Here is a 72,089-nt window from a genome sequence, read left to right as displayed (position 1 = left end):
GAAAATCTCCTTTACTTCTGAATGTTGTCTTATTTTGGAGTACATTTAACTTGGAGAATGAACATTGATTAGACCCTTTGTAATGTAAACCTTTAGGGATGTTCCCAATGCCATTTTATTTTTCCTGATGTCACATACATAACAGAGTGAGAAGCACCCATACACAATCTGAAAGCAGCTACATAGCTTTACTCCCTGAGTCTCTGCTAGCAAAATGGGGGTGCCCCATTTGAGCTGCTGAATAGTTTAAATCCAAAATTAAATCTGCTTTTCATCAACTCGAGAAAGAAAATAAATCTGCAGTAATTCCTGATCAGCTTCAGAAAAATATTAGTTTTGAGCTCCTCAAAAAGCATCGCTGCAGGGAAAGCAAACTTGACTGTGACTGCACTACCACAGCTAAGAGAAACACGAATCATTGGTGTCCTGATCTCTCCTCACCCTCCTTCTGACAGGAACACACTGAGACTATCTTAATTTGCTGTGTCCACTATATTTTTTATGATCCCAGACCTAATTAGGTTATATCTCTGCACATAGCCTGACAACTATGAGGATAATCACTTAATATTTAGTATTTTTTTATAATGAAGCAAGCCCCCTGTGAAAGGTGTTATTTAGCAGCCCTCCTAAATGGCTCAGGCTAATCTGGATGTCTTGATTTTATACCCAGTACAACTGCTGGATGCTGATATGGAAACTCCTGGGCTTACTTCCTGGGGTGCTGCTGAGCCCCCCAGCCAATGATGTGGTGAGGAGCCAGAGCAACATCTTCTGCACGGCTGTCCTCCACCTGCAGACTTTAGGTAGGATGTGTGTCCACAGAAAAACAAAACAAAACAAAACCAACACTTCTGAGGCTTTTATTTTATATCAATTGTGTTTGTCCAAATAATCCCATTTACCTTTGCTTGAGAAGTAGCTTTTTGGCTGTTTTATGCTTTTTGAGTGACTCTTTATTAACGTGTTGTTGGCACATTTAATGTTCCATAAATAGGTAGGTTGCTAATCTTGGGCAAAGGCTGACAAAGATACCCCATTCAGTGTCAGGTCTGTGTGGCAGAGATGTTTGACCATCCAGTTGGTCATTCACACCAGTGCTAGCCCAGCTCTCATTTATCAGTAAGTGTGTGTTCTACCAGTTGCTAAATAGTTATCTTTAACATGATGAATCACCAAGTCAATGCTTTTATGTGTGTATACAGCAATATCTTTTATTTACTCCTTAAATTATGCACATGATGGGGAGCCTTCAAATAACGTTCTGTTCAGGGACAAGGTGAACAGGGGCTGCAAGTGCTGGGAAAAACAGCAAGAATGGGGTTTTCTTTTTTAGCGAGGCACATAGGCACAGAGTCAAATGCACATGGGTTTGCAAAGGGGCTTGTTATTACCCTTCCTTTCTTTTAAAGGTATCTGGTAGATATGTTCTTCCAGGTATATGCCAGGGGGACTTGCTGGGGGCCTGTCTTTTATGTCCTTGCTGGATAGCATACACAGGTTATCTGTAGCACCGGGGAAAACTGGGGTAATGGGTCAAGCGGAGCTGCACTTCTGCCCTTTGTGCTGCAAAAATATAATCAGCAAAACAGTCTGGAAAAAGTCAGTTTCCCCTATATGTCTGTGGTTTCTGTTGCTTCCTAGGAACTTCTACAGGGCCTAAGGAAAGGTGTTTAAAATATTGGTCTCATACCAGTTGCAGATGCTGCCCATAGGGACTTACAAAGGCTCGGTCAACATCGCAGAGCTGGTGATGTCAGTATGGTAAAAGGGGTGACCCTGCTGCCTGCTGCCCAGTGTAGGTGGAGGGGTTACCCCAGGGAGGCACAAACTGGGTGCAGGCAGCCCTCAGGGACAGGCAGCCTTTGGGAGCAAGCAGCCGTCCCAGGGCTGCTGGAGGCCTTCCCGAGGGAAAGGCAGTGGTGTGGGCACTGGCCTTCTCCTGGGACAGCCCTGCTCTGCTGTAGCCTTCACACTTCAGTGTGTGTGTGCGATTTATGAAATTCTAGTGAGTGACAAATCCCCGGTGACAGGCAGGTCTCCATAAGGACGGGTCTCACAGTGGTGATTCTGGTGACCCACAACAGGATGCTGGCAGTGCTCAGAGAGCTGCTGGGAACAGCAGTCACCACTCTTCTCTCCAGCTCAGCTGTGTTTCAGGCAGGGGTGAGCAGCTTCAGGTCCCAGAGAAGTCAGTGGTCAGCATCTGCTTACTGTCCCATGGCAATGTGAAAGGGAATTCATTCATCATCTGGAGCAGCTTTTCTGAGTCTTCTGTCTCAGTCTGTTAGTGACCAGAGGGGGATCTGCACAGCAGCTGCCAAAAAAAAAGAAAATAAAAAAAATCTTTAAAAATAGGAACATGTGCCCACAAGTACAGGTGAGTGAATAGAGAAAGGAAACTAGCATAAATAAAGAGTCATCTCTACTTGTAAATTTAAAAAAAATCATTTTGGCTGCACATTGCAGGATGTTCCCTAGCTTTGTTTAAAATGATTCTCTGGCCCTCGGATTCAGAAAGGTGGGAAATGCCGATCCCAGTGTAGCACACACACAGTGTATCTGGCATTACACAGCAGTGAGGGAAAAAAAGACCTTGCGTTCGGCAATGTGTAAACTGAGGTGCTCCCAGTTCGCTCTGCCTGCCCCTGTCAGCAAGCACAATGGCTCTGAGCCCCTTTGATGGAAGCAGGGGCTCCACCATGGGTGTCCTCACAGCCACCTGAGGCAATGAGATGTGCTCTGCCTCTGCAGCCACTGACCTGGGCTTGATTTTCTCCGTGGAGTCCAACCGTCACCAAACACACCCTTTCAGGGTGCTCCTGGGCTGGTGGTGCCTGTAAAACGGTGGGAGCGCCAAGGTCCCAGAGAGATGCCGGAAATGAACCACAACCATAAAGCTCTTTAACTTTTCCAGGTGTTTGGTGGTGGTGGTGGCTTGCTGGCTTATTTCAAGCCTGTCTGTCTTTTTGAGGCTTCGTTCTTTTCTCCACCACACCCAAGAAGACAAACCCCTTAAGGCTTGATTGCCCAAGGCCAAAGGATAAGGTGGCCAGCTTGGCTGTGCTTGCCCTAGGAAGGAGGAGTGCGGGGTGCCCAGACATTGTGGCCACCAGACGGGGCTGCGTGTGGCTCCCCCTTCCTGGAGTGGGTGACCCGGCTCTGCCAGGCTTGGCACCTGTGTGGGGACAGCAAGAGAGGCTTCATCCCTGGTGGGGTGAGGAGTTGAGGAGAAGGAGAAGCTGCTACCTTTGGGAGGGAATGAAGGCTTGAAGCTATCCCATGCCTTGGGGATACCTGTGGGGTTTCACCTGTTTTTTTGCCCTCCTCCTGCCTGGTTTCCAGGTCCCCTATGGCTCCTGAACCTGTTGAACATTTTAAATGAATTTGAGAGAGAAACCAGAAGATAAACTATTGAAACAGCCATACCAACTTCTTACAAGTTTTGTGCAAATTTGCAGCTGGGAGGAAGAAAGAGCTCTGAATTACTGTCCCCATTGAAGGAAGAACAGGGAGGTTTCAGGCTTTGGTTTGGCATCAGCAGATCAGCAGCTGTATTGACCGGCTGGCTGCTGCTTGTCCTGCCTCCTGCCCAGCCACATCCCATGGGCAGGGGACACCAGCGGCAACCAGGGGAGGGAATGTGTGTATTTAGGGATACAGAGGAGCGGAGAAAGCAAGGGGCTTGTGAGGCAAGAAAGAGGTCTTGAGAGGCAGAGAGGATCTAGGGATATTGCAGAGGAGATGCTATAAAAAGCAGGGATTATGGTGGTGTGGGTGGAGGTGGGGACGCAGTGCCATGGCAGGACAGGGACTGCAGGCTCCCGCTGACATGGCCCTGCCTTACTCCTCCTACAGGGAGAAGCAAGAAGAGGAGGTGAAGGAAACCTTAAATAGAATCACAGAATAATAGAATAGGTTGGGTTGGAAGGGACCTCAAAAGATCATCCAGTTCACACCCCCACTCCCTTCACTCTCACTGCAGCCTCAGCTCAATGAAGTAATTTCTTTCTGGAGAAGCTTAACTTGCATTTTCCTACCTGCTTTAAGTGTTTATTAAAATTAAGCTATCTAAGGGGCATCTGAACATGGCAAGTATCTAGTACTGGGTACCTCTACAGAAGTATTTGTATGTGAGAACTATATTTTTCCCCTGAACTCTGTAAGTAATGAGGCCATCCTAATCCTAGTAAAAAAAAAAAAAAAAAAGTTTGCTAAATCTCTAAATAAACTTTTATCTTTCTGCCATTAGTGAGCGATCCAAAATCATTTGTAGCGAAGCTTTTCTTTTTCACTGCTATTATTCAATTATAGCTTCAGTCTCAGATATGAACAGTCTAGCAAGGTAGCTGGAGATGTGGATAATATACTGCTCCACAGATCTTTCTAGATCAAAATCAGCTTTGCAGTTATACCTTACTGCTATTCCGCTGTAATTCTTTAATATATTAAATATATCAAATATATATCTTTTAAATGCATCAAAGCATGAGAAAGCCTGAGGCCATGATTTCCAGGGCATCCCGTACTGTGAGGAGCCAGCAACACCAGCACGCAGCACAGCCACACAGTTTGGGGAGCCACGAACAATGCTGACCAGAGACCTGGGCAGGCTGGTGGATGCTCTGACCATTCTCCAGGTGCCTGGGAGTCCCCAGTTCTGCTGAGACAGCTGCATCTCCCCAGTAACCTTTCCTCAAATAGCCAAGAGTGCGATGGGGACCATAATGGTGTTCTCATTGCCCATTTCTGGCAGTTGAGGCTGTTTAGTCAGTTTAATTTTGTGGTTTGTTTTGGGGTTTTTTTTTAATGGAGGATGTAGGCAAAATTTTGAGGTATGCTGCCATCTGCTGTGGGCTCAATATTATCATAAGCATTTCAAATTCATTTCTAATAGAGGTAATACTGCTGAGAATAAGGGTGCTCAAATAAATGATACATGTCAGTCACACTGGTTGTAAAAAGAGGATCTAACACTCCCATTTGGCTGTCTATGCAAAAAGTGGGATATCTTTAGAAAAGAGTTATAATTTACTGGTAATTCGATTTTTAAGTACAAATCATTTCCTCCCTCAAGCACTTTATGCTGTGGTACTTCAAGACAGTCTTACTCTTTACTCTCCCTTTCTAATTTTTTACTCCCTCACTGCCATCCCTCTCTCATTTGAAAGCTTCGAGGGGACCATATTTATTTTAAGATCACATGTCAGAAAAGAAGGCCGTATTCCCACTACTGCTCTTGGGGGCCACTTTAACTTAAATCAACAATAATTAAGTAAATCCTTTCTTGGGAAAGTCACAGACAGTCACCCAGCCACCAGAGCCCCACCAGCCTGCCTGCACCAGGCTCTGCAGGGAACAGTCTTTGAAAAGTGGATGCACAGGGTAGCATCCACTTGCTTCAGCTTATTTGCATTTATTTAGTCCTCTGCTACAGGACTGAAGCAGTTGCTTTGGCCTTCTAAGGCTGCATTTTATCAAGCTTGTTTTCACCATGCAGCTGTACCCAGCCCTGGCTATGGGGACACACAGATGTGTGCTGCTAACCTCAGAGAAGAATTCATGTGGGTACCTGAGGTGAGGCCAGGCTCCTCACTCAGCTGCCAGTTATGTGCCTGCATTTACCTTGTGTAAATGCACTCTAGCATTAGGAAATATGGGATCATTATTTTTTTTTACTTTTGCCCATTGCACTTTGAACATTCATATTGCTCAGGCTTTTAGCTACCAAAGCGCTTTTCAGAAAAAAAAGAAAAATAAGGTACAGAGTCAGTTTTCTTTTGATTGGGAAAAACTGATCTGAGCATTTTGTGCCATCCACAGGGCTACATTTTTACCTCTCCCCTGCTGAATTTTGAAGAAAGCTGTTCAAAATCCTTCCCAGCTAATCAGCCTAGATGTTGGGGTCACAACCTGCTGTCTTTTACTGAGGTTGGAGTTCCACCAGCAAAAAAATGTGTGACAAAAGCAACAAATCAAACCCAGAAGCCTCTGTTTGAGTAAAATACAAAAAAAACCCCACCACAACCAGAGATTAAAGGCAATGATCTAGTGCGCTCTTTCAGTTCAGATAAGAAAGACTTCCTTGTACCTTCCCTAAAGTTAAACAGCTGAAGTAAGCTCACTTCTTACCGTGCTTTATGCAATCTCAGGCTCCTGCTGCTCACACGAGTGATAGTGCTTCTCACAGGGCTATTTGTTGAAGAAATTTTATCTGCATAACCTAAAATAGTACTACACTCGCAGAGATATTGGAGAGTGTGTGCCTTTCAGTGATCGAACTAGGCTTGTCACCACAACACCAAGATTTACAGTGCAGCACTTAGAATGTAAGATTTCAACCTGCTTTCCTTGGATGTTGAAGGGCCTCAGAAAATTGGATGAGCCAGATCTATTATTTTTTTTTTAATTTAATGTTCAGTTCTTGTATTCACACTTACAGACTTACATGAGTCGTGACAGTGGGGCAGCCTCTACAAGCAGAGCTGTGTGGCATCCCCGCCTCTGCGCAGTGATTGCTTCCTGGCGAAGGATGTGTTAGCTTGTTAAAAGCATGTCACCTCTCAGAAAACAGTTCTGCTTTCTCAGACACCAAACTTAGGCATTTGTTTTTATGCTTAGGTCTGTGTCTTTACAGAAATTGCCTTTTTTATTTGTACACCTCAAGTGAAAAAAAAGAACTTCACATTGGCCAAAGGAGAGTTTATCTATGTGATGTTTTTCAGCCTGTTCAGGAAAAGTGCATTTTGAACACACGTTACATCTGGTTCATCCAAACTTACCAGCTTTGTCTCAGTTTCTGGATTTAAACATCTTGATGACAGGAACGGCTGATGAATGGCAAAGGAGTTTGTGGGGTTTTTTTATATGATGGACATTTCCTGTGAAGTTATATGCTGGATTAATTTTCTGAGAGTCTATTACATGTTGATGTGAGTTTGCTCCACAGGCTATGCATACAAGCGGGTTGTATTTCTGAGGGATACTACGGCTGTAATGCAATCCTGTGTCAAATCAACCCTTTCAACCAGCGACCTGAGTCCACAAGTTAGAAAATGCTTCATCAATCCTACCTCTCTTTGAATAATACACAATGCTCATGTCTGTATAAAACCTTTCCCATAGAAAATGTCCTAAAACCTTGTATATCTTCACTTATGTTAACACAAAGAAACATGTTAATATTGTGATTATATTTATTTTTTTTTTAAACCTCTGGCATGCTTATTAGTGTCATACATTGGGGAAGGAAGATCCAGCTTTACGGAGAGACTCTTTTGTATTCTACCTATATCTAAAACACCACAGCAAGGGGCATAACAGAAATCAGAAAGAAAGATTTGCAGCTCTGTGAGCCTTGGTTAAGTCTACCCTTAAGTGCTTGCCATTGACCTGGGGGCGGGGGCAATGTGGCTTCTTGTTCCTAAGAGTTCACTAGCTCTCTACATTTTACATTGGACTTCTTTCTAATATAGAGGCAGACCACTATGGGTATTTATTGCACAGTTTTTTGTTTGGTTTGGTTTGGGTTTGGTTTTTTTTTGGTTTTGTTTGTTTGGTTGGTTTGTTGTTTTTTTTTTTAATGTAAATAGAAGGAGTTCAAAATGAATTTTCAGGGGTGTTTTCAGAAATATGAAATAACAGCTCTGTGAGCTCAGGAAGCAGTGTCCTTATCTCCAGACTGCTGATAATACTAAAACATGAGCCATGTTGAGGCTGTGAAAATGTTATAACAGTGAACATTAAAACTCTGGTTCTGTCTAGTTGAAATTTACCATTTCATTCCAGTTTTTGTGTCAGCTTTGCAATAATGCTTCTGTCTTCTTTCCAACAACATGCCATTTCTGGAAGTGCTCTTTCCATTGCACTGCAGTTTCTTTAGCCAAGGTGAAAGATATTGATTCAATGTCCTCTAAGATCAAAGTTTGTATCCACAGAAGAACATGGAGGTTGACAGTTCATACAGGTTTCCTGTTCTTTCTCAATTCTAATACGTTGCAGTGAGAAAAGAGTTTCAATTCCACTGATGCTTTCTTGCATCAGTGATGGGTGACAGTGGTGATGCAGATACTGATTCAGAAGCATACAGACTGCATCCAAAACCACATTTCAAGAAAATCAGCAGCCTTTGATCAGATGATAAGATCAATTTTGGCCGATATTCAAAAACTCTGGCGATACTATCCAGTATTCAGCCTACCTAGTCCCTGACAGTCTGTTCTAAAATTGACAACTTTCATCCCAGGATTTAAGAAAGGGCAAGTACAAAATGATTGGACACCTTCCAACTTAACAACATGAGGCTGTTCTATTAAAATGGCTTGTAAAGCAGGAAACCACAGCAGCACTTCAGATATTTTGTCCCTTGCCTGGCTGGCATCGGTTCATCCACACCACTGATGTCACCAATAGGCACAAAGAGTACGGGATCTTCACTGTCCTGTCTGCAGAGAAAGGGAGGGAAAACAGGGAATGTGACTGAGCGTGAGTGTATTGGTGGACTGTACTACATGGTGTGAGCTGGGGAGTACTCAGTGGCTGTTGCACTGCATGGTACATCACAGGTAGAGCAATGGGTTTGGCTCTCTGGCCTACTGAAGGCAGTAAAGAAGCTCCTCTTCCTTTAAGCTTGTTCTGTAATCTCCGAATTTTTCAGTAAAGTTAAAGCCTGTGTGTTGTTCATTTCAGAGCTATTTACCATGAGGAAACACCTAAGAATTCAATTTTTAGGAACTTTGTTCACACCCACATTATAAAAGATTTGGATCCAGAGATTTTTTCTATTATAAGAAGTTGACCATACTTCCATACTTGCCAAATGCTTGCCAAAATCACCAGCTGCTTGCTTCCTGCTTGCTTTATGGCTTCAATGAAAGATGTTGCTGCCTGTGCAACAGAGCATGGACCTTATATATGAGTACTTTCAGGAAAAAAAGTATTTTGAAGTCGGTTCTTGGAAGTTAACTACTAAAGTAATAGCTTGCAACCTGATCTGAAGGTTCTTTAGTCTTTTGCTCATTGTGCCTGCAAAACTTTATCATGATAGCATCCTGGGTTATCAGTCTCAGCACTTTTTCTACATGTGGAATTTGTAGCTGGCAGTTGATGCGCGTGCCCATCGTCCAGCATCCAGCTGCCTCTTCCACCCAAACCAGCCTGATTGTGCAACAGTTTTCATTAAATACTGGTTCCAAAAAGGAATGGTAAAAAGTAGTGTATGATGGTACAAAGCCCAGAGCAGGTGTCCAGAAGAGTGTGGTGGGTCCTTCTGTGGGACTGGAGCATGATGCGAGTTTTCAGAAGCCCAGCGCATTGCCGCTGTCCTCAGGTCTGCAGTTCTTCTCTCTGAGAAGAAAAATCAGATGTGCATCTATTCAAATACTCATGTTGCCACCTATTGAACTCTGAAAGGGAATGACATTTTTTCCATGCTGTACTCCGATCACCAAAGGAACCAGGGGGCTGCTGGAGCCAGTTCCACAGCTGAAGTTCTTCAGAAAAACACACATGCTCCAATTCCCATTGCGTGCACTGTGAGCCTGAGCAAATGCCATCAGCTTGTCTCACCACTTCAGTTCACTGGTTCTCAGCTTACGCAAAGCTGAGGAACATAAGGCTCATAAAGAACTGTGGTTACAGGGCGTGGAGGAATATGTTAGTAATAATGCTAGATACTGCATGCATGGGATACATGCATGCGGCGAGCTAAGTAGCCTTTGAAAGGGTTTATTTTGTTTCCTCTTAATTGTTCCATTACCTTTTCTTTTTTTTTTTTTTTTTTTTTTATTGGGATGGGAACCTTTCATATCTATTAGATTTAAAAGTTGAGGCACAATATTTCTCAGACAGTAGGTCACTGGTACTCCCCTTAATGCTATAAACTTTTTTCTTTCTCCCTAATGGGAGAGCTGTTCAAAATGGAGGCAGCAGAAATTCTATTCAATGTGTTGGAGAAACATCTTGCTAAATGACATCAACTAATTTCCACCATAGTGGAAAGCAAGTGCTTTGCACTCACAGGAGAGAGCCTTTAGCAAAATGTTTGTATCCTCCCAAAAATCTGAGCAACGGAAGTGCTTTATTCATGTTTCAAAACTGGAAATGGAAGATCAGAAAACACAAATGCCTCTTCTTTGGTCATGGCTTGCATTAGATTATTGGCCCTGATGGCTGAGCTCTTATAAAGCTAATTTCCAGAAAGAAAGCCTCTAAGGGCATGCTGATGGTCAAATTCCTTATGTTGCAATTTTGCATCTCTTAGATCAAAATGGATCTTTTTCCTAACTCGTTTGCTAAGCCTTAGCTATGAGAGTTAATTTTGTTTGAAGAAACTTCTGGAAAGACCAAACGAACCCCAGTCCATGGTGAGCAATGGCAGGTAAGAGCAGATCAGCACCATTATGCCAGGTGCAAGCCATTACCTTGGTTCCATTTTTGAAGACACACTAGCTCTATTTTCTTTCCATTTGTTTCAGAGTCCATTAAAGAGTGTCCATGTTATTGTGCTGTAGTTGAAAATCCTTTCTAAGAGGATAAATTGATTAATTAATGTTTCCCTGGGAAAAATTATAACATCTTAGAATTTAGCTAAACAAAGATTTAGCTGTACTTTTTTCCCCCTTTGATCACTTCTTTATAATAGAAATCTACGCTTTCATTGGATATGAACTCTTCATCTGAAATGTCTGGGCTTCTTAATCTACAAATGAATCACAATGATTTATATATTGGGAGGGAAGAAAAGAAAAAAAAAAAAGTAATATTAGAGGTCTTCAAAATTCCGGGGTGCATTAGGAAAAGTGTGACCAGCAGGTCAAGGGAGGTTATCCCCCCCTACTCTGCCCTGGTGATGCCACATCTGGAGCATTACGCCCAGTTCTGGGCTCCCCAGTTTAAGTAGGACAAAGAATTACTGGAAGAAGTCCAACAGTGGCGTACGAAGATGATTAGGGGTCTGGAGCATCTTTCTTATCAGGAAAGACTGAGAGAGCTGGATCTGTTCAGCCTGAAGAAGAGAAGGCTGAGAGGGGATCTTATCAATGTTTATAAATATTTCAAGGGTGGGTGTCAATAGGATGGGACCAGACTCCTTTCAGTGGTGCCCAGTGAGGAGCAACAGGCACAGACTAGAGCACAGGAAGTTCTGCCTAAACATGAGGAGAAAATTCTTTACTTTGAGGATGCCAGAGCACTGGAACAGGCTGCCCAGAGAGGCTGTGGAGTCTCCTTCTCTGGAGACATTCAAAACCCGTCTGGACACATTTCTGTGTGATCTGCTCTGGGTGAACCTTCTTTAGCAGGTGGGTTGGACCAGGTGATCTCCAGACATCCCTTCCAACCCCAACCATTCTGTGATTCTATGATTTGGAAATGTTATTCTATCTTCTTTAGCTTTGTTGAGTGACAGATTGGTATGTGATAGCATAAATCTTCATGTGTAATATAGGTTGTGAAAACAGAATGTGTCATACAGTATACAGATGGGAGACTGAACTGAAATTACACACATAACCTTATTTCAGGCATTTCCTTGTCTGTGAATCCTTGATATTGGCACTTTGGTTTGAGGAGGAAATCTCACATATTTCACAAACGAGATGGGGGCAGGAGTGGCTTCCTCATGTGCCATCATGGTGGCACAGGCACCTGTCAGCGCTGGGGGCTGTATTGCTGGTGCTGGAATAGCATCATTGCTATTCCTTCCTTCCTTCTTTCCTTCCTTCCTTCCTTCCTTCCTTGCTTCCAGCAAACTGCATGCTGGAATAGCAGCCCTGGCACCACTGTCTGTGAGGACCAGGCTAGAGCAGGATAGAATGTAGACTTTGGTGCTTAGGGTAGCTTTGCCATGAAGCTAAGAAAATGACAACTGAGAGCCTGTGCATAGGTGTCCACCTGTGAACTATGTGTCTGGGTTCCTACCAGGGCAGTGGAGGACAGTTCACTTGCCTTACACATGTACTATCTAGGGCCACTTGAGGTGTCTTAGTGCACTTTGCTTGATCTCCAGCAGTTTATCTGGAAAGTCTCAGATCTCCCACAGATCCTCTGTCATATCTACCTGAGCCATTTCAGGGTATCTGAGACATCCCTATGGGGATGGCGGATACAACCTAAGGCTAGGTGCAGATCCTTGCCTTTCTGCAGGGACACCTGTGGGCCAGGCAGGACAGCCTGGGATCTCTAAAATGGCTCTAGATGCCTCTGCTTAGGCACCAGAACCCTTTCTGGGAGTCAACCTGAAGCACAACAACCCTCCCTGCTCCACTGGCTGAGCCTGGCATCTCTGGCACCACTGGAGGGATGCTGACAGCATAGGACCTGGTCTCTGGAGAGTGGCCCACCCTCGGGTCAGGGAAAGGTGTCTGCAGTGTCCCCCCACTTCCTTGTCACTGCAAAGCAACAACCGGAGATGGAGACACAGGGCAAAACCTGACCTCCATCTGTTCGTGTATCCAGTCGAGGAAGGAGGTGGTTCGGCTGTAGACACCCGGCTTGTTCTTTTCTGCACAGCCCACTCCAAAGCTGGTGGTCCCCACCAACTTCCAGATACTCATATCTTCACATGCTAAAGGGCCTCCACTATCTCCCTGGAGGACAAAGAGAGAAAACAAACATTAGTGCCCCAAAAAAGGAGGGGAACTGTCTGTTTGAGGAGATAGAGGAAGAAGCATAGCCCAATAATTCAAAGTCTCCTGTTTCTGCTCTGGATCCTCAGAAAAGGATATTTTTATTTCCCCAATTAGCAGTACAGTACAATAGAAACAATGCTGAAGCCTGCTATTAAACAACATTTAGGTGTTGAGAACTATGTCTGTCCTGCAAGGCACGGTATTGCTAGTCTGTGGTCTCCATGCTGTGGTCTTGTTTTCTCACAGCTGCTTGTCTCAAAAAGCTCATAGCTATTGAGCTGAGCTAAGCCCAGGTGCCAACAAGAAGCTTATAACCTACCTCCTTCCCTGCCTGCTCCTGCACACAATCTCACACATTGCTTTTCTGGCTCTTCCCAGACACTTTGCTAAGCAGATTCAACTCACTGGACTCATATCTGAGTACTGAAAACTAATAATTTACTTTGCTTGGGCAGTTTCCAGCCCTATAAGCAACAGAGACAGTACAACAAAAGTAAAAAAAAAAAAAGTAATTTGGAATAAGCCTGTCCCTTCGGCAAGTAGGGCTCATTGTGCCACATGGAGCCGTGTGCTGCCTTTGGGCAGCTCTACCAGCCTTAGTGACATGCTGGTGCTGGGTACCTTGCTGGGGAAGTTGTGCAAACAGGCACTTAAATTAAGATCTATGCACTTAATGCCTTTGCTTTGTCTTGTCCCATGCTTACTGGGGACTGAGAAAATCTAAAAACACAAAATTCTCCCCCAGCCCTTGCTCTTCATCTATGACTAGCTAGGTGAGTACACATTAGTGTGTATGGAGATGAGACCTGGCACTAGGTGGGCAGTGTCATGACTCTGACAGTGATTTTGAATCATCACCACCCTGTGTTGTAGAGGATTCTCTGATCCTACTGTGAACCCATCTCCCTCAGAGTCATTACCAGTCCTCGGAGTTACTTAAACACTTCTCCCTTTTTTCCTTCCCCTGCCTCACTCTATTTTTTCCAAAATCACATGCTTCTGCTTCTTTATCAGTATGTGCTTTGGCTGCTTTTCACTATGAGGTTTCTACACCTTGCAGGTCTCCAGAGCTGCTCACAGTGCAGTGCAGAGGCCACAGCCAGGGCAGAGAAAAGATGGCACCATGCTGTAGCACAAGTAAGAAATTAAAACAATGTCTTAAGTAAATTTGGTTTCAGAAACAGCAGATACGGTCTACAGAAGAAACGTAAGAAGGGAATTGTAGCATATGAATGCATGCAGTCAGTGATAGATATTCATGGTAAATAGAGTAAATGGCACAAAACTAAATGTTTGCCCAAGAAAAGCCTGGGAGTGCCTTCTGATAGCTTATCACTCATGTTTTTCCATTTCTGCTCTTAATGAGCACAATTGCAGTTTGGAAACTTCCATACCTGGCAGGTGTCTACCCCTCCCTTTAGGAAACCAGCACAAAGCATTGAAGAAGTTATGATCCCACCATAGACATCCCTGTGATTGCAAATTGCATTAGAAATCAGAGGAACACCTGCATAATTCATGGTGTCGGATGTATCACCTGTTAAAAAAACAAGGAAAAAAACTCTCTATCCTTGAAACTAATCTCTAATTATAAACAGAAAATATTTTAGTATATGAAGAACAGGCAAGAAAGGCTGAAAGAAATATCATTAAAATGGCAGCATCAAGTAAGGAAACTAGGTGTCCCATCACTTACAGAATCCAGTGACTAACAACTCTATAAAGCTGTGGATTATCACAGGATGTAATATAAAGCTGCACATCGTATGTTTCTACTTCAAACTAGACAGTCAATGACAGTAATGAAGCTACTTGGACACTGTCTCAAATTCTAGTCTCACAATTTGTTTTGAATTTATCACCTGTTCTGTCAGTCAGCAAATCATCTGACAATATCTGTTTTATGTTATAAATATCTATTTTATTTTATTCAGAGTTTGGATGGATCATTTCTACAAATGATGGTATTTGCCACTGTCTAATGTCAATTTTTCTGTGGTAAACCTTGCTTTCATTTTTTTCCCACCTATTGCTATTATCTGTAGGTCAGGTAACTTACTGTTCTTGTTCTCTGAACAACGGGAACATATTAAATGAGATTAATTGGAGAATTATAAAAAACAGTGACCTAAGAATTCAAGCATTTTCACACAAAAGTGATTCACTATGTATTATTGATTAACATGACTCGTGAGTCATGGTAAACAAAAGAAAGAATTCCCTTTTCTTTGTGCCATTATTCACAGATCCAATTTCTGCATCATCCACCCTGCCTGAAAATGCATACATGCTTTCTCTTGAAAAATGCATGGTGGATTCTTGCATTAATGCTGTGCTTTCTGTGCATTTAGAAATAAGTCTTCTTTTCAACCCCAACTATTCCAGAAAACTGAATGCTGAACAATGGTCCAACCAAATCCTGTATTTAGTATATGTGAGATGCTTTCATGTAGTGCAAACAACAGCAGACTATTTAAAATACCTCCTTCCACAGTTGCTCCCCATCCTGACACCCAGCACATTTTCCCTGCTGGGAACTGTTCACCAAAATTAGGCAGACAAATTGGCTCTATGTGACCTATTAACAAAAAAAAAGAGAGAGAAAATATAAATGCTTTTTAAATTAAGCAAAAATGTTGGCTTGCAGTGAACATGTTATGAACACCATCCACTCTCCACATAAATAGTCTGGCAGTTGTGCAGGTCTTTTGTCATTTGGCCAATACCGTAGGTCTGAAACAATACCCACACCAGGCCTAATTAGTTTCTAGTGTAAAGCAACAGAAAGAGGTGTTGGCAGGTGAATAACCTGAAGAATGAGCAAACAAGAAATGCACCATTTATGCAGCTTATGGGCAGATCAGACCCCAGAGAAATGGCCATGGCTGACCACAGCATGACCGCATGGCACTTCCTAACAGGTTTTGTGCAGCAGCACGTACAAAGAGCCACGTGTGCATATCTCTGTCCTTTTCTGAAAGGGCAAAAAGACGTCTGGGGTGCTCTTGGCATCCCACTCATCAGCTCATAGAGTTTCAGTGCCTCTGTGCTCCAGGAAACTCAATGCCATGCAATATAATCAGTGATGCTTGCAGGGAAAAACTGTAATGTGTCAAGATGAACTGACACTGAGCACAGGGAGGGAAGATACAAGGTATTACTGGGCAACTCCTGATGGTTTGGTTCCCCCCAGTGCAATGATCCCAACTCAAAGCATCAAGCCCATAATGTGGAGCCTCCAAGTCCCCCAGGCTGCCGTCCTCACCCCAGGGCATAGTGGGTATCAGCTTCAGGTACAGAGCCATTACTGTTTTTGACAGCCTCCCAAATCTATTCCCAAGCAAAAGAAAACAGCACTAGCTGAGATATAACAACAACAACAAAAAATCAAGCTTGATTTCCATTCAAAGTGGCAGTTTAAATTATTTCGAGAGAATTGATTTTGGAACCGACAATCTAGATGCATCAGAGAGAGCCAGCTCCCCTTTGCAGAGAGCTCACAGTGATTAGGACATATTGGCAGGTGATCATTTAAATTCATACAATATTATTGTACATTATTTCAGTTCAATAACTGCATCAGCTGTAGGTAACATCCTGCTGAGAAAATAAAAGTAGTTTTAATTTAAAAGCATCATTATATTTGAATTGCCTTTTCTTCTCTTTGCAATTTTAGCTTGATTTTCAGCTTTGGACACTGCTGGATCTCCCTATACTCACAGCAAGGACATGATAAAAATCTCCATGACCTCCAAGTACAATGAGGTGGGGTGTTTATTTTAGATAGGAAAAATATTTAAAAAGAATAAAGTTAATGTTTGCCTATTATTAAATGCCTTCAATAAGCCAATACTAGAATGGACTGGGAACATTTTGCAGAGCCCTATGACCACGTTGTTGCTCTCTGTGCCTGGATATCGAGTACAAAGGAGTTCCTGATACTGAGACCGAGGGACTTCTGCTGGGGTAGTCTGAACAGGGATCTCTGCCTTGCCCTCACAGCAGCAGACTGGCTATATCTACACCATGCATCTCTCATTGCTCTTAGAGGTGGTGGGGATCTACTCAGCTGTCCTGGGTCAGGCATAGGGCACCAACAGACTTTTCCCTGTCTGTACTACAAAAGACCTTTCTCACTTTTGTCTAGTAAGGTGAGGAAGTCAAGTGAAAGCTAATAGAAAGAATTACCATTGAGAGGAAGTGTTGCTGACAGTTTCATCAGTGCTATATCGTTTCCCATTGTCTTGGGTTTATAATTTCGATGGTATATAATTTTTTCCACTGAATATGGGTGAACCTGGGTGTCTTGCTGAGTCACAAAACCAACCTGCACACTCCATGAGCTCGGCAAGTACAGACTGAAACAAAGAGGTAAGAGAGAGTGAAAAACCTTCAAGTAAACCTTCAGGTTTTCTAATTGTCTCCTGGGTTTACAAACCATGTAAAACTCTACAGGCAAGTATCTATAGTCAGCTCTATTTGCTTACTTATCTAGTAATATTGGCTATGTTTTGTGTCTAGTTTCCAAAAATGCAGAAAGGGTGACTAATCTTAGTAACACATTGGGTCATTAGTATATTATCTGTGCAGCTTTCTACAAACATATGAGAGTTTTGCATTGGCCTACCATCTGTCCTCCTACGTGACCCACAGCAGTCAATGCTACCACCTGACATGTCTATGCTCAGCCATCAGCTCAGCAGCACTTGTGGCAAAGTCTTTCCAAGGGCGAGGCTTTCCTTCTGGAAGGATTTTCTGCCCCCAGTTGATGAGCAGCCACATCTTTCAGCCTCCAGCACATGAGCAGCTCCTCATCTCCTGGCTTCACCCTACTGGGCTAACAGTGGGTTAGCAGGCATGCTGGGAAAAGGCTCCAGGGTTGTGGGTGGTGTTGCCAGCTCCCATCTCCTTCAGCCTTTGAACATGTCACAAGCAACCGGGTTGTGGGGTACAGAGCTAAGGACAAAAGTCCTAAAATGCTGAATTCCTAAGTAATTATTTTCGTGGCAACACAGGGCTCTAAATAGGATCTGGGAGTGGGGTTTGTCTGTCCCATCTCTTCTCTCTATTGGGTATAAAAGCATCCTATGGGACTTGCTCAGAAGCAGGCACCTGTGTTGTGGGTGCGTAGAAGTGGTCAGACAAATCCCATTTTAGCTGTCTAAATGACTTGGGTGAAAGTGGGCTGGAGTATTTAAGAGGGAAAATTGCTCTCCTGCACTATTAGCAACAAATGAGACTGCAAAACAGAAGAACTCATAAATAAGAGAGAGGGCTACCTTTACAACTACACAAAGAAGAGGAGTCCAAATAACTGTTTAGCATCTATTTACAACTCAAAGACTACTTCAACAGCATAAAAAGGAGCACTGGATATTTTGTAATGGGCACTAAGTGCAGTACAACTCACTAACTACCACTGATTGATCCTGTCAACTTGAAAAGGATTGTGGAATTTACTTTGGAGCCTCAGAGAACCAGAAGAGCCAAGTACATATTCCTCCTGAGCTGTTAACTCACATGCAATGTACAGAAGTTGCAGATTGGGACACCTAAAGTCTAGCATTTAAGTGTTGTTTTAAGCTGATTTCCCAGGAAGCTGGAAGTGTCCAGTATATTGGAAAACTAGAGCCCCTGATCTGGACCAATTCTTGGGGAGACTCTTTTTCAATAAATACTTGCACTTGTGCAAGAAGAGAAAGAGATGGTTTGAACGTTACAGAGCAATCCTATGAAATAAAGATAACCCAATCTCTCCTGTAGTTTATTTTTAAGACAAAGTACAGTGCATTGGCCTTCCTTTGCAGTGGCCCCACATCCAGACCTGCTGCAAGCCTGGTCAGTGAGACACACTGAACAAGATGATTTAGGAACTTACTCATAGACGCAGTGGGCGGCTGTGATGATCCAGCGTGGGGTGATGACAGACCCTCCGCAGAGGTGATGTCCCTGGAACTGCAGGCTGACCTGCCAGGGCCACTGCCGGGGGGAAGATGCGTTGCCCCCCACAATCCGCGGCCCATAGCTGGCCCGTGTCCCACACACTGCCAGAAAGCAAACGTTACGGTCCGTGGAGAAAACACACTCATGGTTTTGGACACCTTCAGCCCCTCTGCTCCTAGTCTTGCTGAGTCTGGGATGTGTCCGCAGCAGGACTGTCCCCATCCCCATGGCCCACATCTCAGGCTGTGGCTGACCCCAGAGGTTTCTCCTCCCCGCTCCCATCCCTGCAGCATCATGACAAGTAGCCAGCATGGGGGCTGGGGGGCTCACATCTTCTCTCCTGCAGATGTAGTGCTCAGCTGAGCTGCAAAACCCACTGTTCTGCCCTCCTTAAATGCACAGGGCTTCAGGGGCACACACAGACAGGCTGAAGCATCTCCTCTTCCCTGGTGATTATTTTGCTGTTGTGTGGTTTTGTTTTTGTTTGTTTGTTTTTTTGGTTTTGTTTTGTTTTTGTTCTGTTTTTCACTTCTTGTAACCTGATCTGAAAACTAGCTGACATGGAGAGGTATGGGATGGAAGTTCACATGTTAAGACAGAATTTACTTTCTCTTACCAAGAGGTCAAAGAGTTGGACTTACAATATCAGTCCACGGACTCCACTCACAGTCCTTACATGTCTGCTTCCTACTGTGATTCTCACCAAAACTCTCCTGCTACCTGACGCTCCCAATCTGCCCTCCCAGCCTATTCTCACTTTCTGAAATTCTTTTCTATTTTATACAAAAAATATAATTTTTCTTTGGTGTGATAAATTGATGGTATAGTATTCCCTGAGTATATCGTTCCTCCCACCTCCTGCCATGCAGTGGATGAAGGACAGTTTATTATTTTATTCTCACTTTTCTTGATTCTTACCCAAACATTTTAAGATGATCACATTGCCAGAAGTGCATTCCTCTCTAAGATGAAAAGACAGTGCAGTATTAGTTCTGGGCAATGGATACTGAGTTTTTTTTCTATATTGTTTCATCTTCCTATACAGCTATGTGCACATAAATATAAGTAGCTCATATATTGAAAAAGATACAAAGCTATGTCCTAATCCAATCTACGTAGGCCATTTGGCTGAAGTACTTAAGTTAGGAGTTTAGACACCATCAGGAGCCTACAGGCCATATGTTCCCCTGCTGAAGAGTGGTTTGCTTTTCTGTGAGGGGAGGCACATCAGCAATTTTCAACATGTGATCTGTAGTCTCCTTGGATCCATAACTTGCTTCTCAGTGAAAGGTAACTAAGAAAAACAAGCAATTGTCAGGAGGAAGAAATGGACCATAAAGGGTTCATAAGCCCACTGGGACACATCTAGAAATCCGTAAACTGAAACAAACTGCATCACAATGGAAAAATATAAGTGTCTGGTGTCTATCCATTTGTAAAAAAGGGGATCATGGGATAAATAGGCTTTTCAAATAGCTCATTTTAAATGCTTCATTGATTTTAATGGGCCTTGGATCGGGCTCTGAATTTGCATTTCAGCAAGACTGCTACAGAACCTTGGTCCATGATGCATAACAACACCAACCACTTATGAAGTACTACATGCCTGAAAAAATAGGCAACAATCTCAGATGATTAGTAATTCTCCTTCTATTGATTGCTTTCTTTCTGTCAGGATGAACAGGCTGAGGCATACCTGAGGTTTGTTGCATTGTGAAGTGATGTCACTTGATCAGCTGAAAACCAGTGGCTGAGGGATACGAAATGTCTTTGAAACTGCTTTTCAACTGCAGCCACAGGCAGGTAACCTGAACTCACGTAACTGCAAATAAACCATAAACACAACTTCCTCAGACAGCATTTCAGTAATCTGTTTAAATAATTCAGCGGTTCTGCTAATGAAAACGCAACGTAGCAACCACAATAATCGGATTCTGACACTTGATAAAGTAATCCTATCCTCCCCAAGAAACATTTCCTATAGCGTGCACGTATTTTTGCCATAATCATGTGTGGAAGGCATTTAACTGGCAGTGAAAAGAAATTTTAATTCGAATATTGCAATAAAGCTTTTATTGCAATAAGTTGACACATTACCTGAAGAACTGAAAGGCACGTTATCTCTTTTTTCTAGAGTTATGATTTGCAACAGGGAGGATGAATAACTTGTAATTTTTCTTCTCGCCTTTTTTGTTGAACAGTTGAGATGTATTTTATCCAACAAGAACGTATTTAAAGACACTTTATACTGCTAACTGTAATGTGCAGAAATTAGAATGACACCATTGTAAGAAATAACAGAGCATCATTGCTAGTCACAACTTCAAACTCTTTCTCAATTGTGTGAAAGTTTGTGAAACAAATGGTGCTTTGTTCAGGAATGGGATCAACTCAGTAAGAATCGTCTCACCAGGATGTTCTCTATTTGTGAGGTGGACCTTAATTCTTAACAGATGTCATGACATGAACTGTATATACAGTTTTCCTACAGAGAAAGTAAAGGAAGTGGAAAATGATAATAAGATTTTTAGTGCCTCATTGACAGGCTGTATCACTACTAGAGAGACAAACAGGGTTCAGGCACCTCCACCCCATAGCAAAGAGTTAACCAAACCATTACGTTTAGCTGTCATCCAGGGTTTATAACAGTAATAAACGGGTTTTGCAGTGCACAAGTATTCAGGGCTATTTCCTGCATCATCCCAAATCTCTCCAACAGTAGCATTCACAAAGGTGGATTGTTAAGTCATTTTTTTCTTTTAAAGCACAGACTAATACGAAGTTTCATTAGGAACATTTAAAACCTCATAGTTAGTTCAAAATGCCAGAGAAAGTTTCTTCCATTTTGTGTTCATACCTTGAGAAACCCAGGTGTTTGCAGGTGGTATTTCCATACTCTGCTTTCCAGTCATCAGAGCAGACTGTTCGCCAGGATCCAGAAGTGAACACTTGCAGCACTGCTTTCTTACCACTCAACCTGACTTTGAGATTCAGGAGAAGAAAAGCTCGAGTGAGTTGTGAAGAAGAACCATCAGGTACACAACAGAGTCAATGCGCCTCTGTGGCATCTACATTTCTTGGCTCACTGAGTTTTTACTACTTGTCCTTTCCATCACTAGGATCCTTTGACAGAATTTTTCTGTGTTTGTTTGTTTGTTATTTCCCCTCGAGAAAGGGAACTAAGGTATGCTGAGCTATAACGGCCATGAGAAAATTGTCTATGCTCATGGGAATGGATAGGGGATGGTAGCTCTAATGCAGATGGAGAAGGCAGCCTTGCCCTCCAGTGAGCCCAAGCAAGCCTTGCTGATCGCAGTGAGCTGGAGCTGCAGATGCTTGTCACCAAGGAGACCTACGATCAAGAGAAGTGACGAAAGGTGGTTGACACCACCTGAGCTGCTCAGCACGATCAGAAAGGTGAATGCACTTGCACCCAGCCACCTCTGGGCTGCCATGGAGTTTCCTGCCTTCTTCCCTCTGTTGAAATGGGGCTGGCATGTCTGGGCTAATGGGCAGGTAAGGGCTGGGGAGATGCGCGGGTTGGGAGCTCATCTCCCAAGGACTCCCTCGTCACACCAGCCTGGCTCTGCTCAGCACAGCCCTTCACTGTGGGCAGCTCTTCACACCAGCCCTGCATAGGGCTGAGCCAACCTGTGGAGCCAGCGTAGCTATAAACTGCTGTATCCAGCCCTGCAGTAAACGGTGACACCAGCCAAGAGACTGATGGGGAAACACTGCAGGAGGCCCAGGTACAGATTCATCACCTACGGTCCCTTCATCCTGCATGTCACCATGTCCTCTGCACCCTGCACCACAGCCACTGCCAGAGCGCAGAGCCACAGGGAGGAGGAAGCACCTGGACCTGGGAAAGAACATGTCTACATGGTCTCCCCAGGGAGAAGGGAGGCCATGCACATGGTCACTGGTGGACAGGTGTTTCCCTCAGGTGCCCATAGGCCAGGGCTACAGCATTGCAAAGGCAGATAAGAAAAGCAAATATATCACCCACAGTTTCTGCAGAGGCCCAATGTCTCCCTGGGGAAAACATGCCAAAGATTAACAGAATTGTGTGGGGTTAGCTGGGGGCAAAAGCTCATGGTTCCTGTCATTCCTCGTATTGCACAGATGGAATGCTGTGCTGCCTCCTTACCGCTGGGTACAGGAGTCAGAATTACACATGTACTGATCTAAAAATCAGTTATTCTGTTTACTAATATTTCTCTCCAGTGGCTACAAACACCAAAGTCATCTTCCATAGCACAGGACAGGGATGGACCATTTAAAATGGCGCTGTGATGCCTGAAACGATTACAGAGGGAAACTCAGTCACAGGGGCATGCATTTCACATATGAAGCAGAAAACTCTGCAGTACTCAATGTTACAAAAGGCAGTGCTGATCTCTCCAGTTCCTACGTCCCTTAAGGTATTAACAGGCTTTTGCAGTCTTCAAAACTGATACAGTGCAACTGCGTGCCAGTGAATACAGAGGGTGCTGTATATACAGACTATAATGCAGTGGTGATATACCTTGGAGGCGGAGAAAATGCCAGCAGTCAAGAAGCACCTCGACTTCTAAGGGAGAAAGATGCCTGATATGGCAGTAACAATAATCAGCAATCCTCATATTTCTCTCAAAAGCAGTTTGATTTCTCATAAACTGTAAATCAATACCTCAGGGAGATTGATCCTCTGAAGTGATGATTTAGGTAATCCATCAGTGTCTATCTTTCTTGTCTCACCAAAACTCTTTACAACATGCATTTCTTGATGATGTGCCAGATGCTACAGGAGGAGGTAGGAGGGACTTATAATCAAATTTAAATTACCACATCCGTACTCATCCTCCCCTTCTTTACAGTTGAAGACACCATTGCACCTGGCTGATTTCTGGATACACTTAAAGGATGATCGGCAGCGAAACTTCCCAATGCAGTTGTATTGGACTAACAAGAACGAAAGAAAACAGGGTGATGAAAACACATGTGGATATTAATTTAACACTTCTGAATTCCATTATCTGGCCAGATTTCTATCTTGCTAAGCAAAAGACAAGTTCTGTACTCTAGGAACTTTTGAAATTCAACCTGGAGGTTGCTACATGGTGCTGCTAAACTTATCCATTAATAATGACTTCGAGGAAGAATTGGCCTTGCTGTCTGTGCTGTCTTCCCACCTCCCTCTACCCAGTTTATGTTTCATTCCAGGGTGAGCTTCTATCTGGTGCCTCAGCCCCTCAGCAGCAAAGCAAGGAGACCCTTGCAAAATACAACCAGTGCACTCCCTTCCTGAGGGGTTGCCTCAACCTGTCACAAGCTTATCCCTGCTATAGGTGTGCAGGCAGTGTTCTAGCATCAAAGTATTTGGCACCTAGAACTAAGCAGGCCACACTTCCCAGTCACAACTCAACTCATTCTACCTTTCCTTTTCCTTTGTAGAAGTTGTTTGTGATAGGGGAAAGTTCTTTATTTCTTTGAAAACAAACTTAGAGAAGTGAATTACAGGAGAAAAATATGGTGTGTGCTACCTGAAGCCTCCCCCAGTTTCTAACCTCTTAGTTCAGCACCTAAGATGAATCAGTGAAGTTTTACTAGAGAAAGGTTTCCTGGAGCTGTGGGTTGTCCAGTGTTGTAAATATTACACCAATCCTCTCATGACTGCCAGATCTATTTTATCCCTACATGTAAATAAAATTTAAAGCCATCACATCAACAAGATTTTTTACTTCAGCAAACAAGCCACAGTAGCAGTTTAATTCCATTCTAAGTAAAAGGCTCATGAAAAATTAAGCATTTGAATGGTTAAGTGAGAACCTAATGAATAACTAATAGTACTCACCACCCAGGCCAATCGCAACTGCTAGGATTACTGCAAGGAATAAACCACAGATATATGGAAAGTATTTTAGGGAGGCAAAAACATGGCACAACGAAGTTGGTTCGATATCTCCTAGAAACCAGACAGAGAGAACAGATTCTGTGAAGTTAAACCAGCTTGAGTTTACAATGAAACAGATTTATCTATTATTAAACTAAATGGCAGTGGTAACCCCTGCATGCACTTTGGGAGCTGACCTGACCTGGATGGGTTTGGATCCCCTGGCTCAGGAACTGAGAAGGCTCCAAGTGCTTTGGGGCTGGCTAGTGCTCTCAGACACCTCTTTAGCGTTTGCCACACAAGGTTCTGAATCACACCCTTACAGAACATCTGGTCTGTCCTCAATGCAAGTGAGAATGTGAGCTCTAAATTTCTATTTTCGTGGGCTACATCACACTGTGAGCTTTACAAGTATATGAGCACTTCTGAAAATGTGAGTCGTGGAATAAAAATGTTTTGTTTGTGTAGTCAAACCTGTGTGCAAGGTACAGGTATAGTCTCTGAAGACTTCGGAAAGCTCAAGTGGACTAAAAAATTCTTGCAATCGAAACAGCAATGAACAAACTAGTTTGAGTCTTTTCCATACAACTGTTCCTATCTGTGATGCCTCCTGACTCTTGCTGGCACCAAGCCCATGGTCCCAGTGCTCTGTCCAGTTGTAGCCCCAGCTGGATGCTGCTCTGAGCACTGTGGGACAATTGAAATACTGGGACAAGGCTGGAGGCCACATAGCTCTTCCTTGTGCACTGGGGAGCTAAGTGCCATGCATGCTGCACTTCTCCAGAGTTGGGGTAACAGAGGCACTAAAAACAATTAATAGGAGCACAAAGATTCAAACAGGAGCAGGGATATTGGAAAAAGACAGGACTCCAAGAAGGAGGAATGTCACTGGTCCTTTTGGACTTGGAAGGAAGGTTAGCTGAAAATGATAGAAAGCTAAATTTGTTAAAAACAGGACCTCCAAACTAGTCTTGAAAAATATGGGAAAAGGCAATCTGTCCAAAGTTTTGCTATAAATACAAGGAAAAAAGATGCATCTAAAGTCAAAATATGCATTAGAAGTAATTGCAGGACATGTTTCATGAGCTGGAGCAGTCCTGCTCACTAGCCACCTCCATGGCTGACTGCCATCTCCATGGCTGACTGCAACTTAGTGGTATTATCATCCTGGAAGACAACACCACCTTCCACTGAAAATAATGAATGGTTCACTCATTTCAAACGTATTCTGATACACAAAGGGCAAACTGTGGGAAAATAGCATACACAACTTGATCATGGGTACACACAGGAACTGGCAGAACCTTGTTTTCAATTTTAATTCATGCAGCTCTTTACTCCCTCATTCTTAGAGCCTTGAATTTGAGATTGGCAGACACAGTCAGTCAAGGATGAGGAGTGTTTCCCAGTGCTTATAGACTCACAAGCAAATCCCAGCCTACACAGACTCTCTCAGCAGTAGCTGAATAACTGGTTTTGACAAGGGAGTTGGTGTCTGGTACACCAAAATTCTTGGACAGCTGTAGTAGCTAATGGACTAGAAAATTAAATTGCTCTATCTTCATCCTCGATGCCCAGCCTGCCTCTGTTGAAGTTAATGATTATTTTTGCCATGAAACCTATAGGAATATATTCAGCTGTATTTTATATTCAGATCAGTTTCGAGGTTGGTAAAATTTCAAATAAGCCATTCAAAAGTGTATCTGAAAAGCGTGGGCAAATAAATATGTGCTGTGTGGCTGAAGTGTGTGAATGATCTGTCTGTGAAAAATGCTTGCGTACACAAGCTAACACAAAATGTGATCACCTGTTAATATGCCTGCAAAACTTCACAGCTGGGGGAGTGAGGCTGCATTTCTTCTTCATCTAAGTGATTGCACACTCTGACTGAGTAGACAAGCATAGTTTTGCAAGGCTAAAGACCTGCCAGTTAGATAACAAGGGTCAAAAAGCTCTGCAGTATCCCTACCAGATCCATCTGCAGTGGGGTCCACTTTTGCTTGTGGTATGCAAAAAAATCTTTTGAAGGAAAACTGAATTTCTGGTACTGGTGGTTCATCTTCTGTCACAGAGATGATTTCAAGACTTCCAGAAGTGGTATTTGTCTCTTGTACCTAACTCAACATGTTTAAAATACAGAAAGGAAAAAACAAAAAACATATTACCTTTCAAAATGTTATTGTAGAATTACAGAATAGTTTGGGTTGGAAGGGACATTCAAAGGTCATTTGGTCCAGCCCCCCTTTAATGAGCAGGGACATCTTTGACTAGATCAGGTTGCTCAGAGCCCTGTCCAGCCTGACCTGGAATGTCTCTAGGGATGGGACATCTACCACCTCTCTGGGCAACCTGGGCCAGTGCTTCACTAACCCTCGGTGTAAAAAATTCTTCCTCATGTCTGGCCTGAACCTCCCCTCCTTCATTTTAAAACCATCTCCCCTTGTCCGGTCACAACAGGCACTGCTAAAAAGTCTGTCTCCATCTTTTATATAAGCCCCTTTAAGTACTGAAAGGCTACAATAAGGTCTCCCTGGATCCTTCTCTTTCCCAGGCTGAACGGCCCCAACTCTCTCAGCCTGTCCTCACAGCACAGCTGTTCCAGCCATCTGATCATTTTTGTGGCCTCCTCCGGCCCCTCTCCAACAGGTCCATGCCTTTCCTGTACTGAGAGCTCCAGAGCTGGAGGCAATCTATTATGTACTTGATGTTCACAAGAGGATCTCTTATAACTAATTTACTAGCAAACTACTGAAGTTAATTTTTGTTCAAATTTGTCTAAGCACCGCAGCTACTTTTAATAACTCACACTGGGGGTGTGAATCCATCCCTTGCTCTTTAATTGCAATAGGAAACAAGACTAAAAAGCGTATGACACCCGCACAGCACCTGACAGGATTCTTATGCAGGGGCTCACTGAATTTTACTCCAGAAAACCTTTGATTTCTTTCTGCACAGTAAAAACAATTAAATCAGGCAACACTAGAATTCAGGGTAAATGGATTTGAAATGCTAATTTCTGACTCTGGTTCTGCACACTGTCACTAACAAAAGGAATCAGATTTTTGAACTCACAGTGGTGTGAAACAAGTTCAGATTTGTTAAAGACAGTGGAGCTGGTAAGCTGTAAAAGCAGCATGTTTGCAGAGTCAGTCCCAGAAAATGCTTACAATGACATATTTAAGACGAAGAATACATGGTTTGTCTGTGTCACTGTATCTTTAAGTCACCTGGAAAATCTTATCACCTTTAACCAAACAACTACAATAAGGTTTCTACTCTTTCATTTGATAAAATTTCATGTACATGTCAATGAACATAAATTTTATATATTTATATATAAAATTTTATATGGAATCTGCTAACCTCAAGGAAAATAAAAGTACACTTTACTGTGCATTACTTTTAAATATTAAAAAAAAATGCCTTGTAATTGTTGCATAAGTTGTCCATCAGGAAACAAAACAGCATGGTAAAGAACATTACACGAAAGCTAAACACTGATGTATCATTTATTTAGAGGATATTGCATGCTCCCAAAGCTTCACTCACCTCTTCCTGAGAAGTCATAGTTAAAAGCAAAACTGTTTTCTTTCTTCATTATCAAAAGAAATTAAAAGGAAATTCTGAGGTTGCTAAGCCCGTCTGCTCTGGAAAGTTTTTCGCTGAGCTGCCCACGGCTGCCCGTTCAGTCATCTGTTGCATACGGCATTATTATGGTAGCAGCCTGTGAAATTCAATCTGGTGAGGGGTATCGGGTAGCCCCGGATGGCATGGCTGTGGAGAGGGGAAGATAAAAATTCAGCACGCTTTTTAATTAGCCTAAGAGTGTCAGGTAATATTGTAGCATTTGCAAACCTTTCTGTAATCCCTTGGCAAAAGAGCATCACAAACTGTACAGGCTGGCACTTGCTCATCTTTTATCAGAACTCGTGCAGCTGAGGAGACTGTGGGTGGGTTGCCCAAGGCAGAAGCTCCAGGTGCTTCATCTCTTTGGCATGCAAGGCCCACAGGCTCCCCTTGCTCTTCCTTTACTTGGTTTAGCCTTTGCTGTGTGCTTGCAACAAAAAGCACACTTAAAGAGGGTTTTTGAAAGAGACACGTGGTTTAGTTATGGATAACTTTTATAATTAAATATTGCCCAGTGTTTTGAAAGTGCTTTGCAAGCAGTATCTCATGTCTCTGAAGAATCAATTAGTTCGTGTTTTGTGATTTAGAAAATGAAAATGTATGCTCAGCTTCATAAAATGCTCAAGAGTAGTAATAATGTGGCTTACTTTTTTACTAAGAAGAGAGATTGATAACAGAGGGGAGGGTGGAGAGAAGAAGGAGGAAGGGAAATGACGCAGAAAGCCATGGCATTGCAAGTGAAACAAGGATCCTGAGAGGCCAGGGAAGAAATGAAGGTTTTCCATGAGAAAAAATCATGTCCCTGGAACATGGTTGTGATGAGGAAAGCTATTCGGTCCCTTTGCTGTGCACAATGGAAAGTGGCACTTCTATAGGAAAGGATGCTACATCACGATCCTGTTAATTGTTCACATCTAGGCCATGACATCGAGAGTTCTTTGTCATCTCTTATCCCACTCTTTCAGCAGCCTTCCCTGGAAGTGCGAAACACAGGGGGAAATTTAAAAACAAACAAACAAGAAGCAGACAAAGATGTAGAAAGAAAGCTGTACTTCTTGAGTTTCTCACAGCGCTCTGATGTTCTCCCCACTGCACTTCAGAGAAAAATGGTTGGAGAAGCAGCCCAAACTGGCCAGGTGCCCCAAGGGAAACTTCAGCCGAGGGGCGGAAAGTGACAGCTCATTTCAGGGGACCTGGAGCTCATGTGACCCTTTCAGTCCATGGGGTGAGATGTCCTGCGTCTCCAGGTACCTTCAATGAGGACAGCCCAGGACAAAGAAAATTTTCTTCAACCATTTCACCTACTCTGCCCACACTGGAAACCCTGGGAACCAGCCAGTGCAGCTCTACAAAGGCTCCTGTGGTGGAACTGGCACCACCAGAAAGGACAGGTTTCTCCGTGCTGCCACCCTGAGCTGCTCCAAGCCCAACTGCAGGGGGCTGATGGGACATTGAGTTTGACCTCGCACAGATGGCCAGCTCATCACCTTTGGCTGAGAAGACCAAAGCAAGAGTGATGCATGATAGGGATGAGAGGATGTAAAAATTGAGCCCAAATGTAAATAATTGGCTTACGGACTGACTTCTTACATGCTGCAGTACATCCTCGCTCACCTCCTCCACACTGCAGTAGCAGCTCAGGTGGATTTCTCAGCTTTCTGAAGACAATTTTAAATGAGAGACTAAAAGATCCCATCTCAGACCCTTCAGCAAGTCTACCTTGACTGTGGTTTTTATCTTTGGACTGGTAATCTTGTTCTCATCCTGGTGGATGAGAAAAGCCCGCTGATAGCTTTTGGTTTTTTAACTACCCTAAAACAAAAATTCAGAGATGCAGATGCTACGAAAACAGGATGTCAGCTTTTGTCAGAAAAGATCACAAGAGGTTAGGGGTTTTTTTTTTGCTCTAGGTGCCTCATTCTCTTTCTCTCTGTCTCTCATTTTCTCACTCCCCCCCTCCCTCACACTCTCCTCCCACCTTCAAATTTCTGTCAGCACTCAGCACAGGGTCAGGAGAAGAGCAGAGGAGATGGCGGTGGCTGAGACTCAGCTGTACGCAAAGGTCTCCAACAAGCACAGAAGCAAAAGCACCTCCTCACTCCTCGAGTCTCTCCTTGCCAAAGGATTCCCGGCTCATATCGCGTGAGTAATGTCTTTGGCTGCCTTCACACAGTGAGAGGTATTTAAGTTAAAAGAGGTATTTCTCATAAGTTCCTGACAGTAGGCAGTTTGCTGTTTTCATCAAGAGGGCATGCTGTTCCCTGGGGGTAATGTCCCTATATAAGGGTCAGACCTGTCCTGCTTTTAATTTCTTGTAGAGCATTGTCTATTGATCATAATACAAAAGTAACCTCCTTTGTATCTATTTTTGTAAATACTGTGTGTATCTGAAGACATGCCTTTCCACGTCTTCAGATTGAGAATCTTTACAATGAGTTAAGAAGTTGATGTCCACAGTTTGCTCTTGAGATATACCCTCTATCATTTTTCCTGCTTATCACTGTTACGAGGGAGTTAAATGTGGATGTAACTTCTATTCAAAGTTTTTTCAGGCCTGGCAAAGATCTCCTGCTGGATCTTGTCACTGGAAACTGTTTTAAAAGAGTAAGCTTTCCTTAACAAGACGACACATAAATCTGTCAATTTTTCTTCCTTTCTTGAATCATGACCTTGTTCAAAATCATGTCCTACCTGGAAAATGTAATTGTAAAAAATGAGGAGCTATTCTTGGCGAACCCAATGGATGGGAAATTAACTGGTGGCAGCTAACCAAGTTAATAAAAAAGTGATGGTCACTCCTCCCCCAGAGACCCCTCTAGTTGGACAGTGAAATTCTGGGGAGGATTTTCCAACTTCTGAAGGGCGAGTATGGACATTTCATCAAAAACCAAAACAAAACGAAACAAAACTATTTCTAATGCCAAAGAATCCCTCATAAAAATGTTTTAGAAAGGAGAGCACCATGTCTCCCTTTTGACTGAAAGTTAAGCAAGTTGAAAAGCCTCCATTCATAAATGCTGTGGTGCTTTTTCAGGAACAGCTGTGTTTAGTGGGTCAACTTTAAACACTATGGGCACAGCTTACAAGGAAACCGGGAGTCCCTTGTTCCCAGTTATGCACAGTGGAATTGTAGCTGTGCAGCTGAAAACCTGGCTCATCATTTCTCTAGTAATACTATAAGTTTTGCCACCCCAAAGTAATAGCAGTTTTCAAATTTTTGTCCTCTATGTGATATTTTTCAAATTCCCTTCGAAACACTTCCTGCAGTTGCTGAGATGGCTTTGTGCTTACCAAGCCAAAATCAAGCAGCAGTGGCAGAAGTACTATGCAAACTGACATAAAATTACAAAATGCCCCAAAGCATGTCATTTTTTAAATTTATTTGCTTTTATTGACTTTAAGACCTTCAAAATTTTGATTTCATATTTATAAAATCTTTCAGCTGTCTCTGTAGTTCCGGGATTGAACCATAAATGAAAGTATTGAAAAGCTGTTCTTTTGAGATGTCCTGGCCTAAGAAAAATGAGGCTGGGTGGAAATATCTACAAAATCTTTCACAACGCAGAACCAGCATGCCAAAGCAGCATTTCCCCAAAGAACAAAAAACAAATGTGTGAAGATCAAGCCTAGCATCAGATCAATAAAATGAGCCTACTCTGGTGCTTACACAGAACTGAACTGTGTTAGCAGCTCCTGCTTTAGGGAAGAGTCAGTTTATTCTTACTGTATGACACTATTTTTAATGCACATTTTCAATAGTTTATTCCTACTGTCTATCTGAGAGAAATTTGTATGCACTGAATTTATTCTATGCATTATCTTTCAATCTTCACTGCTCATCTTGGAAGCATAGGGTGTCTAATCATAGCCAAATGTTCTCCTGACTCAGCTCTACAAACCCCACTGGAAAGCATCCTATGGCCAACATATGATGAGATAAAAGATGGAAACAAGCACAGAGAGGAGCCCAAGGGAGCAAGGACATAGTACTGAGCAGCATGACAGTCTATTCTCTCAAGTCTTGCTTGTCTTATTACATTTACAATTTTGCAGACCCTATGGTAAAGAAAAGCTGAAGTCAAGCTCCATTTGGCTTCAGGGCTGTTTGCACAGAGCTTCTCTTGGAGTGGGAGGAGCAGTGCAGCACAAAGTGCTGAAACACTTACTTTGAGCTGTAAGGAGTGGTTGACAAAGTCTGGTGTCACTGACAGAGCAGCAACAGGCACTGACACTTCAACAGGATATAGCAAGAAGGGCTGCATGGGGAGAATGACAAGAACACAGATCGTTCATGTTTGATGTGATGGAGGAGGGGGAGTCAACAGAGATGTGGAAAGAAATTGTGCAGTGTTCAGTCACAGAGGACACAGGCTAGTTTTAGACCAGCTAGCTCATCACTTTGCATTGATTTGGCTATGGCAGTTGATGGAGAAGAAAGTCAGAAGGTAAAGCTTGAGTGCAAAATCTCATGTTAACCCTCATCCATGTTGAACCTCCACTAAAGAGCCAGCCATGGTTGCCTATACATATAAGTACATTTAAAAGTTTTTAACAAGCCCACATGTAGTTTTTGCACTAGAGAGAAGACAAAAGTCTAGAAGGAAACACCAAGGATGAATCTGAGTCCTGCTGCTTAATACACTCATTGCACTGCAGGTGCATGCACAGGTGTCACAGAGGTGGATGGATGAATGGAGGATAAAAATGTGATGAGACTAAATGAACCAATGCCCTCAGGACCCAGTGGCTAGAAAGGATGGTCTCATGAGAGACGGAAAGAGATGAGCAGATGCCAAGTAATTCATCAGGTTTTCCTCCACGTCTCTATTTCCCCTTCATGTCTCTTCTGAGAAGGTTGTAGGTGTGTTACAGGGCTGGAAATTTGGTGCATGGGTGCAAATGCTACTTAACCACTGGAATCCTTCACCCAACACCTAGCATTTAGTCACAAAGACTTATCCATGTGAAGTACATAGTTGGAATTTTGAAAGCTCTAGTGAAAAGAGGAAATGCTAATCAAATCCAATCCCAGAAAACAACAGTTTCTTTAAGAGAGAAAAAGATGAGATACTGTCCCTCATCTTGCACTGAAATGATGGCTTAGGTCTCATTCTCTGCTGGCCTATGGGAGATACTCAGTCCGGATTTTCAAACACCAATATAAGTATGTTTTGTTTTGTTTATATGTAGGGGCTTGGGCCTGGTATCTTGAACCAGAACAGTATCCTATGTACGGAGCAAACCCTGCTCTTACAGTGTGTGGATGGATGGTTTCCCCAGCCCTAAGGAAATCCATATAGTCAATAGGTCTGCTAAGGAAGCATCTCCAGAACACAAAAGATGATATCCTGTGGGGAGGACAGGTTACCAGTCTTCAAGAAATTGAAGACTTACAGTGGAAAAAACTTCAAGAATGTTAATATTTATCCCAGGAATAACCTCATTGTTAAAGGTCTTTTCTGTGCTGGAAAATAGACTTGATGACCACAGCATGTCCATTCTTTACTTTCTAGGAGTTTTCTTTCTGTTATTCTGATTAATCCATTTTGATTTGGTTTGGTTTGGTTTTTGTAGGCAAAAAGCTTTGGCTGCTACTGGACAAAAGACAATAGAAGATGCTGCAAAATGGTAAGACCTGTGATTTTCAAGGAATGCTTTGGCATTAAATCTGGCTAAAAATCCTTGTTCATGTGCTGATTCTGTCACTGAATTTGAAGTTAGATGCCAAATAAAACCCCTGTATCTGAGTTCTTTTATTTATTTGTTTATTTTAGTTCATGCAGAGAAATAAATAATTGTTATTTGTAGTTATTATTGGAAACGAGGTTATTTGCAGAAGGTCCAGAGTAAATTAAAAAAAAACTGGCGAGGAAAGGAGAGTCTTGGGCAGAAGCATCTACTTTTACCACAGTTTTGTTAGTCAGTTCATGGGACTGGCTGCTCAGGGCAGACACTTCTCAGTTTTAAGCCTCCTGCTTATTTGTGGCTGTGGCTGCCAAGGTCTTCTCACTGCCTGTGCAAAGGGCTCCCGGGTTCTGAGCCAGCATTGTGGGCATGCACTGGGGTACATCTGGGAAGGCTCTAGGAGACACCCATGGGGCAAATGTCCTCACACCTCATGGTATGCACCTGTGGGCAATGGGCACAGAGCCCAAGGGGGAAGCTTGGACTCTTTATCCCAAAGAAAAGGAGGAAGGAAACAGGGGAAATATTTGTAAATCCGCAGTTGCGGTTACAAATCCGTACAGTAAAAACATGGAGTTAAATGTCAATGGCTGAAGGGCATTCTTGATCCCTAGAAAGTTTGTTCTGCTGTACGAGGACTATAGAATATTCATATGTTATTAATATGCTGATAATTGATTCTTTTGTTTTAATACACCTTCAAATTAAATCCAGTCTTTCTTTGCACTTCTGGTTTTTGTTGTTCTTGACTTTTTTAAAATTTTAATTGGTTTGATTGCTTTTTTCTTTTTTTTCTGTGTATGTGAAAAGCCATTTTAGAATGGCATGTTCTTCACCAATAGTAAGCGGTGCTACCACGGTTTCCAGCAATCACTCCCAACTCCACAGCTGCAAAGCCAAACATACAGTACATGAAGAACAAAGTGAAGGACATAATCACATGAGATACGAGCTCCTGATCATTGCTTGTACATTTTCTGATTTGTCTTGTTTGCTTTTATTAGGGCGGAATAAAAAGGCTAGCTCTTTTTGAGCATTTTTTTAAATCTTCAGTTAGTTTTCATTTTGTCATTCCTCAACATTTTCTACCCATTGCTTCTTTTTCCTCTTCCATTCTTCTATTTTCCAGTCATGGAAAAGGGGAAAAAATAACACCCCCCAAAAAAAACCCAAAATTCTTTTTGTTGTCTTTCATTTTCAGACATTGAAAGGTGCATATAAATGTAAAGTACACAAAAAATAAGCAGAAAAAATAAAACCATTCTCCATTAACACTTCAGAGAGAAAATTTCTAAGGAGCTTTTATTTTAACTTTTCACTTCTAAGAAAATAACCACCTTGTATTTCCTTTTTCTGGTCTCTATTATGGATGCCTTCAACACAGGAAACAAGAGTAAGTGGTGCACACACTCTCTGTGATATGCTCTTGATTTCAGGTTGCACTCCCACTGCAATGATCCCTCTTTGGAAGACCCAATCCCTCAGGAGTATGCTCTTTACTTATGTCCAACCGGCCGTTTGCATAACTACCTGGAAGAATTTTGGAAGGAGAGCAAGCGCCAGTGCGGGAAAAACAGAGCCCATGAGGTTTTTCCGCATGTCACTCTCTGCGATTTCTTTACGGTAAGGCACAAAAAATGTGCAAGGGTCTAATATCAACTGCTGGTGAAACTGTGCCACCTGCAATTGTCTTATCCCAGAACTTCTTCTTGGTGATCAAACTGGCATGACCTAGGTCCAGGCGTGTTTTCTTAATATTTGAGTGTTCAGCCCCTGTGTAAGCACTAGGGGCTTTCTTCCCAACATCCACTTTAGCTACCCTCCTTAGGCCTTGGCATACCTAAAAATTGGATGCTGGAGCCAGTGGGATACTTCAGGGCAGCTGAGTGACACGTGTTTAGCATTTCTCTACAGCAACATCAGTCCAGGCTGCACATGGACCTGCCAGCAGAAAGCACTGCTCCCCATATGCAGGTGTCAGCAGGCTTCAGAGACCATGCCCATTGCTGCACTGACCTAGGATGTTGAACTTCCATGGCCAGGGCAGCAGTGGCTGCCTTCAGCCAGCTCTGATGGTGACAACATTATCAAAGGATGTAGATAACTATGGTATGGTGCCTACAGGAAACTCAGGGAAATCCCTGCCTTCTCCAGAGAGCCCCAGTCAGAAGGTCACTGCTATGGTGGTGTGTCCCAGTCTTCACCCCTTCTATTGAAGCTTGGATGTTGTAAATAAGAGAGAAGCAGAACACACAGGGATGGAAGGAGCAAGGGGAGCCAGACTGGAGTACAGCAATGCAACTGATTATCTTTGTCAGTAATTTAACATGGAAGTTAGGCTCCTGAGCTGGACTCCTGGTGGGCTGTTTTCTGGTTCTAGAGATGCTGCTGTCCTCCTAGGTAGCCTTCTGAATGCTTACTAACCGTCTAGAGAACTTCCCAACTGAGCTCCTTCTCCTGCATGGGTGAATGTGCCAGTATCAGCAAAGACCATCAAGGAGTCATTGCTCTGGAAAAACTCTACGGCCACCTGAAATCCAGTTTTTGTATGTTGATGGTGCAGCACATGAACATCAGCTGCAGCTGAGATGGCACTGAAACAGGCATGAGCTAGAGCGGCTGGACAGAAATTTTGCTGTTAATCATGCTTTTGTGCTAAATCATGCCACTAAGTATAGACAGTGAAAATGAGTATTTTGTTGCAAAATATTGCATAGCACCCTGTGGCCATTAATTGCAGTTATAGAAAACAAAAATGATTAACCAATAACAAATATGCTTTTGAAAGGTGTCAGTTTTAAAGGCCTGCCCCTGGAAGAGACAATTGAATTGCAGCCCTCACCTTGTGTGTATCAGCCCCGTTTCAGGTAGCATATTTCTAGGGATAAATGCATCATTCAGTGCTGTTCTCTGCTCCTTGGCTGACCTGGCTACCTCACAGGCAGAAAGCAAGACACACCGACCTGGCTCTCACCTCCTCCTCCCCACCCAGCCCTCTCCTGTTTCCTGACCCCCCACGTCTTTCACAGCTCTCAAACTCATCAGGCCCAGAGGAGCCCACTGCAGGGCAGTCGTGGTGCAGGATCCCACATCCCCATCCCCCCTCAGCCCAGTCTGCCCAGGGTCTCTTTGGTGTGTCACTCCTCCCTGTGGCCTGAGACATGCTCCAGAGAGAAAGATGGTCTAAGCAGGAGGAGCTCTTTTCTCTCTTCTGCTCTTCCCCTTCAGCAGGTTGACCCAGTGTAAGGGCTAAACAGAGCAGAGGAGAACAAAGCAGCACAGAAATGGAGCATCATTTGTGTTCCTGTCTTTGGCTAGATGGCACAAATTCTGTCTTTGTCTCTTCACTTCTTAAATTGCTTATTTGCCTTTTTTTTTTTCTTTTTTTTTTCTGGCAGCATGGCTCTGTACAATCCCTTAATTTGCCGTGGTTAGAGCATCAAGGATCATAATGACAAAGATGTCTTGTGAATTTTGCTAGGTATGTTGCTCAGCATCTGAGATCTTGAAGTTTTGGCAGAAGCCATTTCAACTAAGGACTGTAGGATAACAATAACAAAATTCTTGCTTGAATTGAAGAAGGAAACCATGATCCCTGCCTCATTTCACACAGGTTCTACTCACCTGTCACATGGCAAAATCTTTTGGATCTTTCATATGCAGGCTAGATACACCTCCTGGTAGAAGGCTCCATCTCCTGTTATAGCACCAGGATACTGAGCTGATCAAACTGCCCAATATTACTGTTTTTAATGCCAGGAGTTTCAGGGAGGTTCGTAGGTGTGTTTTCTTTCTCAGGAAGTCTAATGTCCACAGTGTTTTCTGGTACTCCTGTATAATACAGGATACAATACTAGCTGTTGAGCCAGTGGGTAAAGCCTGCTCCTCCTCTATTTTCTTTCAGTGTGAAGACCAGAAAGTGGAAATATTGTATGATACCTTAAAGCGAGTCGGTGACAGCTTTTCAAAGTGCTTTCCTCCATCCATTTCTCTATCACTACATTCATCCAGCAGCTACCTGGGCTTCTTCATTGGTGACAGCCATGCAAATATCCTCAAAGAGTTTGCTCTGGCATTCTCATCAGAGGCTTCGGCCCTGGCAGGTAGGACCAACACCAGAAGAAAGATGGGTGGGTCATAGCATAAATGTTTAGGCATGATACTGAAAACTTCTCCTGTGTCTCCAGGGAAGCTTAGTTGATGTTTTACTGTCAGCAAGCACCCTTTCCTCCTTCAGATTTGAAAACAGCATGGCTAGGGGAGCATATTTTAGACTTTGAAGACACAGTGCTTTTGTCTAGAAGCTGAAATGGTTGTCTGTGTAACTTCATATGCCATTGATTGGGATATCCAAGATCGGCAGGGATATAATACTCCCTGTTCCCAGACCTCCATCCCCATGGTGCTGTGGCCCAGACTGATGGTCCAGCTGCATCCCTGAGCAATAGGTCTTAATCCCCACTCCAGTGACATCCAAGGGATGCTGTATCCCTTGGATGCTGTATCTCCACTGTATCACCAATGGAGACTGAAGGGACACAGCCCCAGCATAGCTTCAGCTGGGAGAAATTAGATGAATACGTCTCAGTCTGGGAGAGGAATTGAAACCTTGTTCATTTTTTTTTCTGCCAGCTGAAGCCAGAGAGCAAATCCAGTCCAGATTTGTGCATTATTTTGGCATGAGTAAAACCGTGACATTCTGTGAAACCATTTTTCAGCAAAACTATGACCTACTCTACTAATAATTACTATATTTCCTGCATCATGCAACGCATGTAGCATAGCATAAGACAAGAACAGCTTTAAATTATCTTTGTTTCTATGTTGTGAATGATTGTTTCATTCCTAGATTGCCATGTGAAACCCTGCCTAAAACAGCTCCATCTTACCTTGGCTCACAAGTTTTATCCTCACCATCAGAAGACTTTGGAACAATTGGCCAAATGCATTAACCCAGGGGAGGCCTGCCAGTGGGTAGCTGCTCTCTACTCACGGGACATGCGTTTTGTGCATTACCAGGTACTGTCATCAGATATATTTAATTTCCTGAGTCCACTGTCAGACTCTTTGCTACAGTCATCTTGCCTTTTTTTTTTTTTTATGAAGAAAATCAGTGCATGCACAATACAGTATTTCAAAAAGCATGGCTCTTTCAAGTATCTCTTCGGGTTCAAAAACTGTACTCGAATCAGTACAAGATACTTTTATGGTAGGCTGCTTGACCTGTGTGTCAGCAAGCTCTAATTCCAAACTCCAGCAGAAAAAAATAATCTTACCATGATAGGAGAAAATAAAAGAGACAGAAAATTAAGATCCTTGAATATTTACTAGAATTCGTCAGATCACAGCTTTGCAGTAATATTCCATTTAGCAAGATTAGTTTTCTTGATTGTTCCAGCCATGAGGAAAAATCCACAGATTAAAATATCAGTGAGCAGAGCACAGTTCTCTCTGATGCTTATCTACTTAACAGACTCTTAGTAACCAGTCAACATTTTTCCAGTTCTTATTTCCAAAAATGAATTATGGAATGATCCAGATTTTTTAGTCAGATTAGTATATCGCTTTGCCACAAGCCTCATGTTGGATTTTGGTCATACTCAGGACAGCCGCAAGTAATCACCAAAACAGCTGATAATGCTTTTGCCATGTTTGCTTTCAAACAAGTCTGTACTAGTTACAGAAGAAAAAGTATTTTCATGAAAAGCAAGTGCCTATTTTTATACATAATGCAAATGCAGTAATGTCTTCCTTTTTCTCTGCTGAAGCGCCATTAAAGAGCAGGATGCAGAGTGGAAAACAGTACGAGTCACAGTGTCCAGTAGAAAGCTGAACAAGCATAGAATCATAAAATCATCGAATCATCAAATCATAGAATAGTTTGGCTTGGAAGGCACCTTCAAAGGCCATCTAGTCCAACCCCTCTGCCGTGAGCAGGGACATCTTCAACTAGATCAGGTTGTCCAGAGCCCCATCCAGCCTGGCCTTGGATGTCTTCAGGGATGGGAAATCACATAAACCACTGCAGTATGTGCAGCAGTGGGCTCTGGGCAGCAGTCTGACCCCACTGCCTGTGTCCCCCAGACACTGAGGGCCCTCTTCCAGTACAAGCCCCAGAACATCGACGAACTCATGATCAACACCGGAGACTTCATCTACGTTGACCCGACGCAGCAGTCTGACGTGAGCGAAGGCTGGGTGATAGGGACCTCGCATCGGACCGGCTGCAGGGGTTTCCTTCCTGAAAACTACACTGAGAGGGCCAGCGAGTCAGACACGTGGGTTAGACACAGGTAGGCTGGGGTTTCATGAGTGTTGCTTTATGGCATCCGCTTTTCCTGCTGGGGAGCTGTGTCAGCGTTCCTCCTCACCATAAGCTGTGGGCTGACAGACGGGAGCTGGAGGTGGCGTGGGCAGAGGAGAAAGGGGCCTCAAGGGTCTGGGTTGGCTGCTGAGATTCCTGGAAGAAAACACATAGTACACACACTCATAGACACCCAGAGTTCATTAGTTCATCTGCTGAAGGGATGACCGCTGTTTGCTCTTGAACAACCTGAACAGCCTAATGAATTTTAAAAGACCACATTCTGCCCGGCAGGACGAGCCTTCAACCTGGCTCACTGCTTGCTTCTTTTTTTTTTTCTCTTAAGTGCTAGCAAAGCTAACTCAAAACCACACAAAGGTTACTGCACCACCTTGAGCCCACCCTTTTCTTGTTGATTTACCCTGTATCAGCAGGCATCTCCCTGGCTTCCTGCACTTTGCTCTGCAGCTGCTAGCGTGCCTGATGCTACTTGTAGATTAGAGCTGCTTTTTCTAAGCAGGGAGTTGTAGGTGCACTTCTTGCTGAGTCCTCAGAGACAGAGAGGAGGCAACCAGGTAGTATTTCCTGTTTGAAGAACACACTTTAGCAGGGCTACACCCAGTATATGCAATCAGTTTGTATTATTAACATTTTAGCCTCATTTTTACTGGGAAGATTCTAAATCAAAGCCAAAGTGAAGTGTATTGCTAGTGTGCAAAAAATATTGAATGGAACATTAATCCTGACTTATATGCGTCTGCAGACAAAAACATGACTTAAAATTCCCTTCTATTTGCATGTGCACACATATGTTTGTGTGTATGCATGTTGCTTCTACTTTTTCTACAGGGAATATGTTTTTGTAACAGCTTCGAGATTCTTCACCCAAACTGAAAATGAACCTAATGTAAAGCTGAATGGAGAAGTCCATAACCCTAGTACCTCAAGGAACGTAAGCAATGTACTTTCTGTTCAAGTAATTGTTTTTTTTTTTTCAATATTTCTTATCTTTGTTACGTGTTTTTACAGGTGTTGTACTATTAATTAAAAGTATTTAGTAAATTTAATAGTATCTTCCTTTCCCCCTCACATTTTCATGTTATGTTGGAATGCACATAGAATCACAGAATCAAAGAATGAGAAGGATTGAAAGGAACCTTGAAGGATCATCTAGTCCAACCCTTCAAGATATATATATGCACACACATACTCATACACTCATACTATATAGTATAATGTCTCATAAATATAATATAATGTATTTGATGTGTATTACTCTTTCCTTCTTTCATAAAACTTTTTGTTCCTGTCATAATAAAACAACATACAAGTTCTTTGCTCAGGTTTCTCTGTGCACAGGCTTACTGGGCAAGCCGTTCAAAGGTATGGCAACAAGTCTGACAAGCGAAATGCAGGAACACTTCTGCTGACTTTTATTTAGGTTCATAGCAGAGTAACCAGCAGAATTAGATTCATTGTTATTTTATGTTCAGGTTCTATGAATGTCACCTTGGTGGTTTATATGGTCCCAGATCTTAGGACACTTAAATATTTCATCTTCTTTTGTATTTTTAGATATGTAGCCAATACAAATAACTGCATAGAACTGCAGCAAGAGAACACATAGCTGTAAAGGTTGGCAGCACTGGCGGGATTACATTTATTTTTGTCTCAGTTTCAAAATCAACATGTATAATTTTTTTCTCAGGTTTTCCACTGGCCTCTTGTTAGGAAGAACAAAACAAATAAAGACTCTGTTTTTTTTTAACTGCAGCACATTTGCACTTGCACTGCCATATTGGCTCTGTCAGGGATGCCAAGATGGTCCTTTCTGGCACACTGACATGCTGCAGAAATCCCTTTGGGTTTGCTGGCCCCATGGCCTTTCTTCTCATTGTGCTGGGGGATAACCCCAGGTTCATTTGTGTTAGCATTAGATAAACTAGAGGACACCCTGAGGGAACTTCCATCCTGGGCCCTCCGAGGATGCTGTTTATACTACTGTAAGACAGAAGTTTCTGCATGAGTCACACGTCCTTCCACCAGCTCTTGGTTGCTCTTGGCCTCTCTTATCTAACTCAGATCTGTGGCAGAGTCACCACGTGGCACAAGGAACATGTTTTACAGATGTGCACGTCTCCAGTCTAAGAGTTTCCCCAGCCTCTGTGTTGCTTTGAAGCAGAAAAGCAAGACCACAAAACCTTAGTTTTAAACCCCGATCTTGTGGTAGTTGATTCGTGTTTCATGGCAGAAATGCAACAGTGTTTAGAAGAATACATGACTATAAATCTCATGCCACTTCTTAAGAATTTCCTTCTCTGCTGCTGCAGATACACATCGCTAACCTCAGTGCTGCAGCAGTAATGCTGTGATGAGTTACTGTTGAAAAAATTTTAAAGCCTTTGACCTGTTCCTCTCTATCTTCTCATCTGTATTTAATGTGCATTGTATGCTAACCTCAAACTGCTTAGAATACATTTGTAATTCCACGCAGTCAGAGTAAAAAAGTGGCCTCAGAACAGATCTGCATTCACTGTTGATTTGGCCACAGAGTTATAAAAAGTGTAAAAGCAGTGTTTTCATCAGGAAATGTAGAACAATCTTGGTGCAAGTCCTGGTGTAGAAAGGAGCACTGCCACTTGAATCTTAGCTAGTTTCAGTCTTTTGTTTATACCAACCATATGATGTACATTAAATTATAATTTCTTCCCACGCTGAAATTAAAAGATCTGTTATCAGCACTACCTTTCACTAGTGTAAAAACAGAGTTAAAACTTGATCTGTGGCCCATGAAGGCCAGGGATCTCTTTGCCTTCAGTGCAGAGCCAGTCAGGCTTACTATAGTCTTAAAAACAGGCATCTATTATAGCAGCTTCTCTCTCTCCTTCTCTGTGCTTCCTTCATCAGGCAGCATCCAGGAATCCAGACTTTTCATGCAGGTCATCATAGAATCATAGAACAGTTTGGGTTGGAAGGGACCTTCAAAGCTCATCTGGTCCAACCCCCCTGCCATGAGCAGGGGCATCTTCAACTAGATCAGGTTGCTCAGAGCCCCGTCCAGCCTGGCCTGGAATGTCTCCAGGGATGGGGCATCTACCACCTCTCTGGGCAACCTGGGCCAGTGTTTCACCACCCTCATTGTAAAGAATTTCTTCCTCATGTCTGGTCTGAATCTCCCCTCCTTTAGTTTAAAACCATTACGCCTTGTCTTGTAGTAACAGTCTCTGCTAAAATGTCTGTCCCCATCTTTCTTACAGGCCCCATTTAAGTACTGAAAGGCTACAATAAGGTCTCCCTGGATCCTTCTCTTCTCCATATATATAATATTATATTATATATATTATTATATATATTATATTATTATATATATTATATTATTATATATATTATTTTATATATATTATTATATTATATATAATATAATATTGTATCAAAAATCCCTTTTTACACAGCTGTCTCAGAATGCCACCCTGCGAAGAGGAGTGCTGGTGATGCGCCACGGGGAAAGAGTTGATCAGGTCTTTGGCAAATCTTGGCTTCAACAGTGCTTGACTCCAGATGGTAAGATAATTGAAGGATCTTAGCAAATCAGAACCAAAACCAACTAACCCTAGCAATGGGTACAAGAGATTCAGTCTCCTACATCTAAATGTAAACACTGTCACAAAAGAGTGAGTAACATTGCAAGTCAGGTACAATACTGCTTTGACGTGAACATATTTCATAATGTCCAAAAGTGCTTCATGTTTATGTTGGATAACCTCTGCAGAACAAGCAAAGCCCTTGTGATACTGACAGATATGTGTCTTACTGACAGATGTACAAAACATAAGATCTCTTCCACTCATTACGCAAGCTGGTGGTTGACAGACTCCTGCGCCTTTCCATGGTTGAGTCAGAGTTGTGGTCAGTTGATCAGAGTCACAGTACATCAGTAGTCAAACCTGGGGAAGAAGAGCAAGAGCAAACCACGGCGGAAATGAGATGTCAGCACTGACTTAAATTAAAAGATTAATTTATTGGCCCTCTCTCTCAAAATAAGTATGTTTTGAGGTGAAGAAGGCTGACCTAGCATAGGGAAATATGTGCCAGGATGAAGGAAAGGGACAAGCAGGTGTGAGATCAGAAGGAAGAGCTTTATGCTGAAAGTCTCTTTTGCTATACTGGAGATCTACTGTATCAAGTGTGCCAAATTCACACTACATAATGAGGGTGATACCTTCTGGCTGCATACTCAATTAATTGGTTTCATTTCTCTTTTGTGGAAATGTTGGGGTTTGTCATTTTGTCAATGGTAAAAGAATATCAATACGGAGTGGATTTTTGTTTTATTTGATTGTTGCAAAGCCAAATTCTCACAATTTCCTGTCCCCTCTCTGTTCCACCCTATTTGCTCCTTCAGAGCTTGCAGAACAGGAGGTATTTTGTTAGGACAGGTAATTTCCCAAGCCAGTGTTACAACCTTAAAATGTGATCTCTTTAAGGTAATAGCAGGCACAGGGGTTTTTTTTCATCAGTGAGACTCTGACAGTGTCTGTACTGCTACTACAATAACCCTCTAGGCACCAGAGTCAGGCACTGCCCTATGATCCCCCAAACTGCTCAGTTATTAGCTGTGTCCTTGGTGTGGTCTCGGCTGATGGCAGCTCCCTGTAACCCACACCGTTTCCAGGCAAGGTTTGAGGAAGGCACAGACCATAGTCCATCCCCAGTGGACAGACGGCATGGGTATTTGAGGTAGAGGGAAGAGACAGTAGCTCCTTGGGCAGATGCTCCATTTCATTGTGTGTCCTCATGGCCAGAGAACAGGCCTTGACCGGTTTCGTTTCCAATCAAGATGCCACTCTGAGCTGAGTTTTCAGAACTAGCCATCCAGCCATTCAGAAGAAATGAAGCCATTATAACAAAATGCCACCTGTCAGACAGCTGCTGTCTCCCTTGTATTGTGACAAAATGTCACACCTCATTTCAGGAAAATACTACAGAGCAGATCTGAACTTCCCTTCCACCCTGCCAAAGCGGAAAGACAGCATGAAGCATTTTGAATATGATCCTCCTTTATCGTGCTGTGGTATTTTCCAGTCAAGGCTTATAGGTAAGCTGGATAATTTCCTACTGCAAATGTAAGGGCTTGAGAAGCAGGCTTTCATCATCCGCAAAATGTTGCTCATATTGGCTTTGCGGTAGAAAAACTACCTAGCAGCACTCGTTGTGGTAACCCTTTTCTACAGGCAACCTCTACAAGGTCTTGTTAAATAGTAAAATAGAGAGCAAGACAGGTTGCTCATCTTTGAGACCCATTCTGCCAGTTTCTGGCAAAGAAAGCTAAAAGACAGAAGCTGCAACACTACTTGTGCCCTGCTGCTGCCTGCAAGGAACTAATGTCTCGCACAATTGTCATGGAGTGGGCAGTGAGGAGCGAACAGCCTGGCCAGAGGAACAAGCTTTGTGCTCAGCAAAGTGTGGTCACCTCATCACAGGTGCCTGACAACTGGGTGGTGCAGGTTAGTCTGAGTCATTTCACTCACCAGACGAAGTTGTTTCTGCTCCCTGCACAAGTGTGCCTGACTGTGACAATGCAAGTCTGATGTAAATGCTTGTCTGTGATGATTCAGATACATGGAGACAGACAAATGCCTAACTGCTGCTTGCAGATTTGGAATGAATCTTCCATAATTATCTTATTGACACCCATTTTAAACTTGCTTTTGCCACCAGAATGAGCATTTTAGTGAGCTCATTCAGCCAATAGTAGGAAAAAATGAATAGAAAGGGACTGTCAATGTATCCCATGTCAATGAAACTGAAAAGCTCTAAGCTGTTTTTTGCAGAAAGTATTTTGTAGTACTTTCTTGTCTGTCATGATCTGTTAAAGAAAAACTCACTTGGCTGTTCCCATCCAGGGGAAGCTCTGCTGGACCAGGAAGTGACCGTCAGCTACGTGTACTCATCACCTGCCCTCCGCTGCATACAGACAGCTCAACACATACTGCAGGGTAAAGTATCAAGAACAGACAGGTGTTTTGACACAGTGAAAATGTCTTTCTTAAACTTCTGTGAAGTCTCTGGGATGAGTAATTAAGAAGATGTATGATTTTGAGGTTATTTATTGTTGTAATTAAGTAAGGAAGACAAGGTGTTTTTGTCTAGTTAGTAATATAGGCAGTAATAAACCTGCTGCCATGTGTATGGTCTGGAGAGTACTGTCCCGTTAACTCTAGTCCTCACTAGTTAAAATGGAATCTAATGTTACATGAAACAGAGGTGTTTCACATCAGGTTGAATTCAACATTAGTAGCTGCTCACCAACTCAACACTGCCACCTCTTCCAGAAGATATTCTAAGCCAAAACCCAAATGCTTCTGGTGCTCTGAAGGATATGTATGTGAATCAGGGAAGACAGGTTTCCCCTGAAAGCATTTGCCTTTGGAAGCCAAACTGTTTTAGTTCCTTCATATTGCAGAACCTCTTTCCTTATCCTTCTCCCCCTCCCTCTCCCTTTTTTCGTTTTCCCTGTCCAGTCCCCTTCGACAGGTCTGTCAGGGATCCATAGCTCATTACCATGTTTACATCAAAATGACAATCTGGGTGCATTTCTTCTGGGAACTAGTACCACCAAGCAACCTCTCAAGAATAATCAACAAAATAATGTGTTTTCATGGAACAATTCAATTTGTAACACTCTATGACAATTATTACCTCACCAAAGACCACTGAGCAAAATGTTGTGTAAAAATTGTTAAAAAAACTCCTGTCTAAAGTTTATTCTGATTGCAATGTTACTGAGGTCTTTTCTTCTGTTCTATCCTGTACCTTGCAGATCATCACAAGTGAGCTCCAGAAATAATAATAATAACAACAACAATATTAATATAAGAATTCATAGTGCCTTAACATTACTTAGACATGAATATAATGTTGGCTTCATTTAACCAGCACACTCCTCTTTTGTTTGACAATAAGTAATTATTTTTCATTAATGAAAATATTACAGCAAACAAGGTAGAATGTACAGCATGAATGTAACACTTCAAGTGTACCCTTGTCTTCTTAAATATTTATTGTTCTTGCAGGGCTCAAATTAGATCAAAAAGTCAAAATCAGGGTGGAACCAGGATTGTTTGAATGGACTAAGTGGGAAGCAAGCAGAGTAATTCCAAACTTCATGACTGTGACAGAACTGGCAGAGGCCTCTTACAAAATAGACATAAGTTACAGGTAATTGCTCCACATTTAGCTGTTAAATTTGTATTTTTTTTTACCTGAGGCATTTCTTCATATTTTTATTTGTCATAAACCATTATGAACACGGCAAAAAATAGGTGATTCTGATCAAATTCAAGTCTGCATGATCTGTTCCTAAAATATGATATGCTATTAGCTGCCTTGTGCCAATACAACTTCACTGCTCTGGCACAGAGACACATACATAAGCTTGGGAACATGCACACATGTCACACAGGGGTGCACATGTACAAACATCTGACACTCGTGGATAGAACCAGCCCTGCTTTGGTGTTGCCATCAGATCCACCACCTCAGGCCCATGGCTCGTCATGAGCTGCATATATATACCTGCATTATAGGCATTAGTGTCAGGTACCAGGAGTTTCGTTTTTACCTTTGGCTCATGCAAAGCACACTTTAGAAATGTGAAGAGTAACCTAATGGGTAAATAAGATGCTGCTTTTCAGCAATGAAGAAATGTGACTTTAGAAAAGGCTAGTAAGCCCTTCGTTTAGAGTCTGCAGGGCAGCAGCAAGAGGTCTGCCCTGCTGCAGAGGATGAGCCCAGGCTGGGAGGTGGCAGGGAGCACAGCTCCACGCCTGAAACATCACTGGTTTGTGTCACTGGAGCAACAGCTACAAGAGGAAGGGAAAGTGGGGGTCACCCTGTGCAGCCCAGGGCAGAGCCACGCAGGGTCTGGGGAGAGAGAGGCGAGGCAAACACCAGCCAGCTGTCCTTTGGTTTGGGGTGGAGGCACGGTAGCAGCGTTTCACTATAATGGATGTTTGTGCCAAATTCAGTCAGGGAAGGGAATGGTTTTAAGTTGCTCAAAGATTACTACGATGCTCAGCAAGGACTTTTGGGGACCATTACAACTTCATGGTGGTGGGGAGTGATGCCTTTTCTGAGTGCTAGAAAACCACAGCAGGGCAGGAAATGATAAGCCTCCAGTTCAGTCTAGCTCCTCATCTTGCTCACAAGCCAGGCTGCTCTGTGTTGGCAGTGCACAGCCAGATCCAGGAAATTACTCAGCTAATAAAAGTGAGTGTCTCGGGGGTTTCCCACATAAACAAGAAAGGGGGAAAGGAAATTTCTCATGTATTAATGCAGTTCTTACAGCCAAGAAACTGTCATCATTTGAAATTGCATGAAGTAATAGGATCCTTCATTTTCTTGGGTCATTGTGATTTCTGGTGTGTTTTACCACCAACCAACTATTTTCTATAGTACTTTTTAATAAAAAAATCACTTCCCTCAAACTTCCACAAAGAAAAGGGTGCAAATGCAGAGCAGTGGGAAATTCAGAGGGGAAGCTCTGAAGCAGTGCAAACTACAGAGATCAGACCCCTCACGGCTCACTCAGGTCCAGGGAAAAATAGGAAGGATGAGCTATGAACTTGCACATATGATGCCAGTTTCTTCCCATCACATGCAGGGTTCAAAACCCTCAGGTCTCAGGGACCGACTTTACTGCATTCTACCACTGCAAATGACAGCCTTCAACCAGGTTAAATCCCTGATCATTCCCTATCAGCAGTGGACCTAACCCAAATTCTCCTGTTTCCAGTGCCACTAAAAGGCAATGTGAGTGGTGCTGAAACATTCGCTGCCCATGTGTTGTGTGCTCAGAAATCACCTTGATGTTTGCAGACGTCTGAGTTGGGTGCTTAGACTGTGATGCTTACCTAGGAGCCTTCTTGTGGGTGGAAAGAAGGAGTCCCCCAAGACAGTGATTTTCCATCTTAGATAGCCATGCCAAACACTTAAGATTGCATGAAGGGGCTTACTTGTCCCCATTGATCTGTCCAGATACTTGAGTTGTAGGTAGCTAAGGTTGGTTGAGATTAACATTGCCTCTCTCTCCCCTCATGCTGTCAGAGGAGCAGAGGGGTGGTAGACACTCCCTGTCTCAAAGCAAGATAAACTCTGCCTTTGCCATTCCAGTTGTTAAAGACTGCCAATCACAGTGTAAGCCACTTATTACTTTCTTATTCATCCTTTGCATGGAGGACAGACCCTTCCTTTCCTCTTCACGACAGCCTTTTGCCGACTATCATTATGTCCCTCTTCAGCCTCTTCCTCCAAGCTGTACTGTTCCTATCTTCTCTTGTAGGCTGTGCTTTCTGGATCCCTGTTCACTGCTCCCCTCTGGATTTTCTCCTGTTGGTCCTCATCTTGCACTGTAGCACTCACAGATGGACACAGCACTCCCACCCAGACCTTAGCCTGGGCTGAGCACCCCTGTTGCTATTTAGTCTGGAAACCACTCAGGCCAGTGCTGGGGATGCTCAGTTCTACTGCACAATGACTGGTTAATAACAGGGTTAATACTGAAGGGACTGAGGCATCAGCAGGACAGCACATTTAAAAAAAAATGCAGCTCTGCCAAAAGGCAGACCAGTTTTGAGTACTTCAATCTGGACTTCTCCGATCTGGCCAGGATTAAAATTAGCTACAATTAACAAACCATCATGAGTTTTTCACATGGTTTTACCACCTCTTTTCTACTGTGTTTTATGCTGAATCAACGTATCGAGGACTCACCTGCAAAAGTACACTGTGACACCATACCTTACTACAATATATTCATCAAATCTTTCTCCTGCCTATTCACTGAATAAGGACACAATCAAATTAGGGTGAGGGCGGAAGCTGTTTGTAGGAAAAAAAATAGCACGCTGCATTGTGTCCCAACATATGGCTAGCAATATTTGCCAGCCATAGCAGTCAATGCCTCCCCTTCCAGAGAAGACAGGTTAAGAGGATTACATGAAAAGAATAGACAAACACAGAAGAAAAACTGAGACACTTAGGAGCAGTACATCATGATTAATGTCCTTGGAAACACTTTTTTTTAGCTCTGGGAGTGCAAGTCTTTACTACCCATTCGGTCAGCTAATGCAGATATGCCTCACTTGTTGTTGATTTTTGTTTTGTTTTGCTTTGTTTATTAAGTAGACAACCACTGAGGTGCGTGATTTTGAAAGCATTCACACCATCAGTGTCTCACTTTGATTTGGACTCAGTCAGGATTGCTAGAACTGGGCTGCTCTGCAAGTCTGCACTCCACACCCGGGCAGTGATCCTTGCCAAGAGAAGTGCTCAAAGCACAATATTTTCTTAGACATTAATCCTACTTTAAGTAATCTCCACTGTAAAAAACAAGTTTTATTAAAGTATGGGTTTCCCTGCATCTAGTGCTTTATGAGCTATGAGATTTAACCATAAGATTTAATAGAAATTACTGTGGGGGAAGCTAATGCTCCATGCAAGCTGAGGTAACAATATGACAGCCAAGTCAGTAGGTAAACCTATATATCCTTTTAACCTAGTGCCTCTTCTCTGTTGTAGTCATTCAATACTGCTAACAGTGCCCCCATAATCATCTAGATTAACATATATCTGTGATTTTATTGTCAGGGGTAACTTCCCACTCTCTTCTTTGGTGCCATCAGAAAGTTATGAAGAATATGTAAGCAGAAGCTCTGCGGTTATAAAACAGATCATCACTGCCTGCCCCAGCAAAGGTAAAGGTTTCAGATCTTTGTATGTTCCATCAGACACTTTCAGTAACAGGAACAGGCAGAGATTTTCCAACAGAAGCACATTTAACATGAGTTGTTGGTGTTATACAGAGCTTAAGGTAGTCTCTTAGTCCTTGTCCTGGCCTACACTAAATCAAAATACTTGCAATTAATCGAACAGAAATGAAAAAGCAAAATTAAAAATAAATTTAAAATTCAGTAGAGTACTAAATTGCACGAATATACTCTTTGCTTGATCTTTCTACGTTGGGAAGTAGCTCAGCATAAGATAATATATGTTTCTGGAAAGCTTTTTTTTTCCTCTTCTCCTAGCAAATGCTTTCTATTGCTAGCTGGCATGCCTACAACACACCAGGCTTTTTCTGATCATCACAATACACCCTGCCACATTATCAAAGAGGTCTGCCAAGATCAACAACCCTAAAAGAGCCTCATGCTGATAGGTAACTTGACAGTACTGCAGCTTCCTAACTACTTTTCTTTGCTTTCTCTGGTCTGCCAGGAGTCATCCTCATTGTGGGCCATGGCTCTTCCTTGGCATCTTGCACCCAACCTCTGATAGGGCTCCCTGCCAGAGACAGCAGCGACTTTGCCCAGGTGGTACGAAAGGTGAGAAGTTTTTTCAGCAGGAAGCTTTCTTTTTGCTTTATTGTACTTTTAATTAAGAGCCTGCTTAAACAGCAAGACATGTATATAATGCATGTCAATACCAATGGCATTAGGTTTTTCATTATAAAGGGAATCTAATCTAGTTTTAGCAAGGTCAAGAGAAGGGATTTTCTCCTGGTGAATATGACTAGCAGCTAAGTCCTTGGAGAACTTCATGCAGCTCCCCTGGAAGGTCAATGCCAGACAACACCTAAAGGCAAGGGGCACAGTTGGAAACCTCTCCACCTGGAGCTAGCCTCCTCCCTTTAGCAACAGTGCTAAGAGTCTTCCCTCTCCTCCCCATGGTGTTGGGAGCATAACCTGCAGCTACATTCATTTTGTCACTCTTTAAAAAGCTGTGTGGTTTTCCAGTCACTGTAAGTTCACAACTTTGGTGCTCAGCTACAGAATGAAGTGGAGAAGGTGTTCTTGTCAGCTTCACAAGTGGGGCCTGTACTTGAGATACAGTTGCCAAGGATTTTTTTTTTATTTGTGTATTATCACCAGTGGGAAAATTCTTCACCCCAGCTTTCCTTACCATCAGCCTTGATATGGCAAACTAGAGAATTCAGTCTTTAGACATATTTTTACTACCACTGTCAGTGCATAAGGAGTGAAAACATTTTGATCATCAGATCCAAGTATGACTGTGGGGTCATGACACAAGCTAAGCTATTGCCCCACAGGCCTCCAGTGTGGTTTTAGTTCATTTCAGAAGTGGCAGATTTTCCCAGCCTCTGTTCCCAGAACAGTCTACTCTCTTCTGCCTCCTTCACATCAAAGCAATGACCCAGCTAGTAACTCTGTTGGTAAATTCTTTCCTAGATCCCTTCGCTGGGCATGTGTTTCTGCGAAGAGATCAAAGAAGAGAACAAATGGCAGATGGTCAACCCACCAGTGAAGACGTTAACTCATGGAGCAAATGCAGCGTTTAACTGGAGAAATGGTATCATGGAAGATTAGAAGGCTGGGTCTGCCTTCAAAGTTGTCAGAAATGAGCCAAAGACAGATTATGGTTCAGCACAGTCCAGAGATTCATCCAGAAGACTTACAGAGGCTGTAAAATACCTTCTCTGAGATGTCAAAGAACAGAAAAACACTTCCAAGTTTGGTGCCTGAATTTTGTTTTTATTTCAGTGGCTGAGAAGAAATAACCTATGGAATGGTGTGCAAGTGAGCAATAATTCTTCTGGTGGTGAAGAAAGTACCTTTTCACCTTTTCTGAGAGTACCAGCATTTAATGAATATGGAACTACCTGATTATAAATTCCACTGCTAAAGGCGCTAAAGGCACTAAATCAGATAATGTTGTGTTTTCCAAGATCAAAATACATTCCATAAGAATTGCTTTTTTCATGCACTTGCTTATTTTAAGACAAGCAGAAAAACTGGGACTGAAAAGAATTTATTTTCTATCTGAAGAGGAAAATAGCTCTACCCAAAGCCACTGGGTTTCCTGTTTGCTCTGACAGTTCTGCAAGAGCAAATACCACACTGACTATTTATTTACCTCTTCTACAAAGGGGGCTAATTTTCTATCACAACAGCTCCCCACTTAGTGATTCCCAAGTGATCCATATTGCACAAGGGACTAAAAGATTCCTTTTTGAAGAAAACTGAACCGATTGCTTTACTGTTGCTGGAACAAAGAAAGATCCCCTGCTTTACTGTACTGGTGACAAAACCGTGACATGAGCAACTCTAACTGCTGAACACTTCCTGAGACGGCACTCGCAGAACAGCAGCTTGGCTTTGTGCTGTTCCATGCCAAATTCTATAAATAGTGACACACCTACTAGATGGGTCACCCAAAAGATGTCTGCAGCTCTTCTCTTGGTGATTTGTTTAATTAAGGGAACATAGCCCTAAAATTTTGTGCACAAACAGGTACATGCCTTTCCACAGCGTGTTTTCCTTTCTAATTTTCCTTTCTAGTTATCCTCTCATATAACTACCTCTGGGAAAGCACAAGCATTTTTTTCAAAGAAAGGAAGAAATAGAGGTTTCTTCTTCTCTTTTAGTGTGACTAAAAGTGTTTTCATTTTCACGCTTCATCTCCCTGCTCCTTCTTGAAATATGTCTGCATGCATGCCATAAGCCATCAGGGCATGTCATAAAGCCCACCCAACGTTCAGGCTTTTGGACTGAGAGGTATCTGACAAGAACCCTTATCTGTGGGTGTGAAGATTTCATATCTCAGCCTTGCACCTGAAATGATTAATTTTGACTTTCTAGCTCTGGTGACGTTGCTTGAGCTCTTGCTTTTCTGACAGTGCTGTGATTTTGAAGTGAAAATCAAAAGCCTAAGGGCCAAGAGAGGAGATCTTTAGCTAGCGAGCGACACAAGGGAGGGCACAGGACTGCATTGCTAGTTGCAGCTTGAGCATCTGAGCTGGGTGGCTACAGACAAAACCCTGGAAAAAGGTAAAAACCTCAAGTGCCATCATAGCCCCTTGTTGCTCCAAGGGAACAGGATGCCACCGCAGCACTGAGAAGACCATGGTTTGGTTACTTCTCTGCATCTTGGCCCGTCACGTACTTGCTGTCAGCTGGGAGGAGTGGGTGTGGTGAGGGATGGTTTTGACCTGACCCCTGAAGGCAGTGCCAAGGCTCCTCTGTGGTCTTCAGAAAGGGCTGTGAGTCAGAGGTCTAGCTGAGAAAAGGAAATACGATAAAAGAAAATCAGCCTGTAGGGGAAGAGCAAGATGATGAGGGAGGAAGCAACATATCTGCCTTGTGCTCAGCCATGCTAACAGCAATCAGCAAGGGTCTCCCACCACATTGTCTGCACCCTTGGGCTGGGCTCAACCTTGCCACAGGGGCAAGCCCAGCCCTTGGTTGCTGAAAAGCAGTCCCTCTGGGCTGCTTCGTCACCAAAGAACCTGTCCAAGTGGGAAGGGATAGGGAAATGGGGACAGCAGGACAATGGGGGTGGCATGTGGCAAGGACTTGGCCTCAGGCATGGCAAATCTCCAGTCACTTCCAGGAGGTTTGACCTCAATGCCCACAAAGGAATCAACTTCCACCTCACAGTGCTCCTGTGGGTCTTTCCTCTCTATGAAAGCTGTTATTTTTTGGTGTGATTTGCTCTGATTTCATCAAGTGATTTCAAGCCATAGGACAGGTGTCGTCTGAGAAGCTGTCACCCCAGAATAAAACCCCCATGTAAGAGATGGTCTCAGCTCTAATCAGGGCTTGGAGATGTGCAGTACCAGGGTTGTGTAGTTGTTGGTGTGCGTTTCTGGGTCAAGCTTTTGCTAGGGATACAGTCTCTGGATAGGGATCTGGCTCTGTTTCAACACGTGTTAGCAATGGCACTTGTTAAAGTCCAGGCTACTGTTATCCCTCACATCTGAAAAGCTGCCCTTTGAAACAGCTTTTGCAGTCTGTGTCACAGGTTTCAGCCTATCTGCTTTTGGCTTTATGAGTTGCTCCAGCCTTGGGATTGATCTCTCGTCTCTACACGAGATGAAACACAGGCAAGTTACAGGGACTATTTTTCTTCTCTGGTGGGGAACATGTCTACGCAACTATATTGAATAAGAGGAGGTCTTGAGCTCGGTGGCCCCAGCATGGAGGCTGGTTGGGGTGAAACAAAAGCCCTGATGAGGGTAAGGATGGGTGGGAGTGATGGTGGTGCTCCACATGACTCCTGCTGCTCAAATGACACCCAGTGAGAGCAGCGATGATGGCACACTGCTCACCTGGGGACAGAGCCAGGAGCAGATAAGGAGAGGGAAGTGAGACGGAGTTGGCACTAACTGACAAGAAAGAGAAAAAGGAAACTTCCTTCAGGAACAGGAGTCTTCAAAGCCATTTAAAAGACTGGTCCTTTTTAAAGCATGATTTGCATAAAATTTCAAGTTCTTTCATAAGAAACTTTCCCCTATTTTTTTATGAGTCAGAGGGGTTTTTTTCTGTAATACTCTTATATATTAATCCTAAATTGTGCTGCACATACCGGTTTAGGTTGAGAATCTGGACCTCCTTTTAAAACACCAAATAAAACACAAAATGACATCTCTGCCTTCACCCAATGGCATCAGAAGTATTGTCGGGGTGGGTCTGTTGTGAAGAGTAACCTGTAAGAACAGCATCGTCACCTTCCTTGGAACAGCTTTCCTATGCTGCTTCCACCATGTGCAACATAGCAATGAAATACTAGTCTTTGCTTTTCACTCCTTTTGGTCTTCAGAAGTAATGCTACCAAAAGCCAGTTTACAGCAGTCTAATCCTGTAGTTGTGCATCAAGTTCCTATCTAAAACGAGTACGTGCAGGCTGCCCTAGAGGCAGGTGTTGAGAGGGGAGATGGACATGGCTGAGGGAAGTGCCCCTGTGGCTGGTAGCACCTTTCTTAAGGGTGAGTGGAATATGAGGGAAGGATTCAATCAGTATGCCCAATCTTGGTATTTAATCATGAGACCCATAGAGCACAAACAACACTATTTGCAAACTAAATGTGCTCAACAGGTAGATTGCTAAGACACTTCAGTAATAAGCAAAAGAAACAGGAAATTATTTTCCAGTTTCTTGATTTTTTATTGCATCTTCAAAAAATAGATGTTGCTTTTCTCCATCGCAATTTTCTTTAATTGGATCTATTTCATTACAAAGTTATATAGTTTAATAGATGCTTTTAGTACTACCTAAAGAATCAGAATGTTTTGTTTATATCTCAAAAACTGAAAATATATATTATTTTGATAAAGATATACAATGATGTTAATATATGGCGACACCTTGTGGGAAAACACAGCCTCAGATTTACAACAACTTAATAAGATCTGGCGTGATTGAGAGATGAGGAGGAGGAGCAGCACTTTTTTGGTTTCAAACAAGAATACTCTTTACATACATGTTGAAAGCATAATAACATAGAAATTTATAATAATGTCTGGGACTACTTCTAGGCAGAACTGCTTGGAGAGACACTTTTGCCCAGTTCTTCTGAAAAGCAAGATAAAAAAAATGCTGCGCATGTATTGTTCCTGATTTTTCCAAATCTTTTTCATTGCGCCAGTGTTGATACTGCTGCAAGGCAAATGTGTGATTCTGCTGACACAGAGCAGCAGTTATTTCTATTCAGTTTGCACAATTTTAAATCATCAGGTGGGGAGTAAAGCAGTTGAGTAGACTTTTGGCTGTCTTCTGAGAGCTTTGTTATTGAAATGCTCTGAAACAAAAGGAATTTTTTAAAAAGAATGTATGCAGACGTTTATTGTGAGTTCAGAAAGAAGTATGGTCCTGGTCTTTATCTTTTAGTGCTTTCTTTAGTGGGTGATTAAAAATTAAAATGTTCATGACCCTTTGAACCTGAGAACAGTACGAAAGCTTTGAACAAATAAAAGATTGTACTATGGGAAATAGGAAGGAGTTAGTGAATAATTTAATTTTACAATCCATTTTTTTGTGGAGATCACAAAGGGTCTGGACAGCACTTCAGACCTCTCGATTCCATCACCTAGTTAAAAGAAAAACTTGGAGAAAAACTGTGCAAAACCCCAGGAGGCAATGTCTCCTACCTCTACGGGTGCAAGGAATAAAAACAAAACCATATTGTTAAAAGAAGTTAACTCGATCCACCTGAAAGTGCCTCCTTAATGGAACTATTTGTGTAATCAAGTGTTTGGAAAAACAGGGCCTAAATCTGTAGCATTTTGGCATTCAGATACTGCTAGGTTGGAGAGGAAAGCAAATAGAGATGATACTAACACACACATGCTCTGGAAAAATGGCATAAATTTCCTTAGCATGAAGTGGATGAAAGAGGGTAACGCTTGCTTTATGCAACAGCTCAAACTGGTCTTGGTTCCCTCAGCATCTGTGACTGTAAAATGAACCTCTCTCCAGAGGTGTTTAAATAATTTGCATTTTCAGGTGGAAACAAGTGCACTCCAAGACCTTCTTGGTGTGAGAAGAACCACAGATGTCTCCTTTAGCTGCAATGAACTCTTATGACCAGCTTGCTTGTCAGCTGCGAAAAAAGTCCCATCTCTGGGAAAGAAGCTCTGCAATTTAAACATGACAGGGTCTCCTGATGTTTTTCTAAGACATGTGGAACACAGACACTCTCAGCGCCATTTTTCATACACAGCTTTATACGTAGGAGAGAATTATCTGACTCTTAATTTTGAACTCATAATGTCTTATATGTCTTCAATATACCAAGGTCGGGTTGAATGAGGCTGTGAGCAACCTGATCTACTGAAAGATGGCCCTGCTCGTGGCAAGGGAGGTGGACTAGAGGATCTTTAAAGGTCCCTTCCAACCCAAACCGTTTTGTGATTCTATGATTCTGTGATTTAAAGACAAAAAGCTGGATGCCTGCATCAGTAACAGATGCATAAGTTAAAATGGTCCAATATTTTTAAACAGTACTTGTACGAACTTTTGAGTACACTTTGGACACCAAAGTGATAACCTAAGGATGAAGAGGTGGAAGGAAAGCTTCAAAGTCTTAAGTTCAACATTATATCCTTGCATTTGGCACATTTTTTTTTTTTACTTTATTTAGGAAGATGTCTGAAAAATGGCTGCTATAATACTATCTAAAATGGTCTTTCTTCATTACCAAGAAGTGAAGAGGCAGAAGGATGATTTGAGGCTTAGCATACCTTTGTGCAACAAGTTTTGTCAAGGATTCCTCACTCTCCAAGATGGGGATGAATGAACCACTATTAACTAGTTTCCAAATTATCCTTTTGATATTTCTGAAAAATACAGTGAAATCAAATGTCTCCTCTGACAAAAGCACCAGTGGTTTCCAAAAGGAGCAAGCCATCTTCTTGGGAGGACTTTTAGCACATTAGAGTCTTCCACACATTCTTAGCTGCTCTTGGTTGTATTCCAGCCAGGATGGACTTTTTGCAAGTATACCCACTGGAGGTCACTCATGTACTAATAAACGGTACAGTGCTGGCTGCTGCAGGGGAGAAGGTAATTTCGTAAATGATCCAAGAATTAACTCAGCTTGAACTGAAAATTACTTTAAAATGGAAATGAGTTGGGAAATATGCTATGTGGATACTTCTCAAATTTACAGTAGAATGCACTAAAACTAGCAAACAAACTAACGATTTTTAGTTTTTTATAAAAAGACAAAAACATCAACATTAGCAAGCCAAGTTTGCTTTCATCTAGCGAGAGTAATAATGGCAATGCAGCACTTCTCTTTGCCAAAGAAAGCAAAAAGAGGAAAAGATAACCACCTTTAAAAATACTCACTGAACTCAAAATCGGTGCGACAAGAAATTGCAAACAAAATTACATGTGAGATAGGAGGGCAAAGATCGCATGGGAATTTTCTCACTGTGACATATCTGGTAGGAGACAAATTGCAGGAAGAAGTAATAAATTCTGTCATATGGCTTGTTTCCTTATCTCTACTTTCTGTTAATCCATTGTTACCACTAAAATTCTGGGCACACCTTTGCTGAAATTGTGAGTTGTTGAGAAAAGAAACTTGCTAAAATGTTTTCACTTTTTCCCCTAAATAAAAATTTTAATATAGATCTCCTGCTCTGACGTGAAGAATAAAAAAAAATGCAGGTTTTGTTTCAGCAAGATCAGTACAACATCTCTTATCCCAGCTGGGCCAAAACCAGTTATTTTACTTCAAAAGCATGTTGCTACTGGCTGGCAACTCTCTACCTCTGGCTCCAGGCCCATCAGCATTTATACCAATATTCTCACTGTATGAGTCAATGAAAGTCAAACAGATACATATGTTAATAATTAAGGTATTGTTTACATATTATCAGGAAAAAAATATTTCAGAGCAGCTTTATTCACCTGCATAAGAGGAGCAAAGTTCTGTCCATGGCATTTAGTGTTTGCTCTGCCTTCCTCTCTACTTTTAACTTACTATTTATATAATGTCATTTGATTCTGGTGGCTTCCAGGGAACTTCTGCAGCTGCTGTCTCCTGTTGGCTGCTTCCTGATTGACAGGTTCTCGATTTAAAAGGAGCCGCATATTCAGTAGCTAGCTGCCTGCTGATAAGGGGGTGCTGGACTGTTGTTTGTCTGCTGGGAGATGGGAATACAGCAAGCAGAGCTTTCAGTAGTTTGTACGTGCTGGGGAAAAGCAGAAACCCTCATGCAAACAGTGTGGGGCTGTGCAACATCAGTGTGGATGAGCTGATCTCCAGCATCAGTGAAGAAAGTACCCTTGGCATGTCAGTGGTGACAGCCTAGACAGGGCTTGGGCAGGTATCTCACTGAGGCTGTGGGTGATGGGGTTCTCCCCTGTGGGAAATGTGTGGTGGTCCAGGTGCTGTGTAACCAAGGGCCTGCAGAGGAAGGTGTGCAGGCTGCCCACTATTAAGGAGTGTAAATGGGATATCAGAAGAGTCACCACAGAGGTGAGAGCCTGAGGTGGAGGAATAACTAGGGGCTGTGCTGGATGGAGCAATGTACAGGGACTCCCCTGGGGCAGGTAGCTGAAGTTCATGACTTCTGACAGCAGGAGAAATGTTCCTCCTCCCTGCTCAGACCTGAATACAGAATTGGTATTGAGCCCTAATAGTAATGGGAGGAAAACAGATGCTGCTAAGGGAGGCTTCAGAGCCAGCTGTGCCCATCTTGAACAACAACAGCAAATGGTAGCAGCTGGAGATCCCCTTCTATAGGGAATAAAGAAACCTAACTGCTGACCAGATGTGCTGTCATGAGATGTTTGCTGTTTGGTAGATGCCCCGACACTGGGTGTTGTAGAGATGGCCAAGGCTCATCCAGTTCCCTGACCGTTACTGCTCATCAATGTGACCTTCAGTGAGTGATGCTGCTGAGGGACACCTGGAGCAAAACAAGAGTGCCTGTAAGATTCTGGGTGGCAAAGGACATGGAAACCCAGAGAACGTCCCATTGATCCTCCATGGGAAGAGGTCAGGTAGGAAGGGACACAATCCTGAGAGGTAACAACTAGTCACATGGCTGTTGCCATAGGTAGTGCTTTAGTTTTCATCACCATGGGTCCCTCTTGGAGGAACAAAGCGATCTAATAAAGTGGAGTAAGAGTGTCTTCGTCAACAAGTTTGTAAATCTGGTGATGAGAGACTTAAACCTGATACCTTGAAGGATGGTGATAACTATGTACACTAAGTAAAGGAATGGAGTTCAGAGGTGGTAAGTGAATGGGGCAAAGTGATGGGAGCAAGGTACCTCTTGAGCAAGATAAAACGAGTCAAAAGGGGCACTGCCTTAGCCATATGTATACAAATGGATCCAGCCTAGGAAAGAAAAAGGAAGAACTAGAAACTGCTCTGTGTGTAGATGCAGAACTGAGTGACATTCTTGGAAAATCTGAAAGATGGTGGGACAGTTCACACAACTGGAGCTCTCCAATGAATGAAGGGTTCATTGGTAAAGATAGAAAGGGAAAATGAAAGGAAGAGTTTGTTTGCCTGCCCTGAAGAAGCAGCTTGAATGCTGCTTGGAGTTCTGTACTATGGACAACATGCTGCTTAAGAGCTGGTGGATCAGCAAGGGTATAAAGTGTGGCATTGGGAAATTGTCACAGACCCACTTCCTCACCCTGATCAGTAGACAGTCTCCTTTAAACAGCTTGAGAAAGGCTACAAGTTAAAAACAAACAAACAAAAACAAAAACAAAAAATGGGACTAAGCTGATTATTATTAAAGTGGTAATATACAGAATACACTGAATAAGTAGTAATATACAGAATATTCTGAATTTTGTATCAGAAATAGTATGGCAAGCAGGACTAGGGAAGTAATCATCCGCTTGTACTCAACATTGGTGAGGTCACATCTCAAATACTGTGTCTGGTTTTGGGCCCCTCACTACAGAAAAGACACTGAGGTGCTGGAGAGAGTTCAGAGGAGGCAATGAAGCTGGTGAGGAATCTGGAGCACAAGTCTGATGAGGAGCAGCTGAGGGAACTGGGGCTATTTGGCTTGGAGAAAAGGAGGCTGAGGGGAGACCTTGTCGCTCTCCCGTTGGCCTCTTCTCCCAAGTAGGTAGTGATAGGATGAGAGGAAATGGCCTCTCCAGGGGGAGGTTTAGGTTGTACCAGGGGAGGTTTAGATTGGTATTAGGAAAAACTTCTTCATGGAAAGGGTTGTCAGGCTTTGGAACAGGCTGCTCATGGAAGTGGTGGAGTCACCATCCCTGGAGGTGTTTAAAAGACACGTAAATGTGGCACTTAGGGACATGGTTTAGCAGTGAACTTGGCAGTGTTAGGTTAACAGTTGGACTCTATGATCTTAAAGGTCCTTTCTAACCTAAAAGATTCTATGATTCTATGAAAATGGAAGAAAAAGCAGACTACGAAGGGCGAATTTAAAAACACTGCACCAGCGTTAGGAAAGCAAAATTCAGTTTGAGTTCAAACTGACAAGGGGAGATTTAGGGCAACACAAAGAGTTTCTGAAGCTACACGAATAAAAAGAATAAACAAGGAAAATGTAGGTCTATAACTGGTGATCTAGTGACAGGGGATATTGATGAAGCTGGAAAACCTAATGCTGCCTTTGCCTTTACAAGCTAGATCCCCAGGTCTGTGTGCCCAGAGGATTCAAAGAAGAGAAGAACTATCAGTAGCAGGAGTTTGCTTCTGCAAACTTATGAGGACACAACTTCATGAATCCAGGATAATTCCATGCTGATTTCAACAACTGACTACCTGCTACATGGAATAAAGAGTTACCCTGAGACTGCACACTCTGAGATCGTAAAAGTTTCATAGATATTTATTCCAGGCATAACAGTGACGAAGTGTTTATTCAAAGTATCTTAACTCAGCCTTCTATGAATAAAAATCTTGCAGGTTTACTCTAATAAATGGTGCACTCTGAAATTTCCTTTTCTTGGCTCTTTATCTTTAGATGTATCCAATTAGTCTGCTTCCTTTGATTCATCCTCCTAGGTCCTCTAAACTAGTAGCTGCTGTGGAGGTGAAGGAAAAACAGGACATAGAGACACATTTTATTATAAAATAGTGGAAAATAATCCTAGTAACCCATAATATAACTCTAGGAGCATGCTGTCTACTTCAGTCATCTTTCCCATTACCTTTCACTGCCAATACTTGAATGTAACTGTTACACACTGTTTGTCAGCTGCCAGACAGACTCAGTACACACATATATTGACTGCCAGCTGGCCCATGCATAACTCTGAAACAGCCAAAGAATGTCTCCTATTTAGACAACTATCACAAAAAACATGGAGCAAGAAGGATGGTATTCCTGTCCGTAAAAAATGATGGTAATGTGACAGAATACAAGGCTGCAAGAAGCAAAATTTTGTTACATCTGCTTTTCACATTATGCATATTTTCTTCATTTTGTCGTGCTGTAACTTAATCTTGTTAAACAAAAAGACAAGAGGAAAAATATGTTGCCCAATTAAACATGGATGTAGACCTATGCTGAAAAATGTATGAAATCCAACTCTTTTATACTAGAAATAAAGAGCTGGAAGGAACTGTGAGAAGATCTATCACATTCCTATGTTTTCATGCATTGGAATCTATATCTCTGCTTTCTCTGACAGGTACTTGGGTCCACTTGCTCTTTTTTTTTTCTTAAAATAATAATAAGAGTAATAATTTCTAAAAGGAATACCAGGACCGCTTCATTGTGGCAGGCCAAAAATTTGTTAGAACAAAGTTCAGTTAAAAATAGTTCTTTGAGTCCAAGTGACTTTGAGGCAAACCAAGTTCGATGAAACTTTGCCAAATCCACAACAGAGCCATGCAGGAAACCTGCTTAGATTTCTGCTGGATCTGATCCAATCGCAGGGATCCTGTGAGATGCCAGTTCCACACACCAGCTAGCTGGCTAGTCTGGCCTGAAGCAGGACTGCACCGTCAGAGGTGATGAGTAAAAAATGAGAGCGAATTAACTATGAAAATGCCAAGAGCTCACCTAAATGTTTAGTGTATACCCCCAGACATTCTCATAGTGTTGAAGAGTCTTTCTGATCCCTATGGAGAGTGCTTTGTTTTGATTTATTGTAAAATGGACTGATAACAAATGGATAAATTTATCTCGTTTTCATCCATCAGATATGTAATCTTGTAAATGTTAACACAATAAACATGAACACCACAATTTGGTGGAGATCCATACGCTAAATATGAGTAAACACAGATGCATCCTTTTGTTGCTGCTTAGTAATTTTGTATTCAAAAGAGGTTTCTGAACTCTCAGGAAGAAAACCTGAGCATCTGAACTCCAGGTTTCTTTGTTTTGTAAGAGAAATAAATCAACCAGGGACTGTTCAAATCATAACGCATAACAATACCTAAAATTTGTTTCTTCAGATTTGTTTTGCCTGCTTTTTAACTTGAGTTTTAAAAATAAGAATACACAGTTCCAGTCATGAGAGAAAAGTGCAGTGCTCAAAACCCCTTGCATTTCCCAGGGTCTGAAATTTTCTCTCTCATTTTTGCACAGAAAAAAAGTATGTGAACACAATCACTTAGAAATTCAGCCCTACAGCTGCTGTCAACTGAACATGCATAGATAATGCTGCACAGAGGTGTCACTTCTAATTTGTACTGCTACAATATATGAACTTGACTACACAAAACCAGTTTACGTCTACAGAGGACTGCCCTCCTTATAAAAGGTAGAGATTCCCATGGTCTCTTTGGCTTGATAATGGACTTCTCAGCAGCAGCATGACTTCAGCTATTGACATACATCATTTCAGACCCTGACTGCTAATTGAAGAATGAGAGAATGAGCAGGCATGCCCCATTCCTCACCTTGATCCTCCTGATCTTTGTTTTCTTCTTCCTCTCTGTTTCCCTCATCTTCCTCTTCTGCATCCCCTGCTGGGCTGAAAACTTCACTGGATGCTTCATGAAGAGAAAGCTCATCATCCCTACCCTCAGCAGCCTCATCAGCGACTGAAATATGAGAAATTAGAAATACCAAAGTAATTTTTACAAATTTGCACTCAGCCATTGTTTTCATGCAGTAGCTAATAATTCTTAATGAAGTCTGCAGTCTCTATTCATGTGAAAAATCCCACAAAATCTTCTGTAACTATTTAAAATCAAGTTTATATAACAGGCCATTATAGAAACTAAAATGATTCACAGGCTTCCTAAGACAGTTGTACCTAACTATGCTATGTAAGATAAAACAGACTTATATATATTTTGTACAGATTATGAACAGGCTTGGAGATTCCTAACATTCAATATGTGGTAAAAATTATAGGAGGAAAAGAAACCAAAACCAAAACAAAAAAACCCTCTCACACCACTTGATATTAAACCTGAAAAATACTGTTTCAGGGGATGGTCAAAGCATGGAGTTTCCAGCTGTCCAGCAGAACCAACCTGAAATTGTTGGTATTATTTTCTCCTCTTCAGTTACTGCTTCTGCTGCTGCCACTAGGGAGACTTCTCTGGGAGAAGGTGGGTTTTCCCCATGTGGAGTCCAGAGTGTTAATTTGGCGATTTCTGATGCTTTCCATTTTGGTGCAGCAAGTAATGAGGGTTCTATTTCTTCTTCATCCTCTCCTTTATCCTAGAAGACAAGTCATGAAATCCAGCATCTCATCTTACAGGTATCAAGGGAATAACTAAGATGATGGTTCTATGTACTGAAACCACTTTATCTGGGCTCAAAACAGCAATCACATGGCCTTTTAAAGTTTTAGAGGTGAAGGAACTTGAGCAGCTGCAAAATCTTGGAAGAGAACTACAGTTTGAACCTTGATTATGTCAGACGGCTATTACCAATGATCAGTGCTTGCCAGCTTGCTTTCTTTAAGGTAAAATTTTGTCTCCCCCTTAAACAGAATGGCTTTGAGGGGCCTACCAACTATGTCTCCTCTTCTATGCCTGTCTACAGTATAACAGCAGCAAATAAGACCTGACTCTCTCTTGGGTAGGTGCTACACTGTCTATCTCACACAGGAACAGGGTGGCCAAACAGCTCTTTCTGCCTCATTTTTGCTTAGGGAAAACCACGGAATGGATCTAGGAGACAGTAAGGTACTGCACAAATCTTATGTTTTTGAAATTTGAAGAAAACTTTTTTAATCTAAAAAAATATGTTTTATTTTATCCAAATATGAAGGAGTCTTTGTAATGGAATCATTATCTCCACTGCAAACTAATTTATTTGAATTTCCTTTAAATGGGCCTTGTTCTGCAATTACTTCAACTAAAGAAACGAGGCAAAATATAATCTTACTTTAGTGACAGCACTGCCCCTTGATTGACACAGTCATTACAGCACTCACATGAAAATAAATTCTTGTTTCTGAGAGTAATATTTTCAGAAGCTAAGTGCTTAACCTTGGGCTCTTAAATTCATGTTTAAACTTCCACATCAATGGCCTAATATTCCAAAATCAGCACATCCAACAATTCCCAAATGAACCGAGGATACTAGATACACATTACTTTGTATACTCATATGAATTTAATACTTAATTTGAGAATCTCTTGTGTTAAGCCAAAAAAAGCAAAACAGTGTCCATGTTTTGCAAATCTCTGGCACTAATGATAGGTTTTATTATTACTACTAGTTTGTCTTTGTCTTAAGAAACAATAGAAACAAATATAGGCCCTATTCCCAGCTGTTCCCTACAATCATTAGGAGCTGTGGATAATAAGCTCCTATGAGGATCAGGACAACAATGGAACATATTTCCAAAACATGAATCTGCCGAAAGTTACCATTTGTATCCATAGCATCAAGCAATTCAAAATATAAGAAGAAATATTTTGAATTGTTTTCTGGTGTTCAGAACAAAGTGAAATACAGGCTAGGTGTACAGACAAATACATCTACATTCTTTTGTGGTTTGAAACTTCAAATGTTGTGGAAGGTCCTGGTTCTTCTAAACAACCGTTTTTTGACTCATTAGATTGACTTTAACATCACTATCTGTAAGACATTTTATAGATTACTGAACAATGGATTTGATTTACTGAGTTCTCTGATATTAAGTATAATCTGCATTATTTCAGTTACCTGGTCTGCTTGTATGTATTCACCATGCTGTTCACATCCAATATCGAAGACATATTTGCCACGACCTACAGGCTGCACAAAGATACAAAAAATTCAGCAGAACTATAAAGTTAGTACATTCTAAGCATGTAAATGTAAAATATGCTTTTCTACAAAATATATAAAATAGTTAACAACAATATAGTTGAAAGCAAAGTTACAGAGAAACTTGGCATTCTGTCTACATTCTGTCTACAGATTAATTCAGTGTCATATGTTACACTTATGGTACAACAAATACTAGAAAAGATGAGGAGCCTAGCTTCTTATTTTAAGTGGAAAAAGATCATATAAAGGCAATTCTATGCTAGCCATTCAGATTAATAGAGAGTTTTGCAGAACACTTACATTTCCTTTCAAATACCTGCCCTTAAATCTATGGTTTAGGTGGATAAGTTCAGCCGCTCCTTCCTGGTTTCCATTTACCCAACCACCAACATACTTAGATCCTGTGTCTTTATAGACATATGTACCTTGCCCATGCCTAAGGAGAAAATAATAATTTTGCTTTATATTACTGAATATTAAGAATTTAGGATGTTGTTAAGGTATTTAAACTGTATTATTCAAGTAGATGAAATTACTCAAGTTGGACTGAAATGCCAAAGTCATCCAGTAGCACTTGATTGGCTGCAATCAGACACACTTTGAAAATAACCTTTACATTTTAATGCCATTGGGTGACTTGAAACATCATTGTGAGAATGAAACAAACCTATTGTGGTCACGCCATTCTCCAGTATAGGTGTCTCCATTTGGATATGTGTACTGTCCATAGCCATGTCTCTGGTCATTCACCCAGTCTCCTTTAACGAGAACACAACAAAACCAGAGTGAGATGTAGTATATTTCATAGTGTGATACGGTGGTCAGTTTGTGAAGTTATCATACGCAAATTATTAGAGAAGGAAAAGAAAGCTATGACATCATTATGATTCCATACCATTCATTAAACTAAGCTCTTGATCTTTTTTCTTCTCTCTGTCCCACTCTGCAAATATTTTGGCAGCTGCCTGATCTTCCTTTCACTCCAAACACATTTTGTCCATCACAGTCTACTCCATTATCTTATGATGAACAGAAGGAGCCCTGTAACATCCTGCTCCTATCTTTAAATTTGGTAATAAGTATTACAGTTTCATTAGATAATGTGACACCTCCACTCAAATGAAAAGGGGGTCTTCTACAATTTGACTCATTTGCTCAAATTGTCCTGACAGTCATGGGACATATGTACTCAAAAAAATGCTAGATTGTGTGTCTTAATTAATCTTCTGTTCAAACTTAAACAAACAAAAAAAAGCAGTCACAGGTGGATACAGTCCTGTAAGGCAAGAACTGAGTTGCTCTTTTTGCCCTTTGCTTCTAGCTCTCACAATGTTAATGTTCTTTCTTGCCCAGCTTGGAAAGGAGGAGGAAAATATTGTCCCTTGAAGCTTAACTGATATTCAGAAGGCTTTAGGTACTACTCTCTAGGACAAGGGAAACAATGCAAGTTTCAGCTTCTTCAAACTTCAGAGGTATCCCAATCCCTGACTAAGTGTTCTAATCAGTAGATTGTGTTTTAAGGATGGACCTAATAAAGTTCTAAAACACTTTATACTGAACACAGTCTGTGGTTCTAATCATCACTCAGAAATAAGTAATTATACTCTCTTTTACCAAGATGGCAAGAATAAACCACTACTAAATACCACACTTCTCAGAAAAATCAATAAATCCCCATAAATAAAATAAAACACACTCCTCAGTGCTTATAGTAGTTAAAAAAAAAGAAAAAGAGAGAAAAAGAAAAAGAAAAAGAAAAAGAAAAAGAAAAAGAAAAAGAAAAAGAAAAAGAAAAAGAAAAAGAAAAAGAAAGAAAAAGAAAAAGAAAAAGAAAAAGAGAAAGAGAAAGAGAAAGAGAAAGAGAAGAGAAGAGAAAAGAGAAGAGAAGAGAAGAGAAGAGAAGAGAAGAGAAGAGAAGAGAAGAGAAGAGAAGAGAAGAAAAGAAAAGAAAAGAGAAAGAAGAAAGAAGAAAAAGGAAGGAAAACAAGGAATTAAAGGAAAACATTTTGTAGCAAATTTATCTTTTCTCCAATTCACCTAACTCCTTGCATTTCAGGGTGGGGGGGAGGAAGAAAGTGTCCTGTCAGTTACAGAAATCCTTGCAACTGTGTTCAGTATTTTACCTTCATATTTTGATCCATCTGGATAAAAAAAAATACCCTGGCCATGCTTTTTGTTTTGAAGATACTGTCCAATGTAGCGAGCACCATTTTTAAATCTGTAGGTCCCCTGAAAGATATTTGATATAGACAAAATACTTGTCAGTTCTCACACTTGTTTCAATATAGTGTCCAAACAAAACTATTGAGACATACACACAACCACTGTCTCCTGTCACTGTCTTACCTGTCCATTTCTGAAACCGCGTTCATATTCTCCATCATACGTATCACCATTGGGTAGACGAGCTTTCCCACGGCCATGTCGCTCACCTTCTGCATTGCGTTCACCATCATATTCCTGATCAAATGTGACAAAAAATTAAATAAGACAGCTAGACTTGACTGAATTTAAGCTAACTAGACAGAGGAAAACAGGTCTTTTGCTCAAAGCTCCTCCAGCTCGGCTTGAATCTGAGACTGCAGGAGCAGCTGGGCAACAGATGCACTGCTTATGCAAACACTTTCATCAGATCCTGGCACTCAGAGGCTTTCCTTCCCTTCCTGACACGCTACTGGAAAGTATGGCTGACTTGTTTTTGTCCAGTGGAGAAAGTCAGGCAGGTCCCAGGCGAAATGGTACAGCCCCGCGTCCGAAACCCCTGCGCCCAGGGAAGAAGCGCCTCGGCAGCTATCCCAGGCTCGGCAAGGACAGTACACGGTATTTCAGACCGGTAACGCTCACTCTTCCCTTCCCTTCTGTCGCTCCCCCACCCCCTGCCCGGAGCGCCCGTGGCCCTGGGCCGCTTCCCGCCCCGCTCCGCCCCAGCGCCCGCGGCGGCGGCCGGGAGACGGGGCAGGGCCGCCTCCACCCCGCGCTGCTGAGCCGCCAGCGGCACCCCGACCGGCCCGCCGGACCCCCAAATCGGCCTCGGCCTCCTCGGCCTCCTCAGAGCTCAGGTCCGACATGGCCGCGGCGTCACCGTCACCGTGGCAACCACGGCGCGTCGGGGAGGGCGGGACGGGGACTCGCGCTGCTGTCCCGGGTGCTGAGAGCCACGGCCGGCCCCGCCCCTCACGGGCGGCGGCCGGCGGGGTCACCGAAACTGGAGACTCTCGCCTCCCTAAGCGGCCTCCCGGGCTGCCTGGTGGCTCTGGGCTCGGAACTCCGGAGAGGGCTGCAGCAACCCGCCCTTCCCTCGGCGCTGATGTCCCTTCTTGGCTTCTCGGTGCTGAGCTTTGCCCGACCTGTGCCTTGGGGATCTTGAGACAGGCTACTGACATCGGAGATGAGACCTGGGACTCCTAGGTCTTCCAAGAGCTCCCAGGAGTTTGGCTGGTTTGGCTTGTAAACAACATTTTAGATTTTAAAAGCATTCCTGCATTTAGATTTTTTTTTTGTCACGTTTAACGTTGTTCATAAATTGCAGTCCATGGATCTTCTTCTATTGTACAAGTTTCAGTCCGATGAGCCTCATTCACCTGCTCCACAGACCAGACGTTTCCCCCGGGTGAATCCTACTGGAAGTTCAGCACACTCCTTCAATGGGCGCCAGGAGGCCAGCGGCATTCAGCTCCAGCCTGAAATCTGACAGGAATCCCACAGCTAACTTGACGGTGCATATCCCGTGGCATGGTTACAGGCAGAGGACCCACATGTACTCACCAAGAGGTGTCACTGAAACCTGCTTTGGCTGTCACCAGCACGCCTGGGGCACTGTAGTATTGTTAGTGGTCAGGCTCTGTATTCTGGGGCACTTTGAAGAGATTCCCTTGTTTGCTATGAAAAGAGCAGCAGAATGGTCCATATGGGTGAACTAGGGGTCAGGACAGAGGCAGGAAATGCTCTACCACAAGTCACTTCTGGAGCTTAGGCCCTGGAAGTCATCAAACCACTGGGTTGTCTTGGCTGGAAAATCCTGTGTTTCTGCATAAATGAATGCAGGGAGTGCAAGTTACCTCTCCCATGAATTTTGCTAAGTTCAACTGAACTGCTGTGGTGACAAGGACACTGTGCAGTTTTAAGAGAGTTACTGGTCAAATAGCAGAATGATGAGTCAGTCAGGTTTTTACATCACTTATATATCTTCTGCTTTCACACATACAATTACTTTTACTTCTACTAAATTTTTTTCTACTCCTTTTAGTAACTATAATTCTCAATTATCTTAATATGTAGGAAATTATCTGTATTACGACTTTTCTCCAAACCCCTCTACTGAGTCATTCTCAGCAGTGATGACAAGTTCACTCACTTCAGCCAGTCAAAAGCTTCCCATACTAGCATGACTGCAGCTAAATCAATGCTGGCAGTTAAGGAGAGGGCTCTCCTTCCTCAAAAGGCCAAGAAGGGAGTGGCTCACAAGGAACAGGAGAGAGGATCATACATGATAGCCACCCTCAGTCCATATAAATCAATAATAACACCCCATATGGAAAAGACCTGTTTTGCATTTCATGTCACTTTTTTTTTATGTTTCATATATTAGCTGCTGTAATCAAAGCCAATCACTCTTCAAAATTATCTTATTTGCCTCTCTGAAGTGTAGTGCTTTGTTATTCTTTGCAGAGGAAAGTGCCCTAAAAATCTGCCTTGGCTAAGGGAGCTGTTGGTGACTGAATCACAGCTCATGCCCACCTCCTGTAGATGTGGAGGATGAGTTGGTTTGGTGAAGGCAAGTGGCACTTCTCTGCAAAGCAGCAGCTTCATGGTGCATGCAGGAGCCTGGAGGGACTCAGGGCCTGCCAGTGGTACAGGATTCAGGCAGATCCCCTCGCTATCACTTTGCACGGTAGTTTAATAGCCAAGGTTTCACAAGAGGAGCCCTGTGAGGATATGTGTGGTAAAAAGCTGTTAGCTAACTAGCACTGGGCAGAGGAGGTGACGCTTCTGAGGTAGCACAAGGAGTGGCAAGTGGTTGGAAAACATGGGAGAGGTCACCTTATACCATAGGTCAAAGTTTTAGCACCCAAACCAGAAGAAAAACAGGGTTGTCTTTATACAAAGATATCTTAGTTTTCATAGGCAGAAATCTAAATAGCCAGTATTTAAATAATAAATAAATAATATTTCTTTATTTATTAAGATGTGTCACTTACTTGGATATGTATCTTTTTGCTTACAGTTTGGCAAAGATGAAAACGAAAAGAGAACTATTGCTAAATACCATCATCTTCTTAGCTCATAGGAAGCGTTTGGCCTTCCGAGTTAACACCCAGTTACTAATTTGAGAGTACTTTCTGTTTGAAACAAGAACACAGAAATTAAATTTTCTTAGCTGCCAGAGCTCTAAAAAGCTATATATTTATTAACTCAAAATTGGATGGCTATTTCTCTTTCCTGTACATCTCCAGCGTTTGACTAGAGAAGCTTAATTTGCATAATGGCCGTACTGATAATAAGTAACTGCAGAGCATGCAACATACTGCTCTGATTGCTTACCTCCTGCAGAA

At 42.4% G+C, this 72,089-nt stretch overlaps 3 protein-coding genes across 3 annotated transcripts; 1 reads left to right on the top strand and 2 right to left on the bottom strand.

The window, feature by feature from the left end:
- Positions 1-12,386: 12,386 nt before the first annotated feature.
- TMPRSS3 (transmembrane serine protease 3) lies at positions 12,387-28,014 on the bottom strand (the record flags this gene model as incomplete). Its single annotated transcript, XM_080353764.1, has 12 exons — positions 12,387-12,587; positions 14,024-14,166; positions 15,112-15,207; positions 16,818-16,987; positions 18,508-18,673; positions 19,491-19,534; positions 20,269-20,394; positions 21,430-21,553; positions 23,400-23,516; positions 24,409-24,519; positions 26,417-26,561; positions 27,997-28,014. 12 exons carry the CDS (start codon positions 28,012-28,014, stop codon positions 12,387-12,389), a joined length of 1,461 nt encoding a protein of 486 aa, XP_080209890.1.
- Positions 28,015-30,103: 2,089 nt separating this feature from the next.
- On the top strand, positions 30,104-52,446 carry UBASH3A (ubiquitin associated and SH3 domain containing A; the record flags this gene model as incomplete). The annotated part of the gene is made up of 14 exons (XM_080362290.1): positions 30,104-30,216; positions 33,649-33,702; positions 35,196-35,382; positions 37,664-37,862; positions 38,609-38,778; positions 39,844-40,052; positions 40,913-41,039; positions 43,516-43,624; positions 45,036-45,158; positions 45,967-46,059; positions 47,137-47,281; positions 50,711-50,817; positions 51,338-51,444; positions 52,309-52,446. 14 exons carry the CDS (start codon positions 30,104-30,106, stop codon positions 52,444-52,446), a joined length of 1,881 nt encoding a protein of 626 aa, XP_080218416.1.
- A 9,914-nt stretch (positions 52,447-62,360) lies between these two features.
- Positions 62,361-69,605, bottom strand: RSPH1 (radial spoke head component 1; the record flags this gene model as incomplete). The annotated part of the gene is made up of 9 exons (XM_080363772.1): positions 62,361-62,392; positions 64,221-64,364; positions 64,803-64,992; positions 66,451-66,522; positions 66,838-66,973; positions 67,205-67,295; positions 68,661-68,766; positions 68,884-68,997; positions 69,555-69,605. The coding sequence occupies 9 exons, from the start codon at positions 69,603-69,605 to the stop codon at positions 62,361-62,363; spliced, it is 936 nt and encodes a 311-aa protein (XP_080219898.1).
- Positions 69,606-72,089: the final 2,484 nt, after the last annotated feature.

Source organism: Nesoenas mayeri (assembly GCF_963082525.1).
Source record: "Nesoenas mayeri genome assembly, chromosome: 1".
Lineage (NCBI taxonomy): Eukaryota > Metazoa > Chordata > Aves > Columbiformes > Columbidae > Nesoenas > Nesoenas mayeri.
Note: the sequence above shows the minus strand (reverse complement) of the source record. Positions and strands in the feature narration are given on the sequence as shown.